Below are 72089 nucleotides of genomic sequence, written 5' to 3'. Positions count from 1 at the left end.
TAGAGCTTGGCGCGCCAATTCACGTGATGCGCTGCCGAGGCTACGGCGCAGCTGTGCTCAAACTAAGGTGAACTTGCTGGCAACGTTGAAACTCGGCTCGGCGGGGTTAGTAAAGCTTTCACTTTAAAAGTTAGGAGAGAGCATTAAGTCACGCAGCCAGCTTTGGCAAGCGAACGCTCCGTGAACCAGCTCTTTGCTCACTGGCGGTCCAACAGGTCACCTGTTGCATCGAGATCGCGGAGCAAGAATCGAGATTTGCTGAGACGAAAGGTGGCGCATACTTCAGGCATAGAGAAAGAAATTCTTTCATTATGCTTCAGGCGCTTTTTTTTTCTCGCGAGCAGTGCGCTCGGCCTCCCTGGCGTCTTTCACTGCCTGAAGCGCTGCCTTCAGCCGGTTTTGTTATTCTAGTTGGGCAACGTTCATATGACCAGTGCACAGTATGACGTGGTGCGGTGCGGTGTGGTGGGGTGTGCTGTTGCGAACATACACTGCACCCATTTTAAGACTGTGGCTAGTATCATCTCCAAATCTGCTTACATCAATGCTCGTTTACCGGAGAACCAGGATTTTTTTTTTCACTTTTTTGTCATCGTTCTGCACTTTCGTATTATTTCGCAAGAAGACAGACGAAGCTCAGGTTGAATCTGCAGCTTTTTAACCGTGCCTCAAGGGCGTCTGAAACGCTGCGCAGCGATGCACGCGTATCGCATTTTACTGCGGCATGTATTCGACCAGAAAGCACATGCAGTCAGCAACGTCAGCTATGGGTTCAAAAAGGAAGTTCAGCTTAAATAATGAGAAAATAAGCTGTTCACTAGCTAAAACATGGAGTGAAGTGTATGAATATACACCTGGTCTGTCTTAGAAGTTGTTAATCAAGAAATACATGAACTTTCACACCGTTTGCGATTCTTTGCCCACTGGTATCCGAAAACTTGCATTTTTCTTGGTAGCGTAGATAGTCAGAAAGAATGCTGAAATTGTCTGGTACGTTAACGTAACTCGACAAAAATTGCTTGTTGTGAAGAAGGGTGAAAGCGGACGCTTTCACCCTTCTTCACAGAGTACGCAATGCGAAGCGACCAAGCGAGTTTATCTTCTGTTGGGGAGAAACCGTGGCGCCGAATGCCAGAGAGTGGAATGCCACTCTCTGGCATTCGGAATGCCAGAGAGTGCAAGGCAATGGTCAGGCGCGGAGATCAATACAAGACGTGTGTTATCCCGACAGGATGGAACTGTCGAACAACAACCCGGTGGCGTGCGCCATCTTCGCCAGCAAACTGTTCCGCGTGATCCTGAACATTCTCGGAGACAACAAGGTGTCTCCTTTCAAGCAGTACAACGTTGTGGACTTCTTCAAGCGGGTGAAATTTCAGTAGGGGGGAAGCGCGCACGTCCGCATTCAACTGTGGCTGAACAACGCGCCGAACGAGGAAATGAGCATGAACATGCCCGAGACGATCAGCATGGCCGAGTTTCTCATTTCGCTACCGACGTCGGTCCTGCAAGGGGAGCGGACGCCGATCCACCAGCACACGAACACGTGCTTCAAGGAGCACAAGGAGAAGTACCGGTTCGGTGAACCGTTTATGCCCAGCAGGAGAACGATGGTGATCGTTCCGTTCCCGCCCACCGAAAACCCCCACGGAATGTACAAGCACAAGGGAATCAAGGCCAAGTTTCGAGAAATGAACGTGGCTCCTGACAACCACTCCGCTCTGTGAAGATGGAATGGCAGCGAAAGCACCTTGCTGTTACTTCGAGAGCTTTGGCAGTCGTCAGCTTTCGCTGCGATTCCATCTTCACACAGTGGAATGGTCGTCCTTTTCTTCCCGCAGAAATATGCGTGGTTCTTGCTGGCTGTAGCTGGGAGCGTCATAGATGTTGCTCTTACCACCACACCCGCTCCAATTCCTAGCACATTCGCTGTAGCCGATGATGCGAAGGTGAATTATTTGGTTATGTGATACACTTTTGTCGTCGCACCTGAGCTTATAGCGCATGAGACTTTTTAATGGGCAAGCGTTCTCGCTGCTGTTTTGCTCTGCTCCTCTCTGCTTGGTGTCTCCGCTTCGGTTATGCCACTGTAATGCGCCATTTACACGACGGGTCCGTCATTCTGGAAATCAGTGCTACGTTCCGGAATAATGTTTTATATACCACGAGTGCTTTCTCACACGGCAAGAGAAAATGAACAAAGCCCCGTAGCGAGAATGAATGAAACTTTATCGGCAGAATGAACTGATATCATCTTATATCATCACATTTAATTCGCTTTCTTTTTGGAAGAACCTGCTGACACAAGTGTTGCAAATATTTTTGTGCTAACTTAAACAAATCACGACCCAACTAATCAAGGCGTAGGACATCTTACCTAACGCATGCTAGCTACCATAAATGGGAGCTCTTGGTGCCCTGGAATTTCAAATTTAGTTTGAGAATTTTTTCTGATAACTACGGTACAAAAACGTAAATAATAATATTTTTAGATGTAGTACCACAAAACGAATATAGAATCGCTTTGATTTCGAGTAAATATGGGCTGTACATTCTTCACACATTCTATAATAAAGGTCATAGTGCGATTTATCGTATACTGGCTATCATCATACAGCTTGTAAATAGCAGCTGCTCTTCCTTATATATTTATAAGTCACTGTGCTAAGCCATCACCATAACTTTTTGTCTGCAAATATCTTACCTCCGCGCGGATATGCTTATCATCCCAAAATAACCACGCAAAAGTACGGCAAGTAAACGGAAGCCAACTAGGCCTACAGATAGCTATTCGCGAGTTGAGTAAAAAAGTGAATACAGACCTCGTATAGGATGCCTACTTATTATGTAGCTTATGCGATGAGTGAATGCAGCGCTCCATCAAAACCTCATTTTCAGTTCAGGTTACCCTCAATGTGAGGGAACGTCTAGGGAGAAAGGGCGCACGGATTGCCACTGAGAACTGCGCGTTTTCGCTCATCGAGTCCACCGCTTTCTATTTCTCTCAATCTTTGGCATCCGAGCTATCGAGTGCGTTTCGCTTCCTTGAGGCGACAAGTCGCTGCTGTGATAGAGGCGCTGATTCGTTGCTCCTGGTGCTCACGCTGGAGCTATATATCGAAAAAGAAATGGGAAGGAACGATATTATCCATGACATAAGGCGGGAAGATACGCGGTTCCATTTGCTCAGGAACTTTGCCGCTTTATTTCTTTCTGGACACACCGCCCTCTACATAGCTGCTGCTGCCATCCAGTGCGGTCATGTTCAGCGATTTGCGACTCGGTTCTTCCTTCTTCTTTTGGTGATATTGTTGAGGTTTGCGGAGGCCCGGCATCCTGAAATACCAAGCTGTTTTCGGCACCGCAATTTGCTTTCATTACTGCTGGATCTTCGTCTCTCCATGATTCCGTGGAATGTCGGGCGCAGTCTTGACGCTTCGAAAGGACGCCGTGTTCGCCAGTCTATACGCCGCTTTTCCCGAGCCATCTAGATAGATTTGTGCATAGATGGCTCTTTTTTCATACTTATCCCTTTGTTACGCTCTCGATATCGCAGCTATATTATGCTGGCGTACATCCACGGGCATCCTCATCTTTATTTTGTGCCGGAGTTCTGTAGGTTAAATGCTAAGTATTTTCGAGCCTGTGGATAATTCTTGGTATACATTTCTTTTGTAGGAGATTCACTGTAAGGCATATGAGTAAAAAAAAGCAATGAACTCGAAGGCAAGTAATTATGTTGCATGATGCAAAAACTGCAATAATTTTTTTTTCCAAATTTGCTTTCCATCCTTTTCCTAGTGGTATGGTAATGGGCAGCGCTAGGTTTGAGATTTCGCATACTGTGTATGCGAAATCTCAATCGGTACGGGCTGTGTTTGCGAACCGCTTTGATGCATCCCGCCAGTCCGAGTCGCCGCACGTAAAGAAAACGCAACATTGACATTTTAGCGTTTGCGTCCTTCCGTCACGTTTTCATCCTATAACCCTCGTTGGTGAAGTTGCGGACTCATTCAGAGAAACGAAACAGTTGAACTTTACGAACGAAGCGAGAACTGAAACGTATGCCAACACATATCGAATTGCCGATGAGGAAGTTACAAGGAGAAGACTGGTTCGTACTCGCTACGTGCTATATTGGAATGGAGTGTCGAGCGCCTCAAAGAGGTGCATCGGAGATAGGGTTTAGTAGAAGCAAAGTTCTACATTCTTCCAGCACGCCGCTTTGGCTGGCTAGGCGGCGTTGCAAAACTAGCGCTTAGCGGGAGTTCTTGTTTTGAGCTCTGAAAACTGTGAAAACGCTCGTGTACCGGTCGTGCTTTCCGCGCTAAGGAAAGGATTACACATGATAAGAAATATTCCAGACCCCTCTAAAGCTCTTCAATCCGGGTGATATTACGCAATGTAGTGGTTTGCATGTTCAAATTGATTGATCGTTCAATCGATCAGTGAAGTCAAGTGAGCCTGTCAGTCGCTCGTTTCATGAAGAAATGAAAGAAAAAGAACGAAAAAACGAGCGCCTAATTAAAGAGAATTAAACATTAGTATAGAAGCTTGACTTCCGACGTTCTTACTGTATTTGTTGCGCATTGTTATGGCAACAAATCCGGATCAGTTTCAGTTTCAGCTTATCTCCCATTCAATAACAATGAATAGGCAAAGGATACTATGCAGACGAGGGTTCCAAAGTCAGTGACTGCAACGGTGTCCTCGGTTTTAAAAGAAAGAAAAATGTATGTTAATGTAAAGAATGTATGTAAAAATGTAAAGAATAAATGTATGTATGAAAAAACGTAGGTTAAGCAGCAGAATTAAAGAAAAAGTACAAGGAAAGCAAATGAACGCGCGTAATGCAATACACAGCCAAGAGGAAAGAAAAAAAAGGGCATATGTCAAAAAGCATAATTACACACGACATGTTGTAGGGCATGAAACTATATACGGAATATTTAAAAATTTAATTCATGTTTGAATACATTCAAAGTTGCCGTTAATTTAAGTGAATATGGTAAGTGGTTCCATATTTTAACGATGAGAACGAGGATGTCATTTTTCCATATGTGGTGTTACATTTAGGTAGTAAAAAGTTTAAATATGCCCGAACCTATTGTGGCTGGTAAGTAAACTGTAGTCCACAGATTTGTAAGCAAACTGTTTGTAAGGAAATTAAAATAATTATTTTCTAAAAAAATCGATTGGCAAAATATTTTCCCTGTTTCATCTGTGAATCATGCAGCACGTAAAAAATCGCCGCCTTCTGTGATTGCCTAATATTTCCTTAAAGCCAGATATCCGCTTATTTTGGGTGCTATCATATTAGTTTGATATTAAGACACATCAATTTCAACGTAACATAGTGTTTTGATACAATTGTAGGCTAATCGTTGTGTTTTGAGCGGAATGAAATCAGAATTATTTGCCTACAAATGTCCAGAAATTTACAATGGGCACTTCTGCAAACCCTCTAAAATAGGTTGAATATACAATACTAATTCACCGTTTTTACTGGAATTACTATCTACAAAAGATCACCAAAGACACCAACCATGATTAAATAAACTGATTGTCTTGCTTCTGATTTCCGGCTTCTCTAACATAAACGACAGAAGAATTAACTATCTCTAAGACGCCAATAAGTATCATCTTTAAGGCGGTATCCGTATCCAGAAATATACATGACCCTCAAGAAAATACGACTTATTTGTATGAGTGCTCTTTTCCTTACCATACTGAGAAAATCGCTTTCGAAAAATCCGCTATAAGCTTTTACATACCGCAGTTCCCTTTAGCAGGGAATGTCTCTTAGTATGGTTTAAAAAATGCTAGGTGATCCTAATCATTGACTTGGTGTCTCTTAGTGGCACTCGCACACCAGCATTGGTGGTCTTTAGTTTAAGCGAGTGAACGTCTGTCCCCTGGCCCGATATCCAGGCGAGGAGCGAGAAAGGGCGAGGAGGAAGCGCAGCGCGCACCACCTGCCGGTCCGTAGCCCCCTAGCGAGCGGCCCATGAAGCGCCCCTTACGCCCCTCTCCCATGCTGACATCAGAGTGTGTAACGAGCGCGTGCGCGCACATGTTGCGAGCAATCGAGCATGTGAGCGCCTGAGGAGAAGTCATAGAGGAGGAAGTGACGTCACATCCATTGTACTAGGCAGATGTTCAGTCTGTGCCTGGCAACTGTTTTCCATTAATTAGCCGAATAAATATCATGCCACGTTCTCATGTGTGACATGGTTAGTGACGTCATTATTTACGCTTTCTACTTCCGGGTTTCTAGGAATTTAGCCAAAGTGGTGCTCATGTGGCGGGTCTCTAAAGTGTACGATTCTGTGCTTTGGTGTGCGGTAATCATTGATTTGTAATTGATTCTTATCATTAGAGACACTTCAGTAAGTGAACATGTAACTATATACTTCTGCTCTGAATTGGTATCTATAATGAAACCCATGAATATTCTACTGTACTATTTTTTTCAATTTTTTTCTGAATTATCTTGAATTGCGTCCCAAAGTCATCTTAGGAGGTGATGTGGAAGTAGTGCGCAAGAAACAAGAGTATCACTCGTTGCTCCTATCCCTAATAACAAGTTTAGAACTCACATTTCTTAGCGCACCACAAAATTAGTTTTTGTTATTTCATCCTGAGGACGGCGTATCATATGTAGCTAATATTTCAAGATTTGTGGACCCCTGACGTTAAGTTGGGACCTATTCATTACCGCATGATAAAAGTAAAGTTCCTATCTCTTACCTATGTTGGAGAATGCACGCAGAAGCCACTATGGCACTTTGTAGCCCATATAAACATGAGCGAAATTTCTTGACCTATAACGCGAGTGCGTGCTTTCCGGATTTGAAAAACGATGGCGTGACGACAGCGAGTACGAAACATTTGAACTGCGAAGGTATCTTACGCAGCGACGTTGCACTGGGGGCAACGCTACATCCGTGCGTGATATTATTCTCAACGATTCACACACTGAAGTGTTGCGAGATCGATTGTCGCCTCAGAGGCCAGAACTTAACTGTCACGCGACGCAGAATTGGTAGTGTACGTTTGATGCCTGGATGCTTTTGTAAGAGTTGCAAGCACATTGCCTTATTCCCTGAGCGCCGACTTTTCTTTACAGTGTTGTGCATGTATTTTATTTATTCATTTATTATACACTCCCGCATTCGCTCAGAAAGCATTACAGTGGGGGGGAATAGACATAATGCAGCTTTTCCTAAACCTAGTTTTGGGCGCCCACTATTGACCTCCCTGTTTGAATGCCCCAAAGCATGGTCCCAAAGACGAGGTAAAGAAAATACAGTAAGGAGAAGACGGATGTGGCGCTGGCTCTAAATATGCAATTTTGAGAAGGGTGCGCAGCCTTTCGGCCACTGTTCCGGCTTACAGCTTTCAAGCTTTACACTTCCTTCTCGTTCTATTGTTATATGCATATTTTCCCGAATGATTTGTGTACCCGATCTACAACAGTGCTCGCGTGTCCCCGGGGCAAGTGGCAGTGACACTATAGACAGTTTTTTCCTGCAGTTTAGTATCAACAATCTACAACAACCTGTGACAGCTGCTACCCTATCAAACCGTTAAACCTCAGGATATGATCATCTATCACTGTTATTTTTTCTGATGGCCTTCGTTTGGTCAACATTGCAAAAAATAAATAAGCATTCCCTGAGGCCCGATTCCACAGCATTGGGTAGATGTTTGTTAGTAATACAGAAACTGCGTGATCTTTCTTCTCGGCAGAAGCGATCAGTATGCCATGCTCACTTTTTCGGCAGTGTGTTTACAACTTTTTTCACTGTCAAAAAAGTAAAGTTGCCATAGCAGTGCCGAGAACCACACCAATGCTTACTGTACTGTTAGGTAAATTGAGGTGAACTTTTTTGCCGTTACTGTGTTTTCATTGATGATACTAAGTCATAACGAGTAAACCGGAGAGCAAACCTTAGAGAGTGCAAAGTTCATTCAAACGACCGCTTGAATGAACTTGGCGGTCTCTAGCAAGAAATACAGCAAACACCCAATCCATCTCAAGGCGAATTCGCCTTCCTATATGTTTGTTGGGGCGCATTTTTGACTTGTATGTTTCAATTGATAATCAAGATTTCAACTTTCTTGGAGCTGCTTAATTGTGCTGTTTAGCTATTTCGTCCGTCCACATACAACAATCACGAAGTTTTTAAATCTGTCTTGCCGCATGCTGCAGAAACGAAACATGATGCGAATTTGCAATAATAAGTCTGAAGACAGCCGTGACCATAAATTGTCATAAATGTCAAGTTTAGGAAAAACTGCTATCATTATTTTAAAATTTTATTCCTGCGGACGTCAGCAGTATTCAAGTACCGCATACTTTGTATACGTTAGTTGCTTTGAGAAAGTGCGGTGCCCTCGACGCCATTCAAGGTGAACTTTCATACAGCGTCAGCTTTTCGGAAATCACAAAGTGGTGGGGGGGGGGGCGGTCAAGGTGATTTACGAAGCATGGGGCCCATATTTTCTGGCCGGCAAGACTGCTGGAAGTAATAGGCCTCCTTGGTTGGTTTTTAATACGAAGTATTCTTGTGCAAGCGCCACCAGTTTTTTGCCGTTGATCTGTTATCTGGGCTACTTTTGAGGTCATCACGCTAACGGCATTGTGCTAGAATAGACTCTCTGGAAAAGGGTTCGTAACTCGTGTCAGTGTGAAATTTATAGGAGCCTCAAGGCTAGCGTTTTCCAACCGCATGTACTTTTTTGCTCCGGGCTACGTCTTTTAGTGACGCGTTCCCGTCTACAGTTAGCATTTCAAGCTCGCAGACCCTCCACGGCTGAAAAAAGAAATTCTAGAAATTTTGTTCCCTCGCAATACGTATTCATGATACATGTTTAAAACATTGCCATAAAGGTGACCATTTTCATTAGGCCAAAGCGTCACTGATGTAAATCAGCAACGGTTGTCAGTCAAGGCAAGCTGTATTATGGTACGACAATTGAAATTTTCTGAGATTAAGCCTACGAGTCCTCGCATTGGGTACCGATGTCGAAATAGCTTGTGATTTGTCGTCATAATACTTGTCATTCACGTAAAATGAGAGAAAAGAAGAGCCTTCGTGGTCATGTGTTTTTGACTAGCGGCATACAATACTCAGAAGCCATCTGAGAATTGCTGAATGAGCCAGAGCCGCCGCTTTGCAGAATGCTATGTTTGCTTGCGTTAAGCTGATGGGAAGTCGCGCAATATTTGAAATTTCGGGTTACGGTCGAGTGCGAACCCAAACCGAAGAATTCAGTTCACCCTTTAGGGACCGGTTTCCTTTTTTTCTTCCTATCTTGAAAAAAATCTAATATATTAACTTACCTTTGTACTAATAATTCATATGCAAAAAATTATTACTTTTGCCTAATTACTTTTTGAAATATAGCCCGTGACCATATGGTCACACTGGGCCCTTACGCTACAGCAAAATACGTGAATTGAAAAACATTTATTTCAAGCCATGAAACATCACAAAAAACATACATTGCGAATAGTCGAGCACTTATTTAGTGTGATATGGTTTAAATCATGGAATACACATGCCGTCGTCATACATTGTGCATTGTGTGTGCACTGCGCTGTTGCAATTATTCCATGCACACCTCCATCTCTTGCCAGTAGGTATTGGTGCAACAAAGTGGGCCACTTGGTCATGCCGTGTACCAGTCAGGACATCACCAGTCTTTGGGATTCTGCGTTGACCAGGTCCTCTATGCTTATTGTTCCCTATGCTGTATGCTTCCCATCGCATCAGGTAGTTTTGTGCAATTTGCGTGCGGAATTCCACCTGCTTGACGTTGAACCCTGTGCTACGAATTAGCGCCCAAGCGTTGCTGATAGATACATCACAAAGTCAAGTGAAAATCGGCCACCACCACTTTTTTCCACGGATTACAACCTTATGGGCGCCTACATTTGCATCCATCTGGTCCGTACTTCCCATAAAACTTCTACTGAGCAACAGTGTTATGGCGGACCACCTTGATTTGCTTCTTCTGAACACGAGAGTACCTCTCTCCAGATGACATTGGCTCTACGCCATGAATGGTGCTTACGATTGTTACTACAGAATTGTCCATCCAGCGGACAACAATTATCCCATTGTCACTCAGCACGGGCTCTTCGTGCTCGCGAGGTTGGCGCTTGACGAATTGTGGTCGAGCGATAGGGCACTCTTTGGGAAAGCGGTTCTGCTTCACTGTGCCCGTGCCCTCGTAGCCCTGTGCCTTGCAATGCCGGAGTAGCGGCATGCCTGTGAATAAATTATCAAAATAGAAAAAGAAAGGAAGGTCGTGCGTCTCTGCTGCGAGTTCATCCACCATTTGAAGTGGCGCCGCTGCTTTTCCGAAGTCCTTTGTATATTTTTCAGATGTTCCGGGATTCCCTGCTTGCCTTGATACACTTTGAAGTTTACAAGGTATCCGTTCTTGGCATTTAGGCACCATACTTTATACCCGAAGCGGATAGGCTTTCCGCGTATGAACTGTTTACGGCCATGACGACCATAATACTCAATCATACTTTCGTCATAGCTCAGGTGACGCACAGGTTGAAAGTGCTCCAGAAACGTTGCTTTTAATAGTGCCATCAATGGACGCAACATTGCCAACTTGTCACTAAGCGTTGGGCTTGCATTTCGCACAGTGCAGGAATCGCATTATCTGTACGAAGCGATTTCTTCGCATATCATTGTAGGCCATCGTGTTGCGCATATGCAAGCCGCTGTCCCAATGGCGCTTTTTGCCTGGCAAGCGGTTTTAGCCGGACAAAACGAGCACTCCAGGAAAACCTAATTCTTCTTTGGTAACCTACGGATCGGGTATGTTGAAAAATAACGCATAATTTCTTGTTTGTTCGACTAGCAGCTCCACGACGGCTTCGTCAAAAAAGATTTCGAACCACTCAACAGGTGAAAAGTCCCTGTAAGCAGCAAAGTTTGGTTAGGTAAATATTCCAAGGCTTTTCTGGAGATCACCGTTTGTCCTCTTAGAAGCAGTGGATAATTTCGCAGGAATGGCCGCATCAAATACAGCAGAAAAAACCTCTCATGTTCCGTCAACCAGCCCGCCGGGGTCGTCATCGTCCGAGTCGGATCTATCAATGCGGCATGCGTCAGAGAAAACAGTTTCAGCGCCGGCTCATAGCTGCCGCCCGATGAGATTGTCAATTAGCCCGCCTGAGTGTTCATCAGGCGACTCTTCTTCCGAATAGGTGCTAACCTCTCGCGGGTCGATATAAATCACTGACACGTCGTCATCGTCTTCTTCGAGTACCTTCGCTATTTATTCCAACATCAACCTATTCAGACAATAAAATAAGAAATAACTACTACGGGAACATGCCAGCAGCCATGCAAGAGATTAGAATGCCGTTTTTAAAAAATAAAAAGTTAGGTAGCCTAAAGGGCCAGCGTGACCATATGGCAACACGCAAGGTAACACGCTCGCTCATGGATAAATCAAACATGAATCTTTCACAAATGCTCATCGAAGGTCACATATTCAAAGAGCAATATGGAGGTAAGGATATCCGACTATTGCTCAGAGAAGTAGTGAAAAAAAAAACATTACCCCTTGGAGTGATGCATGGCGACGCTACTCGCACAGCAATACTTATTCCCGCCCTTGCGAGGGGCTCCCACAAAACGACTGACACCTGCTTCCACTTGGTATCCATAAAGGGAACCCTAATCTGTCTAACGGCATGCCAAAGGCGATTTTGGTGCCGTTTTGCTAATCTTAATTATTTGAAATCCACTGTGCAGACTAACGTGACCATATGGTCACGCTGGTCTTTAATGGGTTAATGCTGAGCGCGTGCCACAAGGGCAAGGCGCTATGCACTAAGGTTGTTACTTAGCCTACGCTTGAGTACCTCGGTTCTAAAGGTACCTAGTAGCCATGTTCGGCGGTGGAGTCTGCTGCGCATGAGTGCATGCCACATGCTGGTTCGCGGTAAAAGGCAGATGCTCTGAATATGTGGAGGTGAGGTACATGGATGCCGCCGTTGCTGACCGAGAAGGATGCGGAATCTGTTTGCAAGTCTAGAGAGCAATCGGCAACTGGGAATTGAAGTCCAGTGAAGCTATTCGCTTTCACGCGCGCTCAACGTCAGATTATTTTTCATATTCATAAAAAAGGATGACAGGAAACTTTCTTTTTCTGGCATTTTAATGCCCGGCACATTCTTCGCCTCAATCCCGGTGTTGCGCCTTCTGATAGTTATAAATCTGCATATAAAATGTCACCGCTATGGAGATGAGGCCATTTAAACTAGCGTACATCTGCGCAAAGGTTTAGCATGGCATACGGTAACTCTAATGTGTCAACGATGGTTATACCCTACTGTTTCTCCATCACAATGATCAGTCGTGCCGAAAAATGAGTTTTTTAGATAAAAATAGGGGATCATGCGCCTTCTGTTATAGTATCCTCGTATCAGTGCAAAATGAAAAGTGTTCTGCGGTCCTCTCGAAAAGCTTAATGACTGTCCCTTTATTGACAACATAATTCGTGAACTCTCGTCACAGTCGGCGTCAGCGCGAGGAGCTTCGGAGCACTAGCATGTTTTGACGCTAAACGTCTTTACAATCGGTCAGATGGGTCGCTTGCACAAACCGTTTATAACGAAAACATGTTATACTGTTAACTAATTCATTGCAACCGTACCAACGTTCTCCAGAAAAAAGACGCCATTACTCGATGTCGCAGTCACAGATGGCCGCGTTGTAGCAGAGAAAGTATTATCAAGTTTCCGCCCATGGCTCCAGCGCGAATTTTCCCCCTAGCGGGCATTCAGACGCCACTGGTCGTCTCCTTCCCTGTCGGAGCAACCGCGTGCTACTTTCAACTGAGGCGCGTGCTGCACCTGATTGTGTTTACACGGTTGCAAGCAGGGCCTAGTCATCCCGCAAACATTGTACAATGTTACTTTGTGTGGTTCAGTGCCTCAACATATTCAAAAACACTAAACGCTCACACCGGCCCGGGAAACGGCTTATTTAAGAAAATTCGCAGTTTAGGCAAGCTCCGCGCTCTACAGGGTCAAACCGTGCATTTTTCCCTTTACAGGCTTTTTTTTTCTATTCTTGCCGTCTCACCGATGGTGTGGCCTCTCAACACACAAAGAGGAGGATTAGTAAGTGTGGTATATACGGGCGCGATCATTAAATGGCGGTTATTTTCGAGAATAGTGCCCTGCCGGAGCAACCAATGAGAAATATCGTTGGGAATGTGTGTAGAATGCGAAAACGCAGTTGTTAAATTAGCATGTTTCGGAAGAAATAAAAAAGGTGTTGCGGGGAAATTCTACTCGCGGTCTGCTAGTCTGAGAGGCAGATGTGTGAGAGAACGACAGAGGTATAGTAGTTACAGAATTGGAGATTGCGCACGGATTCTGCGACTCCAAGACGGCAGTGCAGTGCTTACTGTTAGCCTTACGGCGCGATCTTCATGAACCATTGGTGCTCGAAATCACAGAGGCCACCCACCGCCTGACTGAGATTGGACACGAAATCATTTTTCAGTGGCCACCAAGTCATTGCGGTATTATCGGCAATGAATGTGACGATCACGCTGCTCGTTTAGCTCACGTAGAAGACGACCGCCTATCAATCCCGCTGTCTAGGACAGATGCTGCAAGGATGCTTCGCTACTTTAGACGACAATGCACTACCTCTTATTGACATGAACAACATTTATGCGTGCCTGATTATACGTCATACATACATACTTGTAAGCCTTCGACTTCCACCAAGCCATACAGAGAAACGCTACTCTTTTTCGCCGGCTATGGTTGGGCGTCGCTATTACCAATACCTACGGTTTCCGCATAGCGATGGCCGACATCGCAGCGTGTGGCCATTGCGGCGACAAGGAAATAATTCGTCATGTTCTGTAATAGTGCCTACAGTGCAGTGTGCAGAGGCAATCGCTATCCTTCATGCTCAACTAGTTTGACGACCAGCCTCTGTCGGAAGAAAGGATTTTGCAACATCGACGGGATCAAACATCGCATCAGAAGGACGTGCAAGCGCTGTTACGCTTTTTGAAATCGACCGGCCTGTGAGAACGCTTGTAACTCGAACGCCTTTCCTGTTACCTGTTCCTGTTCTTTTTCAGCATGAAATGCTTTTAGCTCCCGTTGTCGACGACCTTCTAGTGACCTTGAGCCAAAAGACAGAGCCGTTGTCCGGGCAAGTTGCTATAACAAAACGAGATCAACCAGGCAACCAGTCAATACTTAGGCAAATGCGGTCTCTGGCCCCCCACCCTCTATACAGGACCGAATTACATGCTCTGGTTACTGCCCAAACAATTAACCAAAATTTTGCTTCCGAGTTCTTCCTAATGTTTGTTTACAATATCACTCAATCTGTAATTTATTGCACGTTGAAGTTTTAATTTTCATTTCTAATAGCGCCGTTCAAAAGGAAGATACAGGGCACCATACAGCTCATTGTCATCCTTTCGCGCTGAGACAGGGTTGCCTGCGCTCTTTTGAAAGCCAGTCGTCCGTGAGTTCCGGGGAGCGGGTATGGCGTCGCCCCGAAACATGGCTTCACGCTGCGTGGCGCCTGCCTTCAAGCGTTTTTCTTCTAGCTGTGCTGTGAGCTCTGTCTCCCTCGTGTCTTTCACTGCCTGTCGCGCCGACTTCAGCTGGTTTTCTTCTTCTAGCTAGGCAACGTCCATATGGACCGGCGCACAGTGTGGCGTGGTGCGGTGTAATGTGGTGTGGCGAGACGTTGCGAACATGCACTACACCGATTTTTAAGTTATCGCTAGTACCATATCCAACCAAAATGCTTTTACGGTTGCCATTCCATGCTTGCGTCTACTCTCGATTACGGGAGAGGCAGCAATTATTTTTTGTGTTTTTTGTCCCTCTGCCATCTTGCCAACTCCTATTTCCCCCACCCCAGTGCAGGGTAGCCAACCGGAAACTTGTATTTGGTTGAACTCCTCGCCTTTCCTCTCTGTCCTGCCATAATGTACTTCGTTTCATGCTTTCAAGCCCTCGCAAATATTCGCACTAATAATTGGTTGTAGCCGTCCACTACTAAGTGATTCGTTTGTGAACAACGGAAGTTCGAGAGTGCGATCAGATCAACGTTTTCTTTTCTTTTTTTAACAGGAAGCGACGTTCCACTCAGCCAACAGGAATTTCTCTTATACAGTTTCATTATTAGAGTGGTTAGGCCTGGTTTTGAATGTTGCTGCTGTGTACAGAGCCATTTAAATCAGGTGCGCTAAAGAGCTCACCCATGTTTCTGAGACAGACTAGCACAAACAAATGATCGGTAGCATTCAGATACACCTATCGAAAGCTTAACGGCACGCACGACCCTAGGAACGTTGTAAGCTTGGTTGACACCTGAAAGAACTAAACAAAGAACACTTGTTTTTTATCCACACATTTCTAAACACGTCGAACTGGCTCTACTTCAAGGTCAACGTTGCCGATCTTGTTGCTCATATGCGAAATATACTTGACTTTTTATTTAGGCCTCATATTAAAATCTTATTGGACCTCTAAAATGGCAGACGCAGCAGACGCTCTCCTTTCTTGGGGTTCCTGCCGCGACAAAGATATTACGCGTGGGATGGCTTCTAAAAAAAAAACACCGTCGATTGAAAACAAATTTCTCACCTCGTGTACGCGCGCCCGCTGCTTGGCGAACGTTAGCGTCACGAGTGACGACAGAGAGCACGCACAGTGCAAGCGCCGCGAGCCGTGACGAGTTATGATTGAGGCCCGCGTGCAGGGAGGAGAAAACAACGCGTGACCACTACAAGCACCGAGAGTGAAAGGACACCGTAACCTAGTGCCACGAGCAATGGGGGAGTGCGTGACGTTCGAACGCCACGAGGAATGAGAGAGATAGAGAGAGAGCGCATGCGCAGTGAGTAGTAGCACCACGAGCTATGAGACGAACTCGCAATGGCCCGTAGAGGGAAGACACAGTGACGCAGGGACGCGAAAGAAAAAAAAAAGAAAGGAGTGAAAAAAAAAGTAAGAATACTGGTATCAGCAGGCGGAAAGTCGGTGTGCCTCCCATCGGCCGTGTATAATCGCAACACAATTACGTCAGGCCTAAAGCCAATGCAAATTGCTCCCCTCGCTGCGTACGGCGTAAATATTAGACCATACATATTAATGAGCGCGAAAAGAACGGAAGGCGCTGAGGTAGAACGCAAGACGAACGCTGTCTAACGACTGAAATTTAGTGAACAATACGCTTGAAAAAAGAAAACACGCGAAAAAAAAAACGCAACTGCCAGCGTGCGCAGGAATTCCAAGTCACGTGGAAATAATTATTAAGCAAGTTCATTTCGCATCATCAGGTTGACGTCAGGCTCCTTTACAATCGCCCTGCTTCCTCGTTTCCCTCGCCAGCTGCGCTCTTCTTTTCCCATGACGGCTCACCATCTCCTCTGCTTATCTTCGCTTCACCGGCCGCTCACGGGTTTGGCGGCGCGACCAGTCAGCCTGCCTGCGCGACTCTCGCTACGCGGAGCGCTGGCTTCTGCGTGTTATTCACGCAGCGGGAAGCAAGCTGCCTACCTGGGCTATTTGATGATCTTTACTGACAGTCAACAGCACGAAAAAAAAAAAACACGAGGACGGAAAGCAAGCAGACACGAGAAGCGCTGATTTCCATCTGACAATATTTACTGAAGCAATTGCGAATATAGACACGAGCGTTGAAAGACTTACATGAAATCGATTTGGCGTGTTAGCTCTGCGGAAGCGCACAAGGTGGAGAGAAGTAATTAATTAAGGAAAAATGAAACATCTGCCCAATCGTAGCAATTACTACAAAGGAAGCCCATACGGGTTCCCTGAAAGAAAAGACTTGCAGTTGGAGAAAAATTCGTCCTCGTTTGGGACGCGAAGCCGGGACCACCGCGTTACCGGGGTTGCACCATTTGAGCTAAGCTGGCGGCTAGCAGATGGAAGGCTGTAGCCGAACTTATGAAAAACTAGCGTCAAAGACAAGAGTTTGACGTAATAGTTGTGCGGAAACCCGCTGGGTGGAGAGAAGAACTACTTCGCGGCTCAAGCCGACCTATTGGCGTTAGTGAGAAAAACGCATCCATTTTTTCTTGCGTGTGCTCACTTGAATATGTCGCCTCTGTTTCCTTGTTCATTTCATAAGACATATTTGGTGAATTGTTTTGGTACATTTACAACGATCACTCTTCTTTATGCCTTCTGGTATTGTACATCTGGTAGAAAGGGATCTGCATAAAGTTGTCCTTTGTTTTGACGGACTTCCAGAGCACCGTGCCCGTCGACTGCAACGTAAAAAGTGGCTCCTCGCCGTGTGCATTAGGCTTGCGCATAGAGATACTCCCGTTCATTTATATTAGGAAAACCTTGCGGCAACTCGGACAGCACTAAAATATTCAATTGCTCTTGAATTTAGCCGCACAACGTCCAGTTCACGGGGCTGAAACATTTCTGGCGCTCATTTTTCGACGCTGCTTTGCTGGTTTTTCTCATACTCGGTAATCGAATTATGCATATTTTATGCGGGCAGATTCCTTTGTCGTACGTACTGCCTGCGTCTGTTCTCAAAACTAAAGTAGGTGATCTTGTTATATACATCCTTCCTTTTTCCCTTGATGGTTCGTCGTACGTTACATTTACGAGTCAACGCTACTTTTCGATGAGTCTGTCGTGTGTGGTCACTGTCACGTTTTTCGATGCGAGCAATGCCTGGGTCTGGGGTTGAGCGAGAACAGCGATACAGAAACTAAGACTCAACGTTTGGTGTTCCGCGCAGGCAAAATAATGTTTCGTGAAAGCAAGTAGGAAATATTAAAGTGTATTTAGACATCGCGTTCCGTAAATGCAATGGTTTTATAGAGAAGAAGAATCATACCGAAGCATGAGGGTCCCTCAATCACGCTATCTAGGAGCCTCGTATGCTATAGTTTATTAAAAACTATTTTTTTTATTCATTACAAAGTTCTACATCATAACTGTGCAGTGTTCCGAAATTCTACCTTTTCTGGCTATAATTTTGAGCTTGGGGTGCAACCCTCTGCACGCATCTGATATTTCGGCCCATCTTGTAGCGCCAACAAAATCCTAGCTTATGTATAAAAGTCATTTTATAAGTGTACATTTTCGAGATCTGAATAAATATCATACATAGATGATATTGCCGATGTATACATAACGCCCACCGTGCCCGATAGAGAAAAAGAAATAAAGGACATTAGGCGTCGCGCTAGTCTTAGAAAATACAAAAATCATGAAAAATGAAATAATAGCAGAAGGACTGCAAATTTGTCCTGCTTCTGACTTTTTATGACCGTCAGTTCAAAAGCTACATTTGGGAAACACATAAAATAAGAAAAAGGATTAAGCGAATAGCTAACACATTAGTGAGTTAGCTCGCCCTAAAGTTGCCTTAGAACGGTCGCAAGTAGGTGCTTTGGGAAGACAAGGAGAAGATCAGGGCTTTCGGCATGCTTATTACCACGGTTCAATGTACCATTCCGGAGAACGAACAGGCCTAAGGAAGCGTCATTGGGCGCGGATTCAAAATTCTTGGTGAACACTTTGAGTGTGGTATCATGATGTTACTCGTCGGTAATATGGAGGAGTTGTGTTACGGAGAAAACACACGCGGCATTTTCCATGTCATGTATGTCCGATCTGTCGGTTGGGTAAGGCGGCAAACTATGCGGGTCTTGGTGTAGGCGCCCAGACTTGTAAATCACAGAGTACAAAAAGTGTTGGCACCTCAAAGACCAACCACCAAGCTCCCCAGTCAGATTCTTCCTGGGGGAAAGCCAGCAGAGAGCTTGGTGGTCTGTTACTATGGAATAGGGACGGCCGTAAAAGTAAGGACGGAACTTGGCAACCACCCAGCATGGCATTGCCGTTCCGTAAGAGAATAGTCGCGCTCTGGGGGTGTGAGGAGGCGGCTGGAATAATTGATAATTCGATCATGGCCACGCTGACGCTTGTCTAGGACAGCGTCGACACAAAGACCACTGGCATCCGTAGGTAATTCTCTTGGGGCATTAGGGTCGAAGTGGGCGAGGATCGGTGGTGAGGTCAAATATTTTATGAGACGAGAGAAAGCGGCAGATTGCCGAGCAGGACTTTATGAGACCGGTAGGCCATTTTTCAAAAGGTCAGTGAGAGGTCCAGCGATGGCGGCAAAATCTTAGGGAAAGCTTTGGGTGCAAGCAAACAACCCAACAAAACAGCGAACATCTGTGGCTCACTTTCGAATCGGATTCACGGAAGGCACAAATTTTGTCTAGGTCAGGTTGTACTCCGGAAGCGTCGACTAGTTGGCCCAAAACCGTAATTTGGCGATGGCTGAAATAGCATTTCGATGAGTTGAGTTTGAGTCTGCCTTACGAAAAACGTCTATTCTTGAGAGACGTTGAACGTGAGTGTTAATTCCTGGGGAAGAGACAATAACGTCGTGGAGGTAGCGCACGCATGTGGACCATTTGAAACCCTGAAGCAAGGAGCCCATCATGCGCACAAAAGTGGCCAAATCATTGTAAAATCCAAAGGGGATAACCTTGCACTTGAAAAGAACATCATGTGTTATAAAATGGTGTCTTTTCTCTGTGCATGTTGTCGGCAGCGATCTATTAGTATCCAGGTCAAATGGCAATAGACGAAAAGTATCTGGCACCGTAGAGACAATCAAGGGCGTCGTCGATTCGCGGCAGAGGCTACACGTCGTTCTTAGTCACTTTGTTCAGAGGATGTTAATCTACAGAGAAGCGTCGTGCCCCGTCCTTCTTCGTAACCAACACTACCGGTAACTCCCGTGGAGTTGAAGAAGGCTCAGTAATGTTTTTATCGAGCATCTTGTTAACCTCAGTTTGAATTAGTTGACGTATTGATAGAGATACTCCATATGATGCACGTTGAATAGGAGCCGCATCACGAGTATTATTACGATGCTTGAAAGGAAGCGTCTGGCCTAAGGGGTAATTTTTCATGTCGAGAACATGCCTGAAGGAACACAAAACACGGTAGAGGTCCACCGCGATCATTTTCATGATCGATCAGCACAAGACCCAGACTTTGGATATCTTGTAGGCTAAGACGAAGCGTCGGACGTGGAAGCCACCACGTGATGGTCATCTAAACGCTCAAATCGGGCCAGGAAAATTCCTTGACGCACAATTTACTTGGTTCGACCGAATTCTACGACAGAAATGGAAGTTCGATTAGCATGATAGTCAGAGCTGTGTGAGGTACGGTGACATCATACTGCTGTATAATGTCGGGCAACGGAGTGATGTGATGCTCTACATCATGAACGGGCGGGGAAGCCGGCAGCGCGATATTTGACAATAATATGGGCGACAGTCGAACGAAGCTAGTGGGGCTTAGGCGCCTTGGGTTGAATCACAAGTATCCAAAAGGACATGCGATTATAGGTGGAATGTACTGGTGGAGCAGTCAAAAGAAGGTGAATATGTTGCCAGAAAATCGAGGTCACGAATGAAGCCTTGATGGCAATGGGCCGTTATGGGCAGCAGGACAGAAGTGTGGCGGCCGGCGATGCTTGCGCGGGCTGTACATATAATGACGACAGGAACAGTAGCGCCAACTACAATGTCGACGACATGTGTGGTTACACGAGTAAGGAGCTTTCTAACACGTCATCGGACACTAGCGGTTATAATGTAGAGGCGGGCCTCGGTGTCGATCAACGCAGTGGCAGTAATGCCTTCAATGTCAACTTAAAGAAGGTTGTGGTTCGTGGGCAAGTGAACAGAGATTTAACAGCAAGGGAGACGCCGCAGCATCACCTCAAGAAGCTACAGTTCTTAGCCTTCCGGCCGGGTCTGGGAGAGAATGGACGGCACGGAGAAGGAACCGGGCGTGTGCGATGGAGACCAACGACGTCGGGGTGGCAGCGATCGGCCGTTCCGAAGGTTCGGAGCAGAGGCGTCAGCAGCAGCACGATCTTGGCGAGAAGCATAGGGAGCAGCAGATGTAGAGTTAGGTAAATGGACACTTGTATATCCGAGACGGAGCTGGTCATCGGTAGCGGCAGTGACGAGCGATGTGTCCAATGCAGCAACAGTGGAAGCAGATGGACTAGTGGCCAGTAGAACGCATGGGCTCTTATAGTGGAAAATCTATTCCCGTCGACACTCAATAAGCCGTTTTAAGACTGCATTCCGGCGTCACCGAAATGCTCACAGGTACAGTATTCCGGTGGGATGGCCCGTCAGCGTTGCGAAGTGGTCAAAAACAATTCTACTCAAGTGACTCGCCGACGTCATCATGTAGGATTCGTCGAATGAGGCCTGCATGTTTACCAAGCGATGGTGACACTCGCCCTGAGATCATGACGACGAGACGATTCTCAAGGCCCCAACGAGAAATGTTACAACAGTACTTGCTAAAGGAATTGTGCAGCCATTGCATGGAACCCGAGCCGACGGCCATGGAGTGCTTGTGAATTGCCGAAAAAAAATGATGCTTCATAGCAGCCCTTTCAGCGGACCACAGCGGACCTCACCAGTTTATAACTGGGGAGGTCCCATTCCTTTCATTGAATATTTGTCCCCTTAACTCTTTCCTTCACACAGTAGGAAATTGACCATTGTGTTTGCAATGTGAACAATTCTGTTTGGTGCTGATTGGACAAGGACACACTTGTTATGGCGCACTTTCGCCCCGAAACTATAGCTACGGCGAATTGAGACTGCATGTTCAAGGGAAGTGACTTTACTGTTTTCTTTCGTGTAGGGGTCTAGAAAAGAAGAATGTCATTTAAGTAGACGTATTGTGTGCTGGTAGAGTTACTGGGGTCATCTTGAAGGTTCGTGCTTCGTAGAAATCACATTGACTGGTCCGGTAACGTAACACTACGATAGCCACAGTAATATCCTGTAAACATTTGTGATCTAGTGCCTACAGTAAAATATATTTAAACAATCTCTACATAACTTTGAAAGAAAAGTGTACATGGGAACGGCGCTGTAACTTCCTTGGCTAATGTTTCCTGTCTTCGGTTTGTTCAGGTTCCGGCCTGTCTTCTGTGCTGCACCTTCAACAAGGAATCCGCCTATCTGGAATACGTAGCATATGCTTGCCGCGGTAGTTGCCTGGAATTCGGGCAATGCTGCTTGTGCAATCAGCCTCGGCATTTTCGTCGGCGACAGCGAATCCCTTTTGCACTAGAATGCAGTCACATGGCCAAAAGCTGCCCTACCTGCGCAAGATATAAACAGCCTGTCTAGTATTACTTTACGACACGGTCTCGGCGTCCAAGCTTTGCTCCACTTCGATTTATTAGTTTTGGCATGCCCGCGCAGTCGTCAAAATTAAAGCTCTCTCTTAACTATAGTAGGGTCAACTTGAATATTGTCAATGAACAGCGGTCACCACAACAAGATTTATATCTGACGGATTTTGATGACCGTTCGGTTCAAGAAAGCTGATATTGGTATTGCTCAAAAATTAACCAGCCTATTAACATACGCATTAATGCGAGAAAGGATCCAACTAATGGTAGAGCACCATGGTATAACCGAACTGTCGCAAGCCTTTCAAATTAAAACAGAGCCTATTTTGTCTGGCTAAATCGCGACACACAGATGCTCACTGGGATTCGTATTTTTCTATAGCCACGTAATATACTGACACTCTTGGCGCAGCTCAAGAGCATATCTTTGGCCACACAATACCAAGTATGCTGTTAAATAGCCCCAAGAAGTTCTGGTTCATTGTTAACACCAAATCTGGCCGGAAAGATTTGCAACTGGATTGCTTTCCACTTTTAACAGTGTTTAGTAGTACTTTTTGTTCTTCAGTTTGGAAGTTGACACTCCTGGTACCTATAACCTGGATTTATCGCCGATATTTCCTGTTGCTATTGATTCTCTTGACATTGTGAGCATAATTAATTCGTTAAAATGATCACCATCCCGTGGACGCGACAGAGTCAACTCAACATTCCTAAAGCAAGCAAAACTGTACACGTTCGTCTTTGTGGCAAAACATTTCTCAGCAGTCCTTGTACTGGCGCCTTACCGCAGCAATGGAAAATTGGTAAGGTGGTTCTGGCATATAAATTGGCCAACAGATGTTCACCAATAAACTAAAGATGCATTTCCTTAAGTTCCGTGCAAAGTAATGGCGCATATATTATAATAAGCACTTCTACACTTTATTGAAAGTAATGCTTTTTAGACATCATCACAGCATGGCTTCATTCGCTCGTTTTCATTCGAAACGGAAGTTCTGTTTTCACACATTCACTGCATCCTATTAGGTCCGTGTTCCCGGGCTGATTGTATTTCGAGTTTTCGAAGGCGTTTGACAAGCTAAAGCGTAAATTGTTAACATGCAAGCTGTCCATATTTATGTGGATCCTAATTGATTGCTATGACTTAAATGTTATCTTACTAATAGCTTACAGCGCGTTACTAATCACGACCAGGATTCACCACCATCTAGAGTAGCATCTAGCGTTCCTCAGTGTTCTGTGTTAGGGCCGTTACTTTTTGTTATTTATGTTAATGGCCTGGCTACCCAAGTGCCTTAATTAATGCACTTATATGCAGACGATTGAGTGATTTCCACGAAGTCCATGGACTCAGTCACGATCAGTCCTTACAAACCAACCTTAGTTCTGACGCAATTTGTTGTAATACTTGGAAACTGAAAATTAACATTAGAAAATGTGAACTAATGCTAATTTCACGTTAGGACCTTCTCCTCCATCTTGCAACTTAAACATATTTCAGTAGAGGCTGCATCTTTCTATATGTACTTACGTGTTCTCATAACTGCTGCTTTGACATGGAAACCCCACACTGACGCAATACATGTAATACTAAACAGATGTTAAGGTACCTCCAGCGCAACTTCTGTGAAACAGCTGTCTCTCTAAATATGCTCACGTATACGGCACTTGTTCGATGAAAATCAGAATATGCAGCTTCAATCTGGTGCATAATTGCGAGTCGGCTTAGTTGGACAAGGACGAGCGCTTTTCCTTGTGTTGCCGCTATTCTTTGTCCCTGTTTATTTGCGCACAAAAAATTTTGAGATGAATTCAATCTGGTGACCATAACCAGGCTAACATATCTCAAGTCCTTGAACTTGTCCAGAATAACGCAGCTCGCGTTTTCTTTTCCAGTTGCAACTGCACAGCTAGCGTGACTCTAATAAAAAATAGCTTACCAGTGCCCTAGTTCTCACTATGCGGAAAGGTATTCCGCCTTTGCATTTTCCATAAAATTTACGCTCGCGTCCTTGAGTGACCACCTACTTTCAACACTAAGCTATTATTCCTCTTGGGTTGACCACAAAAATTAAGTCGAACGCATCCACTGCACTACGAAGACACCTCTTGCTATAATACTCGTACTTTCATGCCACGCACAGCTAAAAGCTGGAACCATCTACCGGCACATACTTCATCTCTCGCCGACAGTACGCTTCTTCGCAATTGGTAATTTGATTCTTTCCTTTCTTGTGATACTGACACCCGATTTTTTTTCTAATTCTGATAGTTATCGTATACGTCTGCAATAAAAATATACATCTGTTCGCGTGGTGTGTATTCACTGGACATCTAGCATGATTTACGAATCTGCCATATCGTTAACCGGTCGTGTTTTCTTTCTTCTTTCCTTTCGTTTTACTAGGCAATATCCTTGTCTGGAGTCAGGACATCTTTTCTGTTTGTTATAGTTAATGTTTCTCAGTGTTCTTATATGTTTAACACTAGTATAATGATGCCGCTTTTTTTGTCCCTAATATTGAATTCCATTTTCAATTGCAACCGCACTCCCCTCTTTAAAGCTTCGGCGATTGTGGGTACTTGTAGTAACTAAATAAATAAATAAATAAATAAATAAATAAATAAATTTGAAAAGCCCGTCCTCGACTCCTAACCAGGAAGACATGTTTTGGTGACGGAAGACGGCATGGACCCACTTTGCTAACTTCGTGTGACGCACCGGTAGCGCAGGCCAGCTACCGCGTTTTGAGACGTTGCGTTAGCGTAGAGAAGCGACTTCCCGAGCTTAAGCCCCACACGGAACCATTGCTCCCATTTGACATTCCTCATAGCCACAACACAAAAAATAATAATAATATATCCTATTATACAAATCTGATTTCAAGCAGATGAATTCTGAACCAGAAAGGAACCAAAACAGAATATAGGCTTGTGCTACTTCTTCAATTCTCCGCTCCTATCTTCCACGGCGCTATTGATCCTTTTCTGTTCGAGGACAACTTAAGAGAGAGCTTTTCCCAGTATGCACAATAAAAAAAAGACGTTTTGGGCATAAGCAATCCTGAATAAGCGGTAATTCTGAATTTAGGTACTTGTCCCACACAGTGCAGATAACCTATACCTGATCTTACTTATAAATTGCTTCGTTTGATGCCCGTAGACGAATTTATGCCAATAGTGGCGCCTTGCTGATGTCGCTGCATTTGCCACAGCGCAGTATTGGGACGCAATCGAACTTAGGGTTGCAGAGCAATTTGGTCAATAAGCTCAACTGGCTAGAATACTTGACGATAGTTATTTTAGCCCACATCAATAGATCAAAATGCAGAAATCTGTAACTACGCTCTTATGACTAGTCCCTCCAAATTTCGAATGTAAGCTTGCGCCGTAAAATTTACAACCGAGAAATGAAATGTTGCCATTAGTTTACATAATGTATGTATTTCTATTATTTCTTTAAAAGTCATATCTGTCCTGGCATATAATTTAGCACTCGTGATGTGATTTCGGTACATTTTGTAGGCCTTCTTTTTTAGGTATTCGAAGTAAAAAAAAAACGCATCTTTTGTCTGCCTCTGGCTTCGCAACATTTCTAAAAAAATGTGACGGTTGTCACAAGAAATGCTTAAGAAGCTAAAGATGGCATAAAAAGCGTCTATAAACTGCAGGAACCTTCACAGCAAAACGTTTCGTTCAAAAGAAGCAGTCTAAACTCAATGTGCCGCCGAATTCTCAGAACTGTCGATTTTTTTTTCGCGGGGGGGGGGGGGGCATAAATTACATTCCGCTGGACTTCGCAATAGAAAAACGAAGCTGCTGCATTCATAAACAACCCTAGAGGTCTTGAGACCCAGGAGGCGTGGCATTCACGTGCGCCGACGGCAGGCTGTATACACAGCATAGGATTCGCTCGGAAATATTTAACTAAGGAGAATAAAGGCTCACTTCAGGTTGAGCACTGTTTTGATTAAAGAGTCTCGGCAAGGGGCAGCTGAAAAGCGGTTTCGCCTCAGGCAGGTTTTTCCGAGGCCATGAAACTTGGAATAAATTACCTGCTTTGCACACATTCTTCATTTAAGCTGGCTAGCCTTCCCTGGTGCTACAAGTTTTGAATAGCGCGCTTCAGTGCTGACTTATTGCCTGACTGATTACTGCCTTGCAGTTTTGTGGTCTAGAGATAATACAGATGGCTACCATAGGACGCGCCTCGTTTCACTCAAAGGCGCAAAGTGTTAGTTTGCGTAGCAAAGCATCACTTTTTGTTCTGGTGCTTCAACTATTTATTTTGAAACGTTTACGAAGGGCTTTCGGCCACGAGAAAGCAGCTGCTTGGAACGGTGTGTGCATGCTTCAGACTTTCTAACGCAGAGCGTTATGCTGTATGGCCCAGACAATAATGAATGTCGGTGATCTGTCTCTGTGTGTCGGGATTTTATCCGGACGAATTGAATGTCAATTCTCTTAAACGGCAGCTTTAGTCTATTACTATGGTGTGGTGGAAGGTATGGGTGTTCTGCTGTGCATTAGGATCTGACTCCAACAAAAAACGAACAAACAGTCAAGTTGAGAAACAGTATACACGCGCAAAGCCTATCACCCCGACTTCGTGCAGTACAGTTTTGCAGTTCTCGAACCTGCACCACAAGAATGTATCTATCATTTACACAAGTGAGCCTAAAGTGAACTGCTACGGAAGATGAATACTGCTTCACTTAGTCACCCTGCTGTTAAACAACGAACCTGGACTGACAAGAGGCTCTTTGTGCCTGGCGGTTTATTGCGACCGCAGAAAAAAAGCAGGAAGCTTCAGAACGGAACTGCATTATAACCAACTAATTGAGATCAGCACCATGCAAAACGCTAAATAATGGCCACATTCAACGCCTAAATATATTTTCCTTACATAAGAGGGACGCTAGTTAGTATTAGGTAAGGCGTCGAGTCATTTTGAGGACGATTGATTTAGGTGGGATTGTTGGAAGTGTCGGTGCAACTGTGGCTGTAGCCAAAAGCTTGAAATACGAGCATTATATTACAGTGCTTTCCGTCGTAGACTAGCTGGGAAGCTAGGCAATGAAGCTCTAATTCCCAAAAGCGCCTAAATACCGATGTCCTTGTATTTCGTACCACAGGAAATTGCTTAATTGTCCTACAGCATTTTCACAAATCGCGCCCATTTGTTTCCTCATATATCTTATACCACTCTATGACATTGCGGGTTTTATACAGAACTTATTTATGGACATAGCTAATTATTGACTATTTAATTCACGGAGCATATGAAATTTCGCGGAACGAAATCGCTCTATTTATGGGGCAGCATTATCGCGAATATGAAGTAAGATGCGGGGTGCTTGGGCATGGTAACTTTTGGAACGACGCATTACAGTCTATCTGTTCTTTACGGAGGGAATACGCAAACGCTACATAAACATGAAGACGTATATTTAACGGAACTGCTTGTTGGCCTAGTTGGTGCTTGCTAAAAAACATGTTTTTCGCCGCAGTTGAATACTCACAAAAGGAAGACACATAAAGACAATACGGGCGGTCTTTATCTGTCTTCGTTTTGTAAGTGTTCAATTGCGGCAAAAAACATGTCTTTTAGTATATTTAACAAAAGATATAAACATGACTCTGTTGAACCTGCCATAATATACAAAAGTGAAAGATTGGAAACATTACAACAAAGAATGGTAAAGAAAAAAATGTTGCGTACTACTTTGTCGGTAGACAAACGAAGCAAGCCTAAATTGATATGAACAAAGAAATAGAAAAACAAAAATATTGTTTCCTAATAACACATTAAATACACCAAATTCCTGATAGAGCGACAAATGTACTAGGGAAAACCAAAATATCTAGGCAGAACTATAGAAATAGTTTCTACCTAGCTATAATAATAGTTATTGATATTGCACCTTTTATTTAGAGATGGGTGGAAATTTAGTGGTGATGTGCGGGCAAATATGTTAATGTGTTGGTTATATTCGGCTAAATAAATGTAACCAACCCTCCTTTCCTGCCCGTTTAGAGAACTTAAGGGAAACACTTCGAAACGTTGGCCCCTGAGCTCAGAGTGCAAACAATGGCAGAAATTAATTATTTATAGAGCAGACGGCGATTTGGTGGATAATCAGCCCAGAAAGATTGAAATGTGTAGAGTAATTATAGCCTATCGAACAAGTTACTTAAACCCATATGGATTCTAGAGAACAACAATCGTATCTTGCGAACCACGTAGGAAGTGTGCTTGAAGTCCCGAAAGAAGCGTGCCTACCATAAAGTCAAGATAATATGGAAAGGGCGCAATTATGTGCTCAATTCGTCGGCGTATTTTTGAGTGTCCGGTAGCTGTAGGCCCCCAATCATGGGGCTGCAAGAGGCGCCCCCATATTTGGAATTCGGTGGAATGTTATCGATTGTTCTATTCGTTTTCTGTGATCACCAAATCTCGTGTAATCTGATTGTATATGCGACGCGAATTGAGTAGCATTTTTTAGAAGATGCGCGGGCAGCAGCATATAACTCCGGAACCGTCGATGACGCATGTATAAAAGCCAACGCGACGATTTTGCCAAGGAAGTTGTACATTCATTCTCTCTAAAAGTTTCATTTTCCATGATTTGGTCATCGTAAATCAACCTCTAATACGACCCTTTCCTTCTTCTGCCTAGCATTCGGTACTGCGGAGTCATTACGAAGCTCAACGACACTCGGACACAGCTGACACTGATAGAAATAGATTCTACGCAGAAGTTTTCTCGATCATTCATGTTTCATGCGCTGTGGCTTTAATTAATTTGCTTACGGTTATCACTAAAAAGATGTCCATCATTCGAACCGATTTTTTTATTTGCTGACTGGTGACAACCGCTAATGGCTATTGCGCGTATACCAGGGCGTTTACCTCAATGGTCACATGAATAAGCAACAAAATCTGAAGCGAAACGATAGCTGCTTTGCTTGTAACGGTACGGAAGAAGGAGAAAGTAGGAATAAGGGAAGTACTGGAAATTTAAAGATATTGGCAAGTGCCCAGAATCTGTTCTGAGCCTTTGATAGAAATGAAATAACCATGATTTATAGCGATAGAATCCAGCAGGCTGTTCGCGATTTAGGTTGGAAGTATAGTTTTAAATTGGCAAAGGCCTCAAAAACTAAAGCCCATTAAACTTCCTTTAGTAGCAGCACTCTCTTCCTCCGCCTTCACTCCTCCCCTTTTCGCCTCTCTTTCACATTTCCTCCTCGACTGCGGCGCCGCCTATACCTCTCGAGCGTAGCATCAGCGCCAGCTTGCGCTCGTTGCCGTTCCGTAGACGCTTCTCCAGCAAAAATGGCACTGAAGCACGGTGCGAGGGCGCACGTGATGCTATTAGGCCAATAGCGACTCGGCGTCGGTGACGGCACAGGCATCCCACAATGCATGGCGGCGTACACGCTGTCCTACGCGCGCTATTTTGCGTGTATGTAACTATAGTGGTGCGGTCTTCATGTGAGATACAAAATACCATCGACTGCTTATGCAGTAAATGGGTGGCAGCACTACAATATTAGTAAACGCGTGGCTACGGCAACATTGAACTCTGTATCACGTGTAAAAGCGTCGTTTCCCTTAGAAAGACATAACTTGGATTGGCTAAACAACTCTCTTTACTGGTTAATGACCAAATCAGTTGCATAGGAAACCACGACAACGCGTAGCTTCTACTGTAGTACTATTTTAACACTTCGTAAAACATGCATCGCCGGAACATCTGCTTGATAAAGTAAATAATACTTTCTCACAACTACGGCCATGTTTATCGTCATGCTCACACCAATGCCGACGTAAAGTCTCTATCGCGCTCGCTTGTCACTGTTTTCAGCATGCTTCCAGTGGACGACTACATCCTCAATAACCATGGAAAAATTCTGATAAAACTGTCACTAAAATGCGCGTCCTAATCAGTACAGCAAGATGTTAAGGACCCAGAAAGCATCGTGAAATAAACGCAAAGTCCAAGCAGCTACTAAATAATGGGCCTCAGATACATGTGGAACAATCGTCATAAATAATAGCTAAATTTTCATTTAGAATGAAGCTGGCCAGGTCCTCACACTGTAAATTTATTGCACCGCTGCATCATAATGGGTGGTGGGCGTTAAGTTCACCAATAATCATATGTGGTCCAGGGCACATTCATAGAGAAAAATTTGGTTATAGGTAGTCAAAGCTCTTCTGTGGCGCTATATAGCCTCCAATGATGGGAAATGCACGCTGCTTATGCTTGACAGTCACACAGATGTATTAATATAAAGTAGTTTCATCAGCGCATGTACGCTTCGTTCTAATGCATGCTCAACAAAGCCGCTTTTGCATAGGTCTTTCCATGGCCAATGTTGTATGTATCTTGACAGCTTAAAGAAGATGTCATGTTGGACTCAAAGGCAACCACGAACGGAAATTGATCCGAAAACCCGAAAGATGACACCATAGACTGCAGGGATTCCACTGCAAGTACCCAATCAGCAGATGCAGTGTTGAAAGGAACGAGTTAGTGCTAATAGCGTCATGGTAACCTACTGGTGTAGAGCTGCTAGGAGACCCTCCAGTGTACCTATAACTTGCGAAGCAGCCAACGCTGATGCTGCGTAGAGTGGAAACCACATAACGCATCGTCTTCATTATCGGTCGAAGCAAGCTGTGTACTTTAACTTCTCAAGCTGGTTACCAGGAAGACGCACCGTGAAATCTTCATCCATATAACCATTGTGAGAACCTATCGAGGGCAGGTAACACCAGGAAACCTAAGAGCTTTGTTGCAGGGAACCAGTGCCTGGAAACTCTCTAGTCGACTTTCAAAAGCGTGCAGTGGTCGCCTGGTCCCTCCATACCTTTGCTGGTTGTGGCAACTGCGGTGCATGCAAGGTGCGAGCCACCGGTCTAACCTCCGATTTGTTTGGTCCGGGTTTATTGATGGCACTCTGGTGCTCCTGCTGCGAGTAATGTTGCCATGGGCACACAGAGTTAGCTGCCACTGTGCAGAAATAATTATCTCTTGCCATCTCCCTTAGTATCCGAGTGTTATTTATGGTTTTTAACGGGACTTTGATGCCGCATCATGTGATACAGAGTCATTGAGACACTTAGACACCTGCGCCTGACAGTCATCCAGTTTGTGACTTGCACCACAATGCTGACAAGCCATTGTACTTTTGCTGACTGCACGCTGTTGGCATCTGTGACACTGTGGGATATACGGTCGTGCCGGGTGCCGTGCATAACCCACTTTTGAAAACGCTGGTACGGTAGCTGAGTCGGACACTAGCTTGACACAACGTTACTGCCCGACGCGATGTGCGTTCAGCACGCGAACCATTGATGTCACAAGCCTAGAGAGGTGCTCGTCCATGATTTCTGAGTCCGCTTCAGAGGTAACGCCAGTCAAAGAATCCTTCCCATTACACCTTGAAATAAGGCACCTGATTGCTACTGACAGAAAGAAATTTAAAACCTGTAATATTGTGGAAGTTTTTTTTCCGTCAACTGCAATTATGCTCTTGCCGACTTTAGGGCTAATTTTGTTTATCTGACCTGGTTCAATACGGTCAAAGTATTCAGTTAAGAATTGTCTGGTAAGAAAATTGACGTTGTCATTTGCTGACGTAACCGCATACGCAATCATAAAAATATGAGCGCTCACAGTTATAGTGAACTCACTCCGTGGTGCCATCCGGCGTAGTTTCCATTCAAGCGATACGCTCTGATTCTTTTGCCCCTTCTCTGCAGTTGGCCTTAGACTCTGGGGGCCTCACGCTTTCACAAGAAAAGTCTTCATCTGGCGCCATGCAGGAGGTGGATGGCCGAGTTGAGGCAAACTTGGGAAAAAGCGTTGCCCCGTACCAGCTAAAATCGTCCTCATCAACGTGCCAGATGACAAGAAAACACCAAAAACAGAGCAAGACGAGAAACACGGGTGAACATAAGTACACATTGCCAAATACTCAGTGGCTCTAGTTTTTCCGAAGGTAGGTTTCATGCCGTGTTCCTCTAGAACAGACGCTCGATGGTTTCACTATTTAATAAGGGACAACGCAGCGACCCAGGTTGGCGTAAAAGCGGTTAGATACAAAATACACAGCTAGATCGACAGGTCTCTGAAAGTCTGTGAAGTTGCCTAGCGATGTTAATCCGATAACAATAATCCGTATGTGCTTTATTAGAAGTAACGTCCTGAGTGGCCTTGGTTATTGAGACATAGGAGAGCGGTTTCGATGAGTATACAAAAAGAAAATTCACCGACGATAACGATACTCCCTAAAGCAAAATTGAGCGCAGTATAAGTATAAGTGTTTTCATTTCGCGATATAACTGCTGGAGCGGACAATCTGTTCTGTGCGGCTCGTTACAAACGGAGAAAAGTGTAGCGCGACTGCCTCGCTAATCAGGAGATTGCAAGAGGCAATGCCTAGCTAGATGACGCGTAGGTGCGACTCAGAGCAGCCGCCGCAAACAGACCTCCACTAATGCAGTGCTTTCTTTTGTATATAGTATCGTTTGACGCGCTTGCCGCATGCCATCGCTGAAAATACGACGCGCCCTACTCTGGCGCCGTCTCATTGCCGCCAAAGCGGCAAAGTGGCACTACTCTTCTCACGCTTTCGCCAACCCTCCCCTTCCCCTTTCCACCTCATATTTTAGTGTAACCTCCCCCTCCGCTTTTCTCCTCCCACTGCCTTCGCTTTTCATCCACTGCTGGGCTCCCCGTTAGCTCTTGTATGCTTCGCTCTGTTTGTTCGCTTAGCTATGCCAATGCTCAACGCAGGAACGGGAGCGGAAGAACTGCGCTCTAAAAGTTTGTAAGAGCCCATTTCGCGATGAGTCGAGAATATATTGCGTTAGGATTTACTTATTACAGTGAATCGACGTACTGCGACAGTTAGAACGTGTTATGTACGAAGCGTGTACTGCAGCGGGATTCTTATTTCGCGCTACCCTAAGACCACTTACCACCTTATAACACCTCCACCTCAAAGCCTGCGCGTGTCCTCCAAAATGCACGGCGCGCCGGTGCGTGCGAGCGCTGATAAACGGGTGATGCGGCCACCAGGCTTCTCTCTCACGCTTCTTTCTAGACATGGCGGGCCAGCTAGTGGCGCTGCCGAGAAGTCCATGCGTGGCCTACGAGAACCGTTGCGCTCCGATGGCTGCAAACGCTGAGAATTCTTCCCTCATTTGCCGCGTACACAGTCACACACAGGCAGAGACCCAAAGTAAGCAAGATGTTCTTTTGAGAGCTGTACACAGCCAGGGCATTTACGGCACAGATTGCTGAAGCGTTGGTGGGAAAGGTATTGATTTGAAGCGGCCCATACGCAGTGCATTTGTGGCGCAGCCTGCTACTGCGTCGGGTTGCCCTCGTTGAGAAAGCATTGTGACGTGGCCATGCCTTATTTACTACATTCCTGGCGTACCACTCATTGGTACTTCATTGTACTTCATCCTCACTGAAGAGCAGGTTTCCGTGGTGAGGAGCAGTTGCAGAAAGACAGCAATCCCGGCAGATAGTACTTCCTGTTGCGGAGCAAGTGACGAATACAAGGCTGGCGCGAGCCAGAGCCTCATAGATATCAAGCCTGTGCACTCTGCTTTATGACATCATGCAACTTTGACCGAAATTTCGATTGCCAAGCTCGGCGTTAGGATACCTGTGACGTCAACGTCTCCAAGGGTTACTCGGAAACGTCTGCGCTAGATTCTATGGCAGTTGCTCAAGGTACCATGACGTCACAGGTTAAAGTGCACAGGACTTGAACTATATAGGAGGCGTTGCGCGAGCTCGCCCAATGACCCAGTGACAGACCATAAGACCTGCCTCCGGCACTGCAACAGACGCCGCTATAATCCCGGAACCATCGAGCACATGATTCAAGTTTGAAGCGGCCACCCCAACTAATGCTCGAAGCCTACAACGATAGAAAGTAGGAAAGAGATAGGCCGGAACAAGTTTTTTGACTCATGCGAAATGAATATTTTGAAGGAGGCATTGGAAGTGGGTTCGATACCGCTCAACATCGGATAAATTTAAGGGATCTTTTCTTGGCATTGTATAGCGGAAAATACGTACTGGCAGATTCCAAGTGACCCAAGTTGGCGTACAAGTGGTTGATCGGAGGCCAGCACAGAACGAGTGACACGTACGCCGTGTTCCAAGTAGGCGTCAAAGAATGTATTCGAAGAGCGTTGCCTAGCTGTTACGGCATCTACAGAGAGTCATGCCGGTATGAAAGAGCTTCGCAGAAAAGCGGCACTCATGTAAAGAGGGAGAGAGAGAGAGAGAGCAAGAAAGGACAGGAAAGGCAGAGAGGTCAACCAGAAGAGCGCCTGGTTTGCTACCCTACACTGGGAGTGGGGGAAAGGGGCAATATGAAGAGGAAAAAGGGAGATAGTAAGCACTGAGCGCGTGTGGGAGGGACACTATACACAGGGACACTATAAACGGTCTCTTAAGCCGGTACACGTCATGTATTGTACTAGTGAACGAATCGCTTTCTGTGCCAGTGGGGGGTGTGGCCACGGTCCGAGTATTTTTGACTCGTTGAACGGCCTTGAGTCCAGTCGGTGTAAAGTTGCCCTAAGGTAGAGGCGTTGTAAGCTGTAGCGAGGTCAGGTACACAGTAGGTACTTTGTGGTTTCCTCGCATCCACAGGAGTCGCACATCGGGCTCTCAACCATTCCCAAACGATAGGAGTATGCGTTCGTGAACGCCACTCCAAGCCGATGTAAACATTGCTACATATTCAGTGATCTAAGTTGGTTCGACGAAAGATTGTTGAGGGTAAGGAAACACAAGGACTAGGAACGTACATTGCACGTAAGGGCACCTTTATTGTGCTTGTATATCTAATGTAGCTGCGGAGAAAAGAATCACGTTGAACGCTTGCGACTATAATGTGCTTTCTTTTGTCCTCGTGTTTTGCTGCGCTCATGCGCCTTTACTCTGGATGCACCAATAAAGACACGTCGCATAAGTTTGCGCGGCAATTATTTTCGCACTCTTTTTCCTCATTGTTCCTCCCCGCAGTGCGCTACTCATTCAACCAAGAAATATCCAGTGACCCAGGCAGGTGAGAAAACAGATACAAAGATACAAAACAAATGCCCGGCAAGCGCATGAAGTGCGTGAAACATACAAATACAAGAAAAGATAGATAGACAGCAGCTGGAAATGCGTAGAGTAAGAATGCAAAACCCGACAGAACGCATCTCACGATCAATGTTAATGTGGTTAATACTGAAGCAATGCATCGGCCGATCCTGTTTAGACTACCGAAACATGTGATGTAGGTGTCGTGTGTGCAGCCGCAATCCGCTCCACGCTTCTCACCGGACAATCTGAGCCCACTCGTGCCGCCGCGGCGATGTTCCGCGTGGAGCGTTTGTTAATATGCGGGGTGATCCTTTTTGAGGCGTTGTGGAATTTTAAAAAGTGGCCTGTTGCAGATACAATTCTAGTCACTGAGCTGGATTATTTAGAGGCCGACATCAATTTCTAGAAGAAATGAAACTCATATTAAAATAATTTGCAGGAAATTCGCTAATTAACTTGTTTATTAAATACTTTACGACACTTGTTGCAGTTGAACAATTATAAACGGTGAGTTTGCAAGGCGTATCCACTTGGAATCAATTTGCAGGATGGCGCAAGTTTCGATATATGCAACATCAAACATGCGGGTAAACATGCACTGTTCTTCCACTTATTGCTTTAACAAGGCGCTCTTTTATGCATTGAAGCACAAAAGTAACTAGAACACCCACGTATTTCGTTACACACTTTGGGAAATAATACCTCAAACTGGTGTCATCCTGGAAATCCATTTCAAGTAGATAGGTCTTGCAAGCTCGCCGGCTACAATTCGTAAATCGCGATATGTGCCATAAAGTAACTAATCATTAAGTTAATTCATTTTATAACTTAGTTGAATATGTGTTTCGATTTCACGTGCTAGTAATTGCTGCATCCTCGAGTAATCAAGCTCAAGGACAATAATTGTGCTATCTGCCACAGCCAATTTTTAGAAACACCATAAAACTTGAAAATGATCACCCTGTATACTGAAACAATCGATAGATGCGACGCAGCTTCGACTCCATCGAGCACCGCAGTGACCCAAGTTGGCATAATACAGACTTATTGAAGGGTTGCACATAGCCACTAGCACATATCCAGTAACACAAGTTGGCATCCGGTTCATGGAGCGTGGCCCAGGCCAATTGCCAATTCGCACATGCCTAGTACTCCAAGCTGGCATCCAAGCGCTGCAATGAACGGCGGCAGTTACTCAATGCCACAAATGCAGCGACTAAAGATGGCGGGAACTCGGTTAGGGACATCGGTAGATTCTGAGGCAGCCCCGGAAAAGTACGTGACGTACCTTAAGAATACTAATCGCATTAATACTGAGCCTCCGGGTTAGTCTGTTATGCATATTCAGGAGACTGCTGCGTAGAAACATCTCGAGTGTTTCGCTGTAGATTTCCCCAGATTCATGTTCTCAATCATTCGTCGCCTGCTAGAGCTTGTCCCTTAAATGGAGTACCCTGTTGCTTGTAATTGGTTACTGTGACAATGATGGAATTACAGAGAGAGTTACCGTGTAAACAAAGTAATCGTTAAATTAGAGAACTACGGACAAATGCTTAAGATTACAAGCTTTATTACGTGTAATTTGTTACATACTATCTGAATAATGCGCACCAAATATGCGATACCCGGAGAGTTTTTGCATTTCACATCCACCGAAATTCGGCCGCCACAGCTACGATTTGATGCCATGACGTCAGGCTTAGCAGCGCAACAGCAGAGCCACGATGGTGGGTTTCAGAAAAAGACTGTGACATCCAGGGTAGTTGAAAGTGCACTCACCCGCCGTGGTTGCTCAGTGGCTATGGTGTTGGGCTGCTGAGCACGAGGTCGCCGGATCGAATCCCGGCCACGGCGGCCGCATTTCGATGGGGGCGAAAAGCGAAAACACCCGTGTGCTTAGATTTAGGTGCACGTTAAAGAACCCCAGGTGGTCAAAATTTCCGGAGTCCTCCACTACGGCGTGCCTCATAATCAGAAAGTGGTTTTGGCACGTAAAACCCTAAATATTGTTATTATTAAAGTGCACTCAACGTTAGACAATGGTCCTTTATGATTACGCAAGGAGAAAGAATAGCAATACTGCACGCATCTGAAAGGAACAGTTGTAAAAAGAAGCCCCTGGCCGCAGGGAGGGCTCAACTCGGCCAAAGTTTTTTTTTTATTTTTGTGCCGTGTTGACGTATGGTACCAAGCGCGCTCTTTCGTCATTTATCACGCCATAGATGCTGTTACCACTATTGCTTTCCTTGAACACTCGCTGCCTACGGTCTAGTTGTTGCGATACGGCAAACTTATTTCTCCAGTTTTTTGCACCTATTTGCCGACCGAAGCTCTAACCTGTCCTGTCTCTTTTCTGTTTCACGATACTTGTTTTGGACAACGTCTCGTAGTATGTACACGTGTGAGAGTGAAATATAGGCAGCAAAATCTTGTTGAGAATAAATTGCAGCTACACCCTCTGCGATTTGTTTCCTCTGCTTCACTTAATAGCGGTCATTTGTTCACTGCCTTCTTTCCCGTGTCTAACTCTGTCTACCTGTTTCGTTTCACTCTTGACCTTCAGCTCCGCCTCCTTATTTGTAGTTGTGTTCTTGCGTGGGAGCAGAGAAAGAAATCTACAAGTGTTTTGTAAATCCAGTGTGTTTATTTACAGTAGGTGGGTTACGCGCATCTCTTCTCAGTTTTTGTTTTCCACTTCTATTATTAAAAACATAAACGCGTTCTCGGCAAAGAGGTGTAGGCTAGTCTGGCGTTTGGCATAACTCATGTCCATGATCACGTTGAGCTCATTTTATGCCTTCTGCAGGGTGGAAAGCACTTCCAGCGATCGAAATTTATGCCTCTTCTCTGTCAGCTGACCTTATGCTACACCTGTACATTTTCTAACGTGACCCAATTATAAAGCAGGAAAACTCAGTGAGCTATATTCCTTATGGCAACCTATCTACAGTGAAATGTCTTTTATTCATTTACATAAAACCTCCTGCCAAAATCTCTTAAGGACGACAGGGCCTCACACTGTATGTCTTCTTTCACATTTGCGGTTGTAATGCTACCGTCGCCTGTATAGTCTCCACACAGACGAACAATTAACTCCAAAATAATGTGTTTGCGCTTGCAAAAAGAAATTAAACTCAACGCTGATACAAACAACGGTGGAATGCTAAAGAGCAAACAAAAATCTGCACCTTTATCGAAGCCACAGTGTTTCTTGCTAGTTTTGAATGCGCCTCGCCTGACGCTTCCTCCTGTACATTAACAGACTCGGTCCGTTAAAGTGGTTGTTATTGATTTCGCGTTTTCTGAAGTCATGTCCGTGGCGTATGTTCATTGAACAGCGCTTAATTACCCCATTTCAGCTATAGGAAGCTCAACCGAAAGTCGGAGGTTTCTCCAGCTGCCATGTGACTAGGGCCAGACACCAAGCGTGTGTTTAGGAGTCGAGAGCACAGTTTCGTATAAAAACTACTAGCGAGAACCTGGCGTTGCTGCCGTTGTGATTATTTGTGAATGATGGTAAGCACAAGAACTTGTTTATTGTTCGTACTTGTGACGTCAAATGTTCTTGCGATGTTCTCGTGACGATTTATTACGCGTGCCTTTCAAATGTCGGTGCATTCGTTCCAAACATAGCAAGATAACTTGTAATTATAGTGAGACAACTACGCCTAAATGCGTAATGATTGTGAACTATTCACTTGTAATGCAATATTTTGTTAAATATCAACTTGCAAATTACCAAAGCAATTTAAAGCAAAAGGGACGCAGTCTATTCGAATACCTGTAACATTCACCATTGCTGCGGTTGCTGAGACGCCATGTTTGCAGCCCGCGCAGACGTAAGTACCAGAGTTCTCTCTAGGAAACGTCCTACGCAATATTCACTACTTGCCTACGTTGAATGCGTGGGGACTAAATAAATTATATGTAACGCAAGAGTCGCAAGGAGCCGACAAATGTTCACGAAACACTGCAAACTCACGACGACAATCAATACGTATATCTCCGTGATAAAGAGAAGGTTTCGTTCACACTGATAGGCGCTTATCTATCACGCTCACATCGGCTTGATCAACAAAGACTAAGCAACATACTCCAGCTCCTTGGATAAGCAAGCTTAACTTTAATGTCCATAATTCACTTTGGGAAAGTTTCAGGACAAATCAGCGAGCCACGAGTCTAGTTGTTCTCGCTGCCAAGCACGGACTGAGAGTTTTCAAGGATGGCAGCCCTACTTATCTTCGAGGACTGACTTACAGTAGCTGTTTGGACTTGACATTAGTTTCGCATAGCTTAAGTTCCAAAAATTATTGGTTCACAGACATTGAAACTCACAGCAGTGACCATATGCTTACGTAGGTGACTATCACAGGCCTTGACAGTTTTCTTTCCCCAGCGCTTTCAAGACAGATTTACTGGCAAGCGTACTAAATTTCAATCGCGGAGAAACGCGGACATGAACATTCCGATCCTCTTGAAGACATGATCATTCAAGCGCTGCAGGCTTGTACGCGTACCTATACATCTACAAGAAAAAGATTTCGGCCAAGGATTGGAAATGATTCAGGTGATCCGCCGGGCGGGTGGAGAGACGATACAGGGGTATTAAAACCAGTTATGACGTGAGAAAAGCCCGACGCAATAAGAGGAAAGTTCATCGTCAGATGAACAAATTTCGAGACAAACGATCGAAGACCTTCTGCGATTCCCTGGACCCTCGCAAGCCGTTATCCTCCGTGTGAGGAACTCTTTAGGATATTCGACTACTTCCACAACGACGTCGTCCCTTCACAGTGCTCGCTCTAGATAAAAGTCCACAAGAGCTTGAAGTCGCTCGGGATTTTTGTGCCTTGGTTACTGGCCATGTGGTTCTGCTGACTGACCTGTCGTTACATGAAGTCCCCGTAACGAGAGATTGAAGTATGAAGTGCTTTTCTCTATGGATGAAATCCAAGCACTTTTGATTATGCCAAGGCGGTCATTATTGTTAGGTCCTGATGGGGTGACCTTCTTTACCTTAAGCCGCTAGGATTAAGCAGGGCAATGCTGTCTTCGGTAAATCTTCAATAAATCTTGGCATGACTGTATAGTCCCCCACGATTGGAAGGGCAGTCGACTGGTGCCTTTAATGAAGCCTCGAATGTCTCCGCTAGATCTTACATTGTACTGGCAGATTGAACTTGCGAGTTGTATCGGTAAGGCCATGGAGAAGATTTTGTTGATAGGTATGCAATGGTACCTTCAATACAATATCTGCCATGGTGCCATGGCTGGTTTTCGACATGGACGGTTGTCAATGAAAAGATACGAAGGGTCTCTTTGTAGCACTCTTCTCTGTAATTATATAACGAGCAGCCAACAAATACTGACACCAAGGACAACATAGGGGGAATTACTTGTGCTTAATAAATGAAATAAAGAAACGATAAATTAATGGAAATGAAAATGGACGAAAAAACAACTTGCCGCAGGTGGGGAACGATCCCACAATATTTGGGCCTCTCGGTGAACCCCTTTTCTTCTCGTTTATTACATAACGAGGGTCTCGAATCCGGCAACATTGATGCCTTCAGGTAGCATGTGTTCCTTTGTCGACCGGCTGTCTTCACGCAAAAGAGATCACGTTTTGTAGCGCCTGCGGCAGAAAGGATGTTCTACATCTGGCACCAAAGTCTGTGAGCGGTGGCGCGGGCTAACACTCCCAGGATTCTACCAGGAAACATCAATACCCAAGAAAGTGGATGGGGAAACTGCGCCGTGGTAGCTCAATTTGTGGAGCATCGCATGCATAATGCGAAGGTTGTGGGATCGTTCCCCACCTGCGGCAAGCTGTTTTTTCATCCACTTTCATTTGCAATATCTATCGTTTCTGTATTTTATTTATTAAGCACAATTAATTTCACCTATGTTGTCTTTGGTGTCAGTCTTTGTCGGCTTCTTGTTATATGACTAACAAAAATCGAGCCCCTCGGTTAACCCCTTTCTTCTCGCTTACTCTTCTTAGGAAGAAGCTTTAGCTCGGGTGCTCCTTTCTAAATGCATGTAAAAGCAGAATCCGTTTTTGTCGGCAGCCACTACATCAAATTTGACGAGGTTTGTTGCATTTAAAAGGAAAACTTAAAATATAGTGACTGTAGGTTTTGAATTTCAAATTTCGGTCTTCATTTTTTTATAAGAAGTTGGCAATAATCGCAAATTTTCAGGAAACGTAGCAATCAAGTTCACAACTTCGTAACTAAGCAAAGAAATACGACATCACAATTCTGTGAATCGCATCTAATATTACATATAAGGCGAACAGACTTGACATATTACACATGAATTTAAAAAAAACAGTAATATGGAAAGACAGCTTTTGCAGAACTCTTGTACACAACGTAAGAAACTTACGTAAGATATAAATTGACATGTCGAACTTGTTCGGTTTGTATGATCTAATGGGTGCCGTTTGCAGAAAGACGATATCTTTTCTTGATACAGAATCAATTATTTATAAGCTTTGTGCGTCTGTGCTTCCGAACTTTCCAATATTTAAAAGGTATTTTCACAAAATTCATGCCCTAAATCGAAATTCTGCTTGCAGTAGTCACTAGAACTGAACTCGTTCTCTTAAATGCCGCAAATTTCAATAAACTCGGTCCAAGGGTTGTCTCAGAACAAGGTTTTTGCGTTTTACATGTATTTAAATAGGCCGCGTTGGAGTTGGGTCCCAGCTAAAGCTTCCTCTTAGAGGTGAAAGGTCCCAACGACAGTGCAGCACACAAAGCCAGTTTCCAAGCCCTTGAGGATGCAGATTGGAGGCCACGTCGTTAGCTGGATTAGGCGCGCTCTCTCGATGAGATCGGTATTTGTCTTCACAGAAGGTGACCCGACAGATAGATACGTAGCAGAGCGTGAGCGTAGGCCAGTTGGTAATTCATGATTTTGCGAAGTTAACCCAAGGAAACACGATACTGGAAGACAGGGACAATACGAAACGGTAGCCACTTCGTCTTGTTCTTTTCTTGAAGCCTCATGTTTTCTTGCGGTAACTTGCCAAAATCTTAAGTAGATATATCTCGAGTCATGGTGTCCCACAAGGCGGAGTGTTGCGCCCAACTCTTTTCCATCTCGTTCTCGTGGGGCTCACAGAACGGCTAATACAGACGGCTAATCTATCGCTCTATGCTGATGATATTTGCATTGAGGCGTCAAGCGTGACAGGCCGGAAGTGCGCGCCAGTGTACAGGAAGCGCAAACCTGGCGGTGGCATAGCTTCGCTAAGAATGGCTGAGTATATCTGCAGAAAAATGTGCACAAGTGGCATTTATAGATAACTGATGTCTTTCTACCCGATGTGCATCGAGAGTTCGCCAGCTGCGTATAACAAATATCACTGGTTCCATACGCATTATGGTATATCGCGACCTCACCTGGTGTCGCCATGTCTCCTTCATGAAGAAAAAGGCGCATTTTCATCTAGAATATGCGTATATTCGTGACTGGAAAATTGTGGGGACTTCCCATGCCGTCGATGTTACAGCTATACATGGCACTTTCTTAAATTTCTTCAATACAGCCTTCCCGTCTTGTCCAACACACGCAAGAATAATATCCTTGCATTGCAGAGCGTACAAGCCTTAACACTTCGGACATATCTTGGCTTCACGAGATGTTCTTCAACAGCTGCTACGATTGTCATTACACAGGAATGTCCCATCACCACTCATGTCGTTGTTGAGACACTAGGAACGCACATGCGACGCCTTTCACCGCTACCATCACACCATTCAGCCGGATTGCCAGTGCGAAGATCACCAGTTAGATTCTGTAGCATTATGACGAGACACCATGACTCGATACCATCTGGCTTGAAGCTTACAGAATGTCCAACATCGGCATTATGTCTCCGGCAAGTTTACGTGTGCCTCTTAGTCGATGGGACTGTTAAGAAGGTAGACTTCTCACCGCTTTCCTGGGAGCAGTTGTCTCTGCCTCTCCTAAGCGAGTCTTATTTTGACGGCATACACATTCACACGCTCTACCACAGCAGTGGTTGTTGCATCGGACGCCGTCTCATTGCAATTTAAATACTCTCAAAATACCATGCCGACAGCAGCTGAACATGCGTCTTTTAAAGGTACACATAAATACGTGCCCCAGCATCCTCCATATCGCTGCGCCATTTCCTGCGATTCGAAAGCAGCCTCACAATCTTTGCAGTTTGGTCTACGTCATGAGTTAGACGAGCAGCTAGCGTACGAAATAAGGACAAAACACTGTATTTCAACGGCTACCGAGCTACTGCAGAGTTGTCGGCAACGACAGCGTTGATGAAGCTGCTCGATCGGCTCATCGAAAATATCAGTCGGGGCCGCTACACCTTTCAAGAACAGATTCTATGCGGAAACTTCCCTAACTTGTTCGCTATATCGCACTTCTATGATGGAATTCACCAGGTTTTGCTAACTCACGCTTGCACGCTCCCGAACATAACTTCCGACTTCGCCTGCCACCTGGACTCTGCCGTCATAAAACAACTCTACTGTGCCGCGTGTGGTTGGGCGCGCAGTTACAAAATCCTGTTTATTTCTAATAAAAATGGCCAACAGTGCTGCGTGCGACGATACTCTCGAGTACCTTTTGTGTTATGCACATTCTTTGATGCTGAATGACGCACTCTACAATCTAAACCCAGCCTGTTGGATAACAGGGTGCTCTCAGAGGAAAAGATTCTAGGACCATGGCATATGCATTTTTGCATACGAAAGGCGACAAAATTCCATCTGCCCTTCTTGAAGGCTGCTGGATTGTACGAGAACTTGTCACAGTGGATATTCTTCGGTTATTGACTCTGCGAATGAGTGACTCTTCCTTATTTTTTCTCTCTTTTTCATAAGTATTCTTCCCGTTGTGTTCACACATGCCGCTCTTCAACGAACCTCCCTCACGTCCACATGGACTGCTGTAGATGTGGGACTAGGAAGGTACCTCTGTTCGAAGACACTCTTTGACGCCCACTTGGAGCATTTGGTATGTACCACTACGTCTGTGCTGGCATTCAATGAATCTCTTTGATACCAACTGTGGTCGCTGAGTGTTCGCAATATGTGTGTGCCACTCTTCAATGAACCTCTTTGACGCCAACTTGGGTAACCAGGTATGAGCCGCTGAGAATGCGCCACTGAACAATAACGAAAGAAATCACTTAGTTTACTCCGACGCCACGTATTATCGAACCCCGTAATACTTGACCCATTTATTAAGTAACCCATGCACCCAAGAGCGAGTTAATGAGCGGCGCCATGAACGCACTCGGCATGTGCCGCTCTTCCATGAACGTCTCGCCAACTTGGGTCACTATGTGACACCGGGTGTGCGAAAAGCGAGGGAACAATTCTGAGCCTTTGCACGCGCCGGTGTATCACGCTTATCGTCGCGGCGACCACTCGCTGACTACACACAAGCCCGTCTAGGTTGCAGAGTGTCTTCAAAAAAAGTTCGACAGAGCGGCCATGCGGCTGCATGAGCCTTCTGTCAAGCATTCGCACGCACCGGCGCGCTGCATATGTCACACGCCATGCACAGGCTTTAATTAGGTGCTGCAAGACGACTGTGAAATTTCCTAATCAAGCGCAAACGAGGTGCGCCACTGCAGCAGATTAGGCGCTACGTTGTGTCACTATACGGCGTCAACGCTAAACTCATTACCCTCGAGAGTGATCGTGAGATTTGATCTGGCGACTTTTCTTTAACTTTGACAACAGAGTTAGAAAAACAGGGGTTCCGCTTCGATATGAGTTCACTATGAAGAGCCACGACCGAGAGTGTGCTAGGAACATTTGCGTTTTCTGGCCCACACTTTTGATGTTGCCGCACTGTGTTGCTTCTGGAAGAAGATTTCAAGTTGTGTAATGCACATTTCATTATAGCAGAAGATTTCTGGTCAGGGCTTCTACGTATGCGTAATTGCGTTGCATGGGTGTTGCAGTCATGATGATAAACCGATAGCATCATCCGTGTAAACACGTGTTGCCTTGTTATGACAGGTGTAAGGTATAAAAAGGCTCTTTTTCACTGCAGAATTTGTTCTGATCACTTAGAGCCTAACAATAAGTCCTTAGCCGACCGCTGTGTAATTGGAGCTCAAAACATCAAGGTGCTATTCGCCGCAACATTTTTATTTTTAAACGCTGCATAGTATTTCTTCAAATGACGTCACTAGAAATGAATTGTGGCAGACGAACAAAAAGTACATCATCCAAGTTTTTGTTATTGCTTTTTAGTTACACACAGGTGGAAAAGTAGGCACCTTAGTTGTTGCTATCCCAATATACAGTTCACTAATTGCAACTGCCCATTTCCGATTAGATATTCACACACATGCCACATAGACAGAAATATACTAAATCTAAAAAACAAGTCGTGAAAAGAGGAAACCCCAGTAAATCAAGTAGAAGCGACACATTTGAATCTGTGCTAAGTGCATGTACATTGGTAAATAAAACCTCCGCCATGCACGTAACAATCGTATGTTATTTTTCAACAGTCATGACAAGAAACACTAAGTTTGCATGAAGTTTATAACAATGTACAAACAAAATAAAATTTGAAGGTTATTGTCTATAATGAAATCCCATAAACGGTCGAGGAAAAATTCTCTTGATGTGGCTGTACCATGAACCAAGCAGTTCAGTTATAAGAAATTCACACATATCGCATTAACTGGAGTTATCGCGAAAATTGACGCGCTTTTGAGCATAATATATAGAGTCTGTGAGCAACTGCTAAAGAGAAGCAGGTAACACAGTGAGTTGGAGGTCGTCTTCTTTTAGCAGAGTGCAAAAAGCATCGAGTCGTAAACGTTGCAGCAAGGAATTGACTATACGGTCAAAATTTGTGTTCATAGAAAAGCGTAAAACAGGCTCTACTCGATAAAGCAATTACGTTTTGCTTTCTCATAGAATAGCATACCTTCTGACAATGTCTAATAGGTCTTACACAAAATGCATTTGGCATTCAATTGGGCGAATTCCAGATTGGCCATCACGTTCAAGGAGGGAGCATCAGCCTCCAGTCTGTTGGCAATCTCGTTTTTAATGATACCAGTGTCACTCTGGATCCCCTGAGAGTGAACTTTAAAGTCCGAAGATGAAGTAATGGTCAGTGACATCGATACCAGATACGATAGCTAGCAGAAATGGGAATAAATAACATATTTGGTAAATAACTCCCGTGCTTATCTTTAGTCAGAAAGTGTTACTCATTTATTATCCATTCTGTTAACAGCAATGTATTAGATTGCCTGGAGAAGACGAAATAGCTCTGCTAGGGTAGATGATTACATTTCTCGTATCGTTTACGAAATATAAGTAGTAAGTAAGCTAGACGACGTCGACCTTTATTTAATGACAGCCCCGGTGAACTCGCTGTCAAGGCATCCTCCATAAAACATTCCAAATCATCATCATCGTAAAGTCATGCTATGCTCTCACCTATGAGCACAGGTGGTCGATCTGATCATTATATACTGAGAAGAGACATCGCAGCGAAGCCATAATAGCACGACGTGATAAGCAACCCAGCAATTTGCCAGATAAACCGTTTTTTTTTATTCTAGGCCATGTGCGTTTCAATAATCATTTTGCAAAGCAGCCATAAGGTAGTAGAAACCACAACATTAAATACTGACCTGTGGTGGTACACACGGTAGCCTGTCTTCCTGCTTTGCCGTCGAGCAGATAGCGCACAAGCCATTTGCGCGTGGCATTATTCAGAGCCTGCACCACGTATAAAACATAAACACTCGCGCACGCAAATACTTGCAAGTGCAAGCTGCAGGAGGATCTAAATGAGATTCCGCAGGGTCGAGCACGTGCCTGCATTAACGACCGCAGTTTTCCGCAAGCTGCGTGTGCGCAATGCTACACATAAAGTGATTTGCATATTACAGTAGCAATAAAGGCACGAGAAAACAGTTGCTGAGCGGCAAACGGTAACCACAGAAACATAAAATGAGAAACGCGGAGTCGATGTGCATCACCACATTTATTTAATATGTGAGTGGCCCTTCCTGTTTTGATTTGTATATACAGTTTGAGAGTGGCCTAAATTTGGGAAAAACGTAGATTGCCAGTAATTAGGTTAACTTCTGAGAACAATGCGGCAATAGTGCATGCTGAATGATACTGCTTCCTACCTTAGGCGCAGAAAGAAGAAATTTCCGCTTCGCAATAGTAGAGATTGTGTGCAGTACAATCAGAAACATTGACCTGAGCCGGTGCGCTCTAGCCTGCAATACTCTGCACGGCGGAAGGGAAAAAGTGAGTGAAAGTGCTGTTAAGAGTGATGAGAAAGGAAGGAATGTGTGCGTCTGTATATTAGACAGCAGCCCTCCTAGAGCTGGTCATTCAGTCCGGCGACATGTAGGAACTTCAACAGCATTTTCGTTGCCTCTGCGTTGTACTTGTAGCATCAGGTCATTGCGCTAGAATAGCAACCGCCGAGAATAAATGACTTCCAAATGATGGTGGCTAGGAAGCTGTCTGGGGTCCATATCTCCTACATACCTGATTTGCAATCGCGTAATATATTTCGCGGTTTTAGACAACTTCGACTTGAATTGTTGCCGTAGGCTGCGATGTCTTGTCATCAGAAGCAGAGGAAATTGAAAGCAGTTATTTATAAGAATTACTGCCTTTCCGCTACTGTGAAGAGGGGTGCAAGCGAAACTCGAAATCCGCGTCTTTTCGTTGTCGTAACGCCTGGGCTTCGCGCTCTCTCATGGCGAGGTCGGCCCGTCGAGGACGGGCCCTTCTTCAAGCATGTTCCCGGCGGCGTTCATGAAACGGCGCCTGTCCTTCCGCAAAACGCACGACGCGCGGCCTGCTCCCGCTGCCCTTCCTTCAACTCAGCCTGCTCTTCGGCAGAACGATCCAAACGCGGCCTTCCCATTTGACTTCCGGGCCTGAACTTGCCGGAAATGGCGGGCGTGAGGCCAGCAAACGCGCGATCACAACCTTTCCCCCCTCCGTCGGGAAAGAATGCCTGTGATTGGCTCACGGCTTGCGCTGCGTCTGCTTCTTTATGCATATAAAACCCCGCTTTAAACGGCGCGTATGATGAATCGACAGTGGCTGATCCCTGGCGGTACGCTATTGTTTTCGTTGGTCGTTCGTTGTCTACGTCCGAGTTGTTCCGTACAGAATGGCTGGCGGTGGAGCCGCGAAAGGCAATAAAAAGGCGAAAGCCAAGCCAGTCTCCCGGTCGGTCAGAGCTGCACTTCAGTTACCTGTAGGACATATCCATCTTTAGCTGAAGAACCGTACTACCAGTCAACGCCGTGTGGGGACCACTGCAGCTGCTTACAGTGCAGCCATTTTGGCTTACCTGACTGCAGAGGTGTTGGAGTTGGTTGGCAATGCTAGCAAGGACTTCAAGGTGAAGCGTATCATTCCTCGCCATTCCCATCGGGGCATTGGTGGAGACGAGGAGGTTGGCTCCCTCATCAAGACAACTATCGCAGGGGGTGGTGAGGTCCCTCACATCCACAAGTCACTGATTGGCAAGAAACGATCCCAGAAGACACCTTAAAGCAATACATCATTACGCGAGCACTCCTGTTTCGACCCGGAGTTCACATTTCTTTCACACAAACACACACACACACACACACACACACACACTCACACACACACACACACATATATATATATATATATATATATATATATATATATATATATATATATATATATATATATATATATATATATATATATATACCGCACACTCGCATACTACGCCCACATATGTTTAGTGCAGTTTGGCATTAGTGCGTGAAGTATAATGCAGCATGATTTACATGTCTTACACAGCATCATAATTTTGTCTTTGTTCTGCTTCTTTGTCAATAAAAGTTCTGTAAATAAAAAAAAATCGACAGTGGCTGAATTGGTTAGCGTGGTGGTCGGTGGTTGGAATCTACAGCCTCACAAGCATTCTTTATTGTCCCACGGTTTGAGCTTTCCTTTGTTAGGCAACACCGACGCCCACATGAGTGTGACACTACAAGTTTCGCTTGAATAGTGGGCGAGACGTTATTAAATAAGCACTCTAAGTAATAATTGAGCAACAGAGTAAATTCAGGAGGTAGGGCGCACGTGATCTCGAGTAATGGAAAATAAGTTCTTTACATTTACAGCTGAAAATATAAATGATAATTGCATAAATGCGAATGCAAAAAGCAGACCACATGCTACGGACAGAATACCTGCATGGGAGGGGCTCACGAATAATAAGCATCACGTTCTTATATACGAGCTACTGAATTTTAATTACGGTGTTACCGGAATCCCACTGAATTTTAGTACGGCATAGGGATGTATGATGACCCGGTACTCGGCTGTTTACAGGAGGTAATTGTCGTCAGAAAAAAAGGCTCCTATAGGCTTCCGAAAGTGTCTGCGCTCCCCTTGTCGAGCCCTCCTTATCCCACCGCAGCTTTCGTGAAAAGTTGAGCATCCTCCGCTGCTGTGGAAGACAGATGAATGCTGCCACCGGGAACCTACAGGCAAAATAAATATAGGCATGGCCCGTGCCTCGGCAACTACGGGAGTTTTTTAACCACTTGTCAGAATACGCATCCGATGGAAAGTGGATGGCATGGGACCAGCGAATTCGTTCTGGTTTGTTTATAAATACCAAATGTATTTAGAAATAATCTCAGAGCAGCTGTACTTTTTGTATAAAATATTTTCATTAAACAGCAACGCGAAAAGTACCCCTGATACTATGCAATTTTTTTATGCGAAGATATCTGAGAAAGGCACTGAAAGGCTTTAATAAATTAGACATGCAGTAGAATAGAGGAGACATGTGTATACAATAAACCACATTGTCTAAAAAGAATTGTGGGCTGTCTTATATCTGGATCAAACTAGGTTAGTGCAGAAGCTGCGGCTGCTGAGTGTCTTAGCGACCGTGCAAATAGTCGCATATATGTTTGTAAGTATGTAGCGTCTAAATGTACATTGTGGCCTTTGGTGAAAAATTTATTGGCTAAGGAAATGATTTCTGTATGAATTGTTCTCTTTTTTGCCTATTACAAGTGATGTGGAAGGGCAAAGATCTGTCGGGAGTGGAAGAGGCGATGCGAAATGTGAAAGCCTGGATAGCCTGGAAAAATGCCAGCAAGGTCTACTGTCCACTCTCGGGCAGTAATTAAAACCGGTGATAATAACTACCGATTTCGAAATAGTGATAGCAGATGGTTTAGATAACCATTCGGTCCCATTTTCTTGTGACTGAATGCTGAATATAAGATAATTGCTTTTGATGTGCATTCGCCCATAGAGACCTTTAGAATCCTCTCCACACTAGATGCCAGAAGATTGCTTCAACTGGAGCAATTTCGCCATGAACGATTTCTAAAACTATTATTTTGGTATTTCACAACGTATTCATCACTATTGCGAAATTTTACCTCACCTCAATCTACTCCACTGCTGTCAGTTGCATGCCAGTGTTACTTCTGGATAGAACTATTCCTCTCGTCTGTTTTACAGCCAACGGACGTTCGTGAGATTTACTTGCCTCTTGAATTAAAGCGCCTTTAATTCGAAACGTTTCTACCAACGTACCTTTAAGTAAATTTGTGTATAAAAACAAAGTGCCGTAGCACATATCTCAACGATGACCACCACTAAAAATACGTGTTCGGACTTTCACTACCTTCAACGGAGTCTCAGACGGCTGATTCCGCTTCAGTGCGCAAAAATCAGTGAACGCTGCGGTAGATATCGGCAAGCTTATGCGAGCTTTGCCGTGTTCTTGCTTAACAGCCGTGAATAAAGTGCGTGCTAGAAGTATAAAGATCAAAGCTTATAATTTATGAAAACTCTCGAAAGGAATTGTTACAGTATTAGGCTCCCGTAGCTGGGGAGGAAAGGATCGATTGTCCCCGTTTTTTGAGGACGATAACAATGTGTCGCGGCACAACCATGCTGAGCGCGCTCATTAGGGTCCCGTGGACGACGACGTGCTAACGAGATAAGCGCTTACGTTGGAGCTAAGTAGATGGAATAGGTTCTAAGCTCAGTATAACCTGAGATTTCGCCTATACTACTTGTGGCTATGGCCGGCCGATGGCACACCCATCAATGGTAAAGAATTCTGTGCTGTTCATTTAGGTATTATATGGCGTATTTTTGAGAAGTTCTTTTTTCAGTTTGATTACGCCCCTTTCTGTATGCTTATGCCGTTACCTAATAATAACATTGCTTTATTTGTTCCTTATGTTGCACAACTACCCGCTAAATGAAAAATGAGAAATGCTTCTTCAAAAACCAAGCGAGATACGATATGGTCAAAAATAACGTTGAGCTGCCAAATAAAGGTAGTTGTTTGGTTCAAGGCGGCAGTTTGGTACTTGTTTCGACAAAGTCAGTGTGTGTTTGTGACATGCATTTCAATGGAAAGCAAAATTTCGAGCTTGCTTAAACAAAGGCAACAATTTTAGCAGTGGCGACAATGTGACGATTAGGTGCGCTAAGGATAGAACGATAAAGTCCGCGCTTTTTGCCACTAGAAACATCGGTTGCTGCTTAGGGCCCACATTTTACTGCCACAGCACGTAAATGCTCGAACTTGACATAGCCTAGTCCGTCCGTCCCCCGCACATTCTGTAAGCTGAGGGCGATTTTCGTCAATGCGCAAAATTATAATTTCTGTCTTCGTCAAGCCTTGCCCTTATCCCCAGCATCGTTATTGTCAGAGCGAAAAACGAAACTTCTTCACATCCACCTCCGGTGTGATTTGAAGTAATGTCACTGGAGCCGTGTGAATTCGGGTGTCGAGTGCACTAACCACCGAGCTAACGCGAAATCTTATTTTCCTACGTGGTATTTATTACAATGAATGAATTGATGCATGTACAAGAAGAATTTACAATAACATGAATACCAGGTGATCATAACCAATGCCAGGTGAACGAGCAGTACATACAAAGAAAACGTAACAGTAAGAAACACCTTACCTCCCAACAAAAACTTCATAGGCCTGAGTAACCTATAGAAAATTCGTACGCAAGGCCGAAACGCAGAAAGAAACATTTCCTTAAGATCGCATTTATCTAAAACGACTACGCAATTAAAGGATATTTACGGTCAAAATGAATGTCAGCCTGATTGGAATACACTTGTGATGAGCTATTGTGCAACATCAGTGTTGTACAAATAGTGCAAGGCTTTGTACTCCACACAGACTCTGAAAGCTGTTGGTTATGTGCGTTTATTGCGGAGGCAAGTGGTAGCAAGCCTAATATAGGTTAGGATTACATTAGGTGCATCACAGGAAAATTGTTATTGGTATATTAGTGGTCTCCTTGCGCTCAAGTCTACCTTGTAATCTTCTTGAAGATGGTGTCAGCGGCACAAAGGAAACGTACATGACAGTAAGGATAATAACCCTTAAACATGGCGCATAGCCACAACAGAGGATGCGCTGAGATAAGGTGGTTGATGAAAAACACCGTCGAACGCATTGACAACATCAATTACAACGGTGACGATGCAGTTGCATAACCACATTGCTTACACACCAGCTTGCCGGATTCACAGCCGCCAAGTGCCCTTCATAGCGATACTGCCACTCTACACATAAAAATAGATCGCTGAAATGCTCTAGCAGACGCTGCGTTATTTCGATCGTGGCACCAGTTGTAGTATAAGTCTTGCCCTCATAGTTGATTATTCCCCAGGCAAGAACTTTAAAACAAGTCATCGAATCTAAAAGCATGCAATTACCTTTAGCACTGCAACTGCCCCTTCACTTGCGGACTAAATGTTGATTTAAAAAAACCAGGTTTAAAAGTAAGATAAGGAGACCAAATTTGAAGAGAATCTCGAATGTCATGCTGCACTCACCTTGGGCAGGTAGGGGCTTGGATGTTGTCCTACTAAACAATGCAAACAAAGAAATGTGACGGTTTTACGCAAAACAAACTAAAATTAGTGTGATGTAACAAGATTATCCGACTCAAATGTATTTATATTGAACTTAGCCAGGAAGAATGGATGCAACAATACGTTGATTTGGGAAAGGTGGTTCACCTTGACAGTTTTCATAAAAAAAGCACTAAAGACGAAGACGAAGTCGCAGGAACACATACCAATATTTTCATTGCAAGTCTAAATTACAGTTCTATCGTCCCACGCTCCACTAATCAAATCTAGTTTCTCTATACTTCTAACCTTACGGAAAACCGCCTGCTTCTACGCCAATCCCCCACAGTGGGCACGCGCCACTGTCTGGGACACGAGACAAGACAAGACATACGACAAGACTGGTGCCAGTCCTGTAGTATGTGTTCATTCGACTTGGTCTTCGTCGGTAGCGCTTTTTTATAAAAACTCTCACGAATGACTTTTGTCTAACCAGGGTTGCCACCTGAACGAGCTTGTGCTTGCTGTGTTTGGCTGGACGTCGACTGCTAGCCGTCCGCCCGCCTCCCGTTGTTGTGAACCTCAGTTCAAGTGTTGGAGTTACTGAGCCTGGTTTTATGTTGACCTCCAAAGTCGCACGCTACCCACCCCCCCATCATGACTGACGGTGCAAGTGCCATTCGTCCGTCGTCCTCATCCACTCTGGTATGTGCCATTCTCTTGCATCAGCGAGATCCCTTCATCTTCAACGGCACATACGACAAAGACGTTGGAGACTGGATCTGCTCCTACGAGCGAGCAACTGCCCCTAATAAATGGAACGACATTACTCAGCTAAATAACTCAACTGTTTGCCCCTCGGACATGGCCAAGCTATGGTTTCTCAACTTCGAAACTGGCTTTAGTGTATGATGCGTCTTTATGACCAGTTCACCCACGTTTTCTGTCACCCAGCGGTGCGAGAACTTCGCGCAGAACAAGGCTTGAGTACAAGATCTTAGCAGGTTGGTGAAAATTTGGCAAATTATATAAAAGACATCGTCGACCTTTGCCAACACATGAACGCGTCGGTGCCCGAAAAGGATAAGTTGGAGAATATCATGAAGGGAATTGAACCCGGCGCATTCCAAACGTTGCTATCGAAGAGTCCTCAATCCACAGTCGAAGTAATTGAACTGCGTTAGAGCTACGAGGAGTTGCACAGGCAAGGCCTCCAAACCGGACGTCCTTCTGCTCAGGACCCCATCGTAGATGGCCATGCCCTTTTGCTTTTGAAGATCCAGGAGTTCGTTCGCAAAGACATCGCCCACCAGCTGTCTTTAGTATCTGGCGTGGCGCCTCGGTCACCCTCAGTCCCACCTTTTTCCAAGAACAACTATTCCCAGGTCAGCTCTCAGGCCACTGATCCGCCGTTAGTGACTGCGCCTCTCACGTCCGTAGAAGCAGTTTCCCGACATCGACCACAGGCTTTCTCGCCGCCACCTATATAGCTACCAAAACGGCTGCCTCTTTAGACCTTGTTCCTGCGACTCGGAGCGTACTCTCAGCTGAAGCGCAGATCGGGTTGTCGTCCAACATGTTTTCGTTCTGGCCATGCTGCTCAGGTGAAGCGCTACTGTCATAGTCGCATGCTTCCTATTACGAACATCCGGTGAGCGCCATTCGTCCACTCCTTATTTTTCTTTTGTGCCTCCTAGCCCTCCTGCCTCTTCATTTGACCGTGATCCTTCATCTGTGCATACAGATGATCGAACATTCACGCTTGTACTCGCTTTCACCAATCCGTCACCGAACTGAATCAACTGATAAGACAAAATGATGACCGCAGTACCCAAGGCCCGAACTGCGTCCCCATCGCAAAGTACAAGTCGTCACTCCCGCCAACACAACATCATTAATGTGTCTGTCGAATGAGCCGTAACCTCTGCCTTTGTCGATAGAAGAGCCGCCGGTTCTTTCAGCATTGCAATACTATGTATTTCACTTCGCAAATATCGGACGCATTTGTCGGACCTGTTTAGTCAAACGATGAGCGCAAAAGCAAAACTCCTATGGCTGCCTGTACTGCTCGGCGCGTCATTCAGGGACTTTTATATACCATTGAGTTGGTCGTGATCGAGTCGCTTTTCCATGATATTTTATATTGGGACTTCTTTGGCAATCTGAACGCCGTTATATCTGCTTGGCAACCAATATCAAACTTTCAGGGTTCATGACGCAGATGACGGTTTAAAGGGAAGCATTTGTGAGTATGGCAATGCACGTGTATATAGACCGAGTGTACCAAATGTCCGAAAAAAAAAGAAAAGCAATAGATCTTCGATTTGCGATTCAAGTTTTTCGTTTGTTCCTTATGCGACACAATTTGCTGATATTCCAGTTTATCACAGTCCTCTCTGTGATAAACTGCTTGTAGTTGGCGACACCACCGTTGCTGCGCGCTGTTACGTCCTTATGCCAGCGTCATGTGCCGATATTTCTAATGGTTTTGTAATATTTATGGCGTTCTACGTATTTATTCAACACAGATCTTCTGTGCTGCACTTTGTTTTCTTAACTCTGGAGACTGCAGTCGCGAAGACGCTTGTGAACAGCAAATTTGGGTGGTCCCTAACTATATTTCATTGCTGATGCATCGGCCGCGTTCAGCCTGTTCACAGCAATTGCATCTTTGACGTTCCCGCCGTTTCCTCTTCTGCGGACCTTGGCGCATTTGATTGGGACCCCGAGGTAGATCAATCACTTCTCAACGCTTTGCACCACTCCATCGATGACCAAGCGTATTCTGCAGAACTGAGTCAGCTTGTCGCCATTCTTCAGAATTTCTGCATTTCCTTTGACAACCACGAGACGGTTTGGTCACACATCGACAATTTCCCGTCAAATAGACACGGCAAGCCATGCAGCATTACGACAACGTCCTTATCGCGTCTCAGTCTCAAAATTTTCTGTGATTGATAACTAGGTTCACGCGAGGCTCAAGCGCGGCTTTGTCGAGCCTTCAAACAGTTCTTCAGCAAGACCAGTCGTTCTTGTTACCAAACACGATGACTTCATTGACTACAGCGCTATCTACGGACATCTGAACAAGATCACACGCATTAATACTTAAGCGCTGCCGCGCTTCGATGGCACCCTGGACTGTTTTCAGGAATGGGTTTTTTTTCCTGGTTTTCATTTACCCTCCGGATACTTTGAAATCCCAGTAGTACAGTCCGATCGACAGAAAACAAAGTTTATCATTCTCGACAGACAACATGAAATTTACGGTGATGCCTTTTGGACTAGGTAATACGTCTTCCACGTTTGAGATGCTGGACAATGTTTTACGTGAACCGAAAAGGAACATGCACCTCAATGACGTAGTGGTGTTATCCGCTGATCTCCACACGCATCTCTGCCGTGTCTAGAGCGTTGTGGAATGTATCAATAAAGCGGCACTACCTCAGCAGTCATGGAGGCATTACGGAATCAGGGTGTAGATGAGCCATATGTAAAGATACTGGAAGATATCTATAGCGGCTCCACAGCCACCGTAGTCCTCCACAAAGAAAGCAACAAAATCCCTATAAAGAAAGGCGTCAGACAGGGAGATACGATATCTCCAATGCTATTCACAGCATGTTTACAGGAGGTATTCAGAGGCCTGGAGTGGGAAGAATTGGGGATAAAAGTTGATGGAGAATACCTTAGCAACTTGCGATTCGCTGATGATATTGCCTTGCTTAGTAACTCAGGAGACCAATTGCAATGCATGCTCACTGACCTGGAGAGGCAAAGCAGAAGGGTGGGTCTGAAAATTAATCTGCAGAAAACTAAAGTAATGTTTAACAGGCTCGGAAGAGAACAGCAGTTTACGATAGGTAGCGAAGCACTGGAAGGGGTAAGGGACTACATCTACTTAGGGCAGGTAGTGACCACGGATCCGGATCATGAGACTGAAATAACCAGAAGAATAAGAATGGGCTGGGGTGCGTTTGGCAGGCATTCTCAAATCATGAACAGCAGGTTGCCACTATCCCTCAAAAGGAAAGTGTATAACAGCTGTGTGTTACCAGTACTCACATATGGGGCAGAAACCTGGAGACTTACGGAAAGGGTTCTGCTGAAATTGAGGACGACGCAACGAGCTATGGAAAGAAGAATGATGGGTGTGACGTTAAGGGATAAGAAAAGAGCAGATTGGGTGAGGCAACAAACGCGGGTAAACGACATCTTAGTTGAAATCAAGAAAAAGAAATGGGCATGGGCCGGACATGTAATGAGGAGGGAAGATAACCGATGGTCACTAAGGGTTACGGACTGGATTCCAAGGGAAGGGATGCGTAGCAGGGGGCGGCAGAAAGTTAGGTGGGCGGATGACATTAAGACGTTTGCAGGGACAACATGGCCACAATTAGTACATGACCGGGGTAGTTGGAGAAGTATGGGAGAGGCCTTTGCCCTGCAGTGGGCGTAACTAGGCTGATGATGATGATGATAACTCACTTTAAATAAATGTTGTTTGTCACAGCTCGCCATTGTTGGCCATGTTGTATCGCGAGATGCACCCCCCGTGGTTGCTGAGTGGCTATGGTGTTGGGCGGCTGAGCACAGGTCGCGGGACCGAATCCCGGCCACAGCGGCGACATTTCGATGAGGGCGAAACACTCATGTACTTAGATTTAGGTGCATGTTAAAGAGCTCCAAGTGGTCAAAATTTTCGGAGTCCTCACAAAGTGGTTTAAAGGGAAGTAAATTATGTGGAAAACCACATAATGTATTTTTTTATCGCGAGATGGCATTCTTCCTGACGCAGCCAGGCTTCCCGCAATCGCCAAGTTTCGAAAACCAAAGAACCTGAGCTAACTTCAACGTCTCGTGGACTTGTGCTAAACTCTGAAGCTAAACTTCAAATCTGCATGAGCATGTGCTCATATTTCCACCATTTTCTTCTAAATGTTATCTCTAATAAGTACTTCCTTGACGGAACTCCTTCACGTCGAAACAAATGTTTTTGCTTCGCCACCTGCTTGTGATGACACTTTCCTAACATTGCTTCGCCTGATAACGTTGCCAGCCATGCTACGTCTTTTTGATCCTGCGGCCCCCACCGAGGTCCGCACCTATTCCAGCGGCGTCTGCCTCCACACTGTGCTCGCGCAACGGAATCCAGGTTTCGATGAATACGTCGTCGCCTACGCGAGCTGCACTCTCACAAAAGCAGTTCATTTACTCGGTTACAGAGAGTGCTTAGAAATCACCTCGAGTCTAGGGAAATTTCGCCTTTGTTTATACGGTAACCCTTTCAACTTCATCACTGACTATCAAACTTTTTGTAGGCTGCCCACCCTCAAAGAGCCATCGGGCCGACTTGCCCGCTGGGCACGGAAGCTACAAGAGTACGAGATCCAGGTTTTCTACCTGTCCGACTTTATTTCATTCTCACCGGTGCCTTCCTGCGAACGGTATCAGCTGACAGTGCTTTCCTACCTATTTCACTTGCTAGTTCTCCAAAATATAGAAACTAATTGCCATCTTTACAGCAAGTGAGTTGTCCTAAGAACATATCTGCATGACCAACGGAAGCACAGACCGGGCACCCATTGTTCCAACACCCCTGCGCGCGTGACTATAACTCGCGTTCCCTCGGTCGACCGCGGCAGTACCGACGATAAAGAGCACGGGCATTTTTATTGTTGCATTCGGCCTCATTTGCCACCGGTGAAAGATTCAGCACTTTAGAGGGCCTTGGAAAATACGCACGACGCAACTTTAACCGCCGCAAATTGAACTTAATGCTGCAACCTTAATATTCGATGCCCTACATTGCAGCGCCAATGACGTCTAGTTGTCTATCAAATATGACCTTACAGAAATTTGCCGCTGGCGGTTTTGGTTGCACGTCGCAAGACGGGATGAAATAGTTGCCGATAATATAGTCATAGGGGTGGCTCATCTGCCACCGGTCCCGAGTACCGACATCACGCGTTTGAGTTACATGCACGGCTGTTGAAGCGGCGTTAAGTTCGCCGCTGCGCCTTTAACAGGACCTGCATGCCTTCAGACGGCTGACAGATCTGAGATTCGTGTGCTGCGTGTACGATCCCCCCATAGGGCCGACTTCTTAGAGCACATGCAGCGGAGCCTAAACACTCGCGGAGACCGTGTCCGTGATCGTGTCAGTCGGGCCAGCCTGTCCGCAGTGTGCTCGGCGCTTATGTTGTGTTGAAAACAACGAAGTCAGAGGCTCCCTACCATGACATTGAGCACGCGGGGCCCCGCGGCATTTGTGAGTATGGCAGTGCACGTGTATATACACCGAGTGTACCACATCTCCGAAAAAAAAACAGACAAGCAATAGATCTTCCATTTGCGATTCTAGTTTTTCGTTTGTTCCTCATGCGACACAATTTGCTGATATTCCAGTAATCAAATGCATAATTTCGATGTTCTCGTATCGGAGAGACACGTTCTAGTATTTTGGGATATAATAGCGGTGTGGATGGATATTAGTCAGCCAAAAGTAATGGGTGCGTCGGAACTAATGTCTCTGGACGCGGTCGCTATCGCAATGCGGTTGCTGGTTCCAAGAATTTCAACTTATGACCGCATACGTAGCAGTGCACGGTTGACTACATTTAGATACTGCGTCGAGTAGTTTCGGCATTTTCGCATGCTGCTATTCTTATTAATTTTATTAAGGCTTAAAACGATTGAGCCCTTATTACAGGCTTTTAATTTGATTGCATACCACATCTTTTTTGCACGTATACAAGCTCAATAAACAGACCACACCCACTTAGTTACTGTTCATTGGCATTAACTCAAGCACACTGCGGTCAGCGAACGATGCAATGCGAGCGCAGTCAGCGGTCTCCTGCCTATGTGTCCTCCTAAATTTATTATTTGACTTCAAGAGTTGGAAGTATCTGCTGTGTGATCCACGAGTACGCAGATTTGTTCTGTCGGCCACGGAAGACCTTCCGTTCCGTACCTGCGAGAAGCGCTGCAAGGAGTGCCACGCCGGAAGCCCCGATGCACTGATCGTCTCGCTTCGCCGTTTTGACGATCTTTGCCAAGCGCATGCGCACCTGGCAAGCTTCGGGAGTCGTTATAAGTGGGCGTTTTGCTCCTTGGCGATCATTTGGCAGCGGTGGCAGCTCGTGGGAACATCTATTGACCGTTGAATCCTACCTGTTACAGCTTCGATGCGCTCCTGATGCAAGCCATCGTACGTGCCTGTTGACTTATCCTTACATCTACTCTCCATTACGGGTGGGCAAGCCATTTTTTTAAAGATTGCTGCAGCTGTGTTTGATTGCTTGAAGTGAAGACTGCTACTATATATGGACAGCGTGTTTGATTCAGAGTGGCGCTGGTCTAGAAAATGTCATTTCTATTGCCATGCCACGAGAGTAAATATTAGAATCAGACGACTGTACAATGAATGGAGAAGAGGCATGGACAAAGCAAACCACGACTCGCGCTCCTCACGCACCAACTGTCCCAAACCAGACACATAACTATGGTTGTAACTAGGGAATGAAAGGTCCATGATTAAGCGTGTGCTTAGAGAATAAGTCATTTTTGAATACACATTCTGCATAAAGCAATAGGTTTACCGGAGCGAGTACCAGAGTACATGTACCCATTGCGATCACAATCAGTAACCAAGCAAAAGATCGATGAAACCAAGATCATATCTACAGCTTCTACATCACCACCGCGAAACACTAATATTTATCAGGCTGTTAAAACGTGAAACCATACTCTGCCTGCGATGACTGTCAGTCTTACTTGTTTTGAGCCAGGCGGTTATGTGAGCCAATTTATTTCTGCATAAAAACGTCTGAAACTGTACATCATAGATCACCAATTAATTGCCAATAATATGTTCCGCGCACATTTGAAAAACTATATTGCACATTGAACTTTTTCAATTTCTTTGTTTCAGTTACACAAAAATGTCTCGGACACACCAATCCCGAAACGTCCGAAGTAACTTTTTTTTCTTGCAGGGTTTACATGGGTTCATAGACCGTATAAATGTACTAAAATAGTGCAAGCTTACATACATGCTGTAAACGACGACAAAAATAGAAATTGCGTTGAAACAAAAATCGCTTTCCTGAAACACTTAGTCCCAGTTGAGCTTCAACCACAGACAATTACTTCGCTATTGGCACTAATTGGAGATCGGCAAGGGTGTGGGGAATGCAAAATACCATAAGGTGCCTGTAGTTTCCGCGAGGTGACCGTCGTTCTAATAGAGGAAGCGTGAAGCTGCTTTTACTGTGGGAATGAATGGAAGAAGTATCTGCAGCACTCAGTGAACCCAGCCGGGAAAATTCTTTCAATCAAAAAGACCTGTAAGCCATCGACCTATCAGCGATATAGGGTGAGAAGAAAAAAAGTGAAGACGGAAAGTTTGAGCAAAAAATTTTCAAAACCGCATCGTTTACGAAGAAATCTGCCGGGAGGGTCAAGAAAAATGAAAAGCTTTGACGATGCACATAACCGACACTTTTTCACACTGGCCGTAATGGAAGGCTGCTGTGAATCGCGAAGAGAAATAATGATTTATCGTTCGAGAGAGTACTGGCTCGTTCTGATTAGCTTTCGTGTTTCTTATCCTAGGCGAGCTGGAACTAACTTTGGTTCAGACTAATGCGACGAACTTGCCGCTACCAGAATGTGAGATAACGAAAAACAAAAGCAGCTAGTAATTCTAGGAGGTGTCTGAAATGGCGGCCATTTGCAGGGTTCCCATGCAAGGTTAGACTTTCTCGGAGAATCATTGCAGCATGTGTGAACTGGCAATTGCATCTTTGTCTTCCAAATTAGCTGTGATTTCTTGCCCTTATATAGGAACCAACTATTCGCTGTTGATAGAGAGTTGTGACCGACGAGCTCCAATACATGCTGCCCTCTCACACAGCCAGCTAAGACAATTTTTTTTTTGCGTGTGACAACGCAGGTTACGTAAAGATTTCACTCGAATAAACAATTTCGTAACCAACTGTAAGAAGGACGAGCGCTATAGCAACAATGTTATGTCGCATATATATATCGACGTGACACACTACAAACTGATTGTTCTATTCATATAGGAGGTTGTGGCCAAGTACTGCACCAGGGTGGCCGATCCTGCGCTGGTTAGGGAATGCATTACTGGTTCGGGTCATCGGGATCAGGCCGCACTCCAGGCCTGTTTATGCAATTTTATCAGCACGAGGATTTTTTTTAATCCGGTGGAAAATTGCGCGGTAGCGCGATTCGAATCACGGTCCTCTTGCGTGCAAGGCGGATACTCTACCTATACGCCACCGCGAAGTATGGGAGAGGCCTTTGTCCTGCAGGGGGCGTAACCAGGATGCGGCTGCAGCTGCTGATTCTGCTGATGATGATGACACTTCAAACTGAAGTTCAAAATGGTATCGTAAAGACAACAGAAAATTATGAGTGACGCCTAGCTATCCTCTGCCTTGCGAGAAATCTAAGAATATTTTATTTCCAGTGCCCTAATTGTGATTGTAATTTATATTACAAATACGGGTTAAGAAATGGCGATGTACGTTGATAAAAATAACCATCGTCATAGCATTCTTTTTGGTCATTTACCAGGTCATGGTGAGCGACATCACTGCGTGTTTTATCCATTCACGCAAATTTCCCGGCGGGAGAGCAGACTATGCTGCATTCATCTTCTTTGAAGCGATAAGATGGGAATAGAGTTGCTGGTAAATCAAATACTATTGCAATGTGCTGTACTGGTCCCCCATCAACAAACTGTTGATCAACCAACACAGGCGGCGGCGCAGTGGTTTTTCACGTCAACAACCTGGATTTTTTTATAATAACGCCTGCGTATAAGCACAGATTTCTGAAGTACGCCGGAAATTCCTACTGTGCTCACTGCTGTTAAATAGCCGCTGCCATTAAACCGTGCAGCGTCTCCACTAGTAATGCCCACCCAATTTTTCTCACCACCTTCGACCGTCTCATTACTCTCCCACCTATATTTTCCCCCAGACTCATGCATGACCATTTGCTCTGGAAAATATCCCTGAGGAAGGGGCAATCAATTGGCGCTCAAGTATGCAAATCAGCCCCCCGAAAACATGCGCCAGGGAAAGTGCTGGAGGCCGTTGCGATAAAGTAGTACGGAAGAACTATTTCTGAGTTTTCCGAAATCTGTGTAGTTTTTGCTTTTTAGCTTCAGAGTTCTTGGAAAGCACGTTTTCTAAGTTTGCAACAAGCGTTACGGAAAGTATATAACTAGACTGAGTAAAAACGGAGGTATTTCCCTATGAGGCATTGCTGTAACATTCGAGATAGAAAAAGAAACACGAAAACAAGACGGGCTTAGACAGAAAGAGACGGAACGTACTTATAATACTAAAATAAATATATGGTAGTGCTGTTCAAATACCTACATTTAGATTGGAAACAAAGACGATTATTCGAGAAAAAGCCCCTGCTGTTGTGGAATCAAATAAAAAATTATTCTAAGACAAGAAAACACGTTGCGTTGGGTAACTCCTAAAAAAGTAGGCGGTTGTTTAGAACTTCTTGATACGTACATGCATGCAATGCGGTCCGGAAATGGACGTTCGCCTAAGACGCCTATAAAGACGAAACAACTCCTTTCGACTATGCATTCCATCGTGGTAACGACAGCGGCGCAACAATGGAACAGCCTGTTACCAAATGCGCGTGAGTGTTCGTGGCATATGGGTACAGGTGTGCTCGTAATTGCACTTTTCCTTTCGGTCACGCGGCTGAATGCATACAGTGGCCCACTGTATGTGATAGAAGCACGCGCGGCGACGATGGGGCGAGGATTCCTTCTCTATATACGCTTTTTATTTGACATTACGTAATATCAGTGGCTTAGCTGGTGCCATGCAATAAACCATGTTTGAGTATCGTCTGCGCCTTCACCTACAGAAACCACCAGAACGACAACGTTCCCCCTTCAATGAAGTAGAGAAGCAAGGCACTACGGCATTGTAAATTGTTTTAAAAGTATGCAAATATACTGAAACCGGACAAAAAATCATTAGGTTTGTTTAAATCAGGAACACAGATCATATTTACGCTGCTTAAAGGGAAGCGTTCTTTCTAATTCACAGGAAATTAAAGAGCAATAGTTATCTGGACAATGCGCTTGCCCAGAAACTGGGGCTTTTTCGAAGCAACAGCGGCTCTTCTACGGCAAAGTTATTCTAAAATTCGTGACTTTCACCTGTCTATCTCGTTGTAGAATATAATAAGAGGCACCACTTCTATATATATATATATATATATATATACATATATATATATATAAATATAAATATATATATATATAGACTGATTAATGACAAGCCATCAGATGGATTTAGCGGGATGAGTGTAGTGAACGCTATTCGGCGTCCCTACACCCACCACGGACACTACTATACGGCCTTCCCTGCCATCTCGGAGGACAGAAGTGCAGCCAGAACGCCAGCATGAGCGCGAACCTTTATCGTCGGATGGTCAAATCAAGGCAATGCCTGCAAAGTTGGGACGTTCCTTCCGAATGCTGCTTATAGGAGTTAAGACGCCCGTTTACAATGCTGTGGTGCAAATTCTAGACGCACTAGAACCAGTCCTAGCTGTTGTATAAAAGCTAGCAAACACCATGACGTCATTACCTTCAATGTTGCCACAGCAGTAAAGAATCAGCAGTTCCTTAATAGTTCCGTGGAACGCACGAGGTCTACGGGGTCGCCTCGGAGATTTTAAACGAGAGTGCTCAAGCATTGATTGCCAGTTATTGTGTATTGCGAACTGAATTTGACATCGACATTTAGGCTCTCTGGATACGACGAATTCGCGTCTGAGCGAAGAAGAAATTCTAGCGGCGTTTTAGTGTGCGCGCTAAGTGACCTCGTGTACTCGCTAAACCAAGTTCCCGTGCACAACAGCAACAAGTACGTTTCTATAACACTGAAGCTAAAGCGCCGGACAATCTCAATCATGAGTGGCTATGTTTCTTCCAGGGGAATATTTGACTCTGGACACCTAAAACTTGTGCTTGAGTCCAGCCAAGGACCTCATGTTGCCGTAGGTGACTTCAACGCGCACCACTATCTTTGGGGCAGCAGGGTCATAAACATTAGAGAAAGACAACTTCTTTACTTCACAAGCAGCAATGGTCTCGACATCCTGATCGACAGTTCACCAACATTTTTTCGTGGCAGAACGTACAGCAGTTGTCTGGATTTAGCGATCGCTTCAGGATGACTTCTTTTTCCTATTGCCTGGTGCACAGATTCTGAAACACATGGCAGTGATCACCTACCTACTTATGTACAACAGAGAGGGTTTACAAGACTGCCGAGTTCTCATGCGCAACGCTCTGCATAGATTGCATTTAAAAACAAGCTGGAAGAGTTCTGCGACTGCATAACTTCTTCGAAGGAGATTGAAGAGCGCATTACAGCAGCAATGAACACAACAGGCATCGTCCAAACAATAAATTTAAGAACATTTGTTGACGTTATATATGGAGAGCTGCGGGCAGTCCGACGTCGCGCCGAGAGAAAATACAGGCGAACTAACTTGATATCTTATTTGAGGACGTCCCGCCATGTTCAAAAGAAAATTCAAAGATACTTAGACAAGCTCGACACACAACCTTGGAGGTCATTTTGCAACAGCCTGTACCCAAGAAAACCAATGGCGTGTTGCACGAGCCCTACCATCTTCTCTACAACTCGCCCTTTCCGAGCTTTGGCTAACATCCAGTCGCGCCACGAGGAGATCGCGGAAGATTTCTGCATGCATCTGTCCGGCTATACTACATTGGTACCTTCACTGTTCATGTGCGCTTCTTCAACAATGCACGATCGTCTCGACCTCCCATTAACACTGCAAGAGCTACGTGCAGTGATGTGCTCTTCAAAACACTCAACTGGGCCTAGGCCTGATGGCATTGACTATTCTACCTTGCGCCATCTTGGCCCTGGAGTGACTGAAGAAGTTCTGGCTTGACAAAATCTCTTTTGGCCCTCGGGAACTGTGCCTACACAGTGGCAGACAAGCATGATCATGGAATTGTTGAGCAGAAAAGCATGATCAAGGAATTATTCAAGCCGGGCAAGACACGCCATGCTATGCTCTCCAACAGATGTGTGGCGCTTCCCAGGTGATTAGGAAACACCAGAGAACACATGGTTTTGATGCTTCTGGAGTGGTTTATGGAGAAGCGTAATATATATCCAGACGCAACGACAGGTTTCCGAAGGGGGTATGTCGTCAATCAACAGCGTTATTGACCAAGTAATGGCTGTTGAACATAGAAAACGTCGCTACCGATGGACGGCTGCTGGCGTTCTTAACATCAAGGGAGCTTTTGACGATGTTCTACATGTTAAAGTTTAGTTTCCCTTGAAGAATCTGGCATCGCGGACGATATGCATCAGTGGATAGCAATGTATCTTCAAGAGAGAACTATATTCGTGACATCTCAAGACGGTGACAGAAGGAACCATCCCTTTATTTATTCATTGTCATTCTCGTTGGACCTTTCAAAAAACAGGCGGACACCGACTCTTTCTCTGTGTACGCAGATGACATCTGAATATGGACCACGAGCTTAACGCGCTTTCTACACAAACGAAGCTACAGCGTGCAGTGGGAATAATGTCGACATACCTAAGCATTCCTGGACTACAGCTTTCACCAACAAAGAGTGTAGCCATGGCGTTTGCACGAAAGTGAACGGTCAGCCACCCCTTTTTGATTGATTGAGAAGATTATACCTTCGGTAACCCACTACAAGTTTCTCGGAGTCCCCATCAACTGTGACTTACCTGGGTAGAAGCACATTTCTGCATTAAGTAAGAAGCTCGATAGCTTTATTCGAGCCATTCGACATACGTCTGGAAAATCATGGGGCGCATTATAATAATCTCTTCTGCAGCTCTACCAATCACTTATTGTTCGCTACCTCCCCTACAGTGCGCCTGTGCGCCTGTACTTTCTCAGATTAGTGCATCTGTCCTACGCACATTTGAAAGGGCTCAAGCTCGCGCACTAAGAATTTGCCTAGGACTGGGACAACGTGCTTCTACTTGGGGCACTAATGCACAGGCACGCGCATGCCCAGCTCGAGTTTATCTGCATTACGAGCTATTGTGAGTGCGTCTCTAGTGACTAGACAGAGAAATCATCCATTGACGAATGTCACAAGCGTATGGCCTGTCACCGCCTATTCAGAAGCCATGTTGTCGCAGCAAGATTTACTGCCGTCGGACTTCAATCCACATGACCTACCGCAAGTTTCACACTGGACGATGGCAAACCAGCGGTGAGACTTTCAATCCCGGGAAGAACGAAGAATTTGAAAATGCTGTTTGTTGGGCTCAAGCATTTTGCGTTAACCTACATTGCTTACATGTAAGGGTATACAGAAAATGTCCTTACGGATGGTTCTGTAACACAGACCTCTTCCATGGCAATTTACACGGTACCTAGGATGGGGATCGCGCAAAGTTCAAGACAGGACTTAGAACGTCGTCCACAGCAGCTGAGTTGACCGGAGTTTGAGAAGCAGTCCGCTTCATACTGCAACAAAGCCTCGAGAAATAGGCAGTGCTCTATGACTCAAAACCAGCACTGCTACTCATCAGCAATTAAATGAATCACAAAAATACATATAGGCCCCTGGTTTATGATACCATGTCTCTGCTTGCTGAGGCCTCTCAATCTGGGCATGCCATTGTGCTGCAGTGGATTCCTAGCGGTAGTGGATTAGCTGGAAATGAACAGGCTGATGCACAGGCAGAAAAGGCACATATTGAGGGCAAGAACATGAAACTTAATTTTTCCCAGTATCACATAAACGCCTTGTTCCATAATTCCATCAAAACGTCTATGGTGCGACAGTGGGATAACCGCAAACATCGGCAAGAGCGCCTCCATAGACTTGACGTTGGTTTGTCATTCCCGCTTCTACTTCGGTGGCCGAGAGGCCAGAAAACACTCATCCATCGATTGCGACTCAGTGTGGCGTACGCTCACCGATACCTTTATAAGACTGGACAAGAAATAGACCTTGACGGTAGCGTCTGTCACACTCTTGAGAAAATAGCTCACGTACTTTGCATGTGCTCTCAATATGTGGCCGAGCGAAGGACACTTAAATCTAGTGTTGAGTGCCTGGGCTCCCTCCCCCCCCCCCCTTTCGTAAGATTTTAGGCGCGTAGAGAAGAGTTTACCATGCCCAAAGTCACCCTTGAATTTTCTACTTGAGACTGACTTAGATAATCGCCCACCTGTGAGACGTGCAGACTGTGGGAATTGTGCTTGGACTATAACGTCTTGTTCGGACAATATTACTCGTGCGTGTATAGTACCTACAGCGTGCATCAGCGTATTGGACAACGTGTATATAGTAGCTAATCGTACCATAACATAATCCCCTGACATCTACCTTCCTCTTTGTCTCGCAGTTGCCCTTACCCCAGTGAAGTGTAGCAGGCTACAGACAGGCTTTCCAGGCCAACCTCTCCTCCTTTCTCTTCATTAAAATCTACTCCTCTTCCTCCTCCCTGCTACAAGGAGGCCGAGCTGGCCATGAAGGGGCCGCTGATCACAACAATGGTAAGCCTCATTTTCGACGATATCGACGCGGCTTTCTGTGAGGTCACAACGGTGCACCTTCGCCCCATGAGCAGCCATCTCGAAATGCTTGATGAGAGGCTTCGTTTTCGATGACACATTTGAAGAATATACCGTTCAGGTAGCTTAAAAAGATAAACAGGTTAGACTAAAGTGACAAATTAAACTTGCTTTTGAGATGAAAGACCGAGTGTAAACAGTGAAGACGCATCACAGATCTCGGCAAGCAGAATGACCATCATATTAACCTTGTGCCTTGAAGCGTTGCAAAAAATTCAACCGGTAAAAGATTGTAAGACCGAAGCTGCAATCAATGACCGCATTCAAGAAGGTAAAAGAAAGAACGGCATAAGGACAGACATCTTCATTAACCCGGATGTACCTACTGAAGACAAAATTTTCGTGTGTAAATTTGGAAGGTGTGGATGACGGAACCGAAGATAGCTATCAACTGATGTCATCGCCTTGGAGTTGAGAGACGCGTCGAAAGGGCGAAGATGGCTAAGTAGTTCTTGCCGCCACAGGAATACCGAAATAGCCTTCATGCTATGCGCAGGACATGGGAACGCTTCAAATAGCAACACGTAGTCCGACAGCGTCTCCGATAAACAAACCAGTAGTCCACCAAGACCTCATTTTCTTCAAAGAGTTATGGTGCCGTCCAGGCAAGAGAGTGCATACTCATTGCATTGATGACCACGAAGGTACAAACATGAGCCGAAGCGAAATGAATTCCAGACAATATGAGCATCGACAACAGGAGGCCCATTGTGCCGGCGCAATCAACGTAGTAAGAGCGTCTGGTCAATGCCCTGTCTCTCACTGTCAAAACCAACTGCTTAACTCTCGAAGAATCCTGCGTGACACAAACTACCAACGTCCGGCCATTAATACTGCTAATGGTGCAGATATCCAGTAAAGCCGGGACAACGATGGATCAGAGACGGGATATGAATACGAAAGATCAAAGCAATGCACACACGTAACACGGTGTCCGTTGCGCCGAGTACGTTGCCGTCACTGTATATCTCTTAACAATGTTTCAACGTTTGAAGGAAGATCAAGCAGTGACAACATAATGCTAATTACTAGCTTCTTATGTACAACTTCTGTAACGCCGTCTAATGCCACTACGTGTGTTCACCAGAAATGACAGTACCAAAGAAAGTACAACTGTGCATTCAGTAAAACGACAAGCACAATGCACAGATCCTGGTGAATAACAATCACAAGACGCAATTACATGAAACGGTGAACAACGCCACCCATGTGAGGTTTCGCTCACATATTCTGGCCTACTGGAACTTCACGATCGTTTTGATATGGTGTAATCAGAATAACTCTTTACAAAGGACACAAAAAATAACCCTTCGGGAACGGTCGGGAAGCCAACCACTGCCTTGGTCTCTTGCGGCTTCATCTGGGTAAGACATCTGCAGCCAGACCCTTGTGCAGCGCATCAAGAACAAGCGGACTTCTCGCCAAGTGCAAACAGCGAGGATCACCATCGAGGTTAACGGGATCATGCAATCCGGACAGTTTGACCTTTCTGCCCTTCGGATCCTGCATAGCCGGCTACAAACGATGAAGTCGGAGCTGTCCGTGCTTAACATCGAGCTGGAAGAATTCATGACCGACGAGCAAGCCGCATCGGAGCATGATTCGGTCATCGAATATGAAGACGCTGCTACAAGCGCTTTGCCCTTGTAGCTACTGACCTACTGACCGCAGCTAACGGGAGCCAACCGGCAGCATCCTCAATGAACACGACACGTTCGCAACGTGAGTTTAGCGCCAGGTCATTGAAGTTAGAACTTCTGCGTTTCTACGAAACGATCATTCTGTGCACGAGAACCCGAGGCTGTCACCCCTCCTCACCCCCCCCTCTTACACGGATCGCTTCCATTACCCGATTTCGTTGCTTGACGGAGCTGCTGCGCAAATGGTCAATAGAATCCAAGTAACGAAATCCAGCTACAGTGATTCACATCGAATATTGAACAAGCACTGTAGAAACGGCAAATTGATCGAGCAGAAGCTCTTCGCAAACGTATGAATGCTCGGACCGGTGTCATCTTCGAGCAAAGTTACAGACTTGCGGAAGTTGTTCGACGCGTTTCAACTTAACCGAAGAGGACTTACAAGCGGTGAGCGATTCATTACGTGCTTCCATGCTAAGTGAAATTATCTTGAAAACTACACCTCAAAATATGACAGTAGACTATTACAAGCGGAGAGCATCGAGTTCACCATAACATCAGCACACACATGTCCGAGTGTGTACTCACCTGAGCAATAGTTAGAACTCCTACTGAAGTTCCTTCAGGTAGTAGTCGAATATCGGGAGAAGTGCGCTCACACTAGGACACCAAGGATGAACAAAACACGGCTTAAACACTCTCAGAGCTTCATTATATCATTTACTCCTGCCGCTAGAGTGCTTCACAACAAGGCAGAAGCCGTAGCAGAACCATGCTTCTTTTGTTCTGCGAAGGACCACACTGAAGTAGCGGTCGATGAGCAAACTCGCGATATAATACAAGAACAGTGTTGGTGACGATAATAACAGCAGGTGAGCGAGGAAGAAGTTTCTACAACCGTTACCCACAACTTTTTCGTCCAAGCATGAAGCGGCTGCCAGTGTCATTATATATTAGTTTCGCTCCATTAGTCAGGCAAAAGCTGTCGCTCCGTAGAAAGCCGTTATCATCAGTGTTGTCCGTGTAAGAGCAGCACGAAGAATGAGAATAAAATGAATAATATGAGTTTGCGTTGACCAGGATGCCAGGAAACTTAATATCCCAGCAAATTCATGGTCACTGCTTCCTCTGCAGCAGTATAAAAAAATATCAGCGAACCCCGAAACAGAAGGAGCTCAATTACTAGTTATCGGGCTTTGCTTACTGCCAAACGAAGTGTTTACGTGAAGGCTATGGTTTGTGTGCGACGTGCTTCAACACTCACCATCCAATATAAGGGAAAAAAAGAGCGCCGGCACGCTGTATGGCTCGGGCTGGGACGTCCTCGCGCCCAGAAAACGTATATCACACAGGGAGCGTGCATAGAAATTTGGCTTTGACGGTGACCTCACCGGCCTCAACACGATCAATAAT

The 72089-nt window shown here is 45.1% G+C and overlaps 1 pseudogene; it reads left to right on the top strand.

Annotated features, from left to right (window-relative positions):
- Positions 1–48604: 48604 nt before the first annotated feature.
- LOC142584250 (histone H2A.V pseudogene) lies at positions 48605–48991 on the top strand (annotated as a pseudogene).
- Positions 48992–72089: the final 23098 nt, after the last annotated feature.

Source organism: Dermacentor variabilis, chromosome 6 (assembly GCF_050947875.1).
Source record: "Dermacentor variabilis isolate Ectoservices chromosome 6, ASM5094787v1, whole genome shotgun sequence".
Lineage (NCBI taxonomy): Eukaryota > Metazoa > Arthropoda > Arachnida > Ixodida > Ixodidae > Dermacentor > Dermacentor variabilis.
Note: the sequence above shows the minus strand (reverse complement) of the source record. Positions and strands in the feature narration are given on the sequence as shown.